This window comes from Miscanthus floridulus, chromosome 2 (genome assembly GCF_019320115.1).
Source record: "Miscanthus floridulus cultivar M001 chromosome 2, ASM1932011v1, whole genome shotgun sequence".
Lineage (NCBI taxonomy): Eukaryota > Viridiplantae > Streptophyta > Magnoliopsida > Poales > Poaceae > Miscanthus > Miscanthus floridulus.
In genome coordinates, this window is record NC_089581.1 from 14,674,723 (window position 1) to 14,739,232 (window position 64,510).

The window sequence follows — 64,510 nt, forward strand, 5'->3', positions numbered from 1 at the left end:
TGCGTAGACCATGCAGGCATGCTTCATACTCGGCTGCATTATTAGATGTTGGGAAATAAATCCTGAGGACGTACCGGAGCTTTTCCTTGGATGGTGATACGAAAAGAACTCCTGCTCCCGCACCGTCGATGTTGAGAGAACCGTCGAAGTACATCGTCCAACATTCGTCGGATCCCGGAGAGGCGGGAGTGCTTAAGTCTGTCCACTCGACGATGAAATCGACGAGTGCCTGAGACTTGATTGTAGTACGGCTTGCAAATTCCAAGGAAAGGGGGCATAGCTCCATTGCCCATTTGACGATGCGCCCGTTCACGTCCTTATTGCGAATAATGTCCCCCAAAGGATACTCGGTCATGACCACCACACGATATCCGTCGAAGTAATGTCTCAACTTTCAGGATGTTATCAGTATGGCGTAGAGCAGTTTCTGAATCTGTGGGTACCTGGTCTTGGATTCGTTGAGTACCTCACTAATGAAATAAATTGGCCGCTGTACCTTGTAGGCGTGGCCCGGCTCGTCACGCTCGACCACCAGTGTAGTGGAAACCACCCGATCGGTTGCCGCAATGTAAAGTAGGAGAGTTTCGTCTTCTCTGGGAGCAGTAAGTACCGGAGGTGACGTGAGGTATTGTTTCAGCTGCATGAAGGAAGCGTCTGCTTCCTCCGACCACTCGAACTTCTCGGACGCTTTGAGCAGTTTGAAGAACGGTAGTCCTTTTTCTCCTAATCTTGATATGAAATGGCTTAGAGCAGCCATGCAGCCGGTGAGCTTCTGGACATCCTTCACCTTTTTTGGGGGCTTCATGTCTAAGACAGCTTTGACTTTCTCCGGGTTAGGGCGTATGCCGTCGTAACTGACGACGTTGCCGAGCAATATGCCAGAAGGGACACCAAAGATGCACTTCTTTGGGTTTAATTTCCATTGGAACGTATTAAGGGCTGCGAAGGCACGTTCCAGATTGTCAACAAGGGTATGTGCTTCCTTGGTTTTGACAACTACATCGTCGACGTAAGCCTCGACGAGGCCGTCTTTTATCTCGTCGTTGAGGCAGGCCTGTATAGCGCGTTGGTAGGTAGCACCGGCGTTTTTGAGCCTGAACGACATGGTCGTGTAGCAGTAGGCGCCGAAAGGCGTGATGAAAGATGTCTTGATCTGGTCGTCCTTTTTGAGAGCGATCTGGTGATAACCAGAGTAGCAATCGAGAAAGGAAAGCAGCTCGCAACCGGCGGTTGAATCTACGACCTCGTCTATGCGAGGTAAGCCAAAGGGGTCCTTAGGGCAGTGTTTGTTGAGATCAGTGTAATCAACGCACATTCTCCATTCATTATTCTTTTTGCGTACAAGAACCGGGTTGGCTAACCATTCCGGATGATACACTTCTTTGATAAATCCGGCTGCCAAAAGCCGTGTAACTTCTACCCTAATCGCCTCCTTTTTGTCGCGAGCGAACCGTCGTAGCTTCTGCTTGATTGGTTTGGCTTTGCTGTTGACATTCAAGGAGTGCTCAATCAAGTCCCGAGGTACACCGGGCATGTCGGAAGGTTTCCATGCAAACACATCCACGTTGCCCCTCAAGAACCTGACGAGCGCGTCTTCCTATTTGGGATCCAGGTCGGCCCTGATGAGGGCCGTTTTGCTGGGATCACCCTCGACCAGCTGGATCGTCTTGTGCTCCTTGCACCTGATGTTCTTGCGCTGAGCCTCGAGCTCTGGGATCTCCAAGTGATCGGCCGTGGTCTTCTTTGCGTCGAGAATGGTCTCGGCCATGCGAATAGAGAGGTCGTGGGCCTCTGCTATTTTGAAGCTGTCGTCCTCGCAGGTGTAAGCTGCGTATACGTTGCCCCTGAGGGTTAAAACTCCTTTCTCAGTAGGCATCTTGAGCACCAGATACCTGTAATGAGGTATGGCCATGAACTTGGTGAGCGACGGTCGACCAAGAATAGCATGGTAGGTGCCGTCGAAATCAGCGACCACGAAGTTGACATAGTCGGTGCGGAAGTGGTCCGGAGTCCCAAACTGCACAGGTAGCGTGATCTGCCCGAGAGGTGTGGAGCTCTGTCCGGGGAGAACGCCCCAGAACTGTGCCTCGTACGGCTTCAGGTCCGCCTGGGCTATTTTCAGAGCGGGTAGGCTATTCTTGAACAGTATATCAATGGAGCTGCCGCCGTCGATTAGTACCCTGTCGAACTGAACCTTGTTGATACAAGGATCGAGGACCAGGGGAAAACGCCCTGGCTCGGGTATGGCGGCCCATTGGTCCTTTCTGCTGAAGTAGATTTCACGGTGAGACCACGGAGGAAGCCGCGGATCGGTAAGAAGGTTGTCGTTCTTTGCCACGTTCAAGCAGGCGCGGGCGAGCAGCTTGCGTTCTCGTTTGGTCTCGATGGACACCTTGCCGCCGATGATGGTGTGCACGCGATCCGTCGGCTTGACGTATTTATGACGAGGATCTGCATCGTCGTCGTCGTTGTCCTCGTTGCGCTGTTCCCTCACGTCAGTAGGCTTGTCGGACGTATCCGGAGCCTGTTGGCGCGTGTAGATAGTCTTGAGGACGCGACAATTCTCCATGGTATGGTTCGACTTGGGATGGAGCTGGCAGGGGCCCTTCAATGCCTTGGCGTAATCGTCCTCGTAGTTACGACGTCCTCCGCCCTTTTTCACAGTATTGACCTCGCCATCATCTTCCCGAGCACGCTTGCTTCTGTAATCGTCACGGCGGTTGCGCCGCTGATTACGTTGATCACGGTGGTCGCGGGAGTCGTTGCGCTGGTTGCGGCGGTCAAAATTGTCGTTCCGACCACGGTTGCCGCGGTAATCATCGCGGTGTGGGGGGTGGTCGGAGCGTGGGACCCTTGCTTCTTCTTCGACGATTATCTTTTTAGCGTCGTCAGCGTCCGCGTATTTCTTAGCGGTGGCCAAGAGCGCTGTGACTGACTCAGGTCTTTTGCGGAGGAGCTTGTCTCTCAGGGCGTCGTGGAAGCGGAGGCCGGTGACGAAAGCCTCGATTGCTTCGTTGTCGGATATTGATGGGACCTTGATGCGCATCTCCGAGAAACGCCGAACGTACTCGCGCAGTGGTTCGTCTTTCCGATCTCGGATCCGTTGCAGATCGTACTTGTTGCCGGGTTGTTCACAAGTAGCGATGAAATTGTCGATGAAGGCCTGCTTGAGTTCCTGCCAAGAGTCAAAAGAGTTTGCCGGCAAGCTAACTAGCCATTGGTGACCTGCATGACCAACGGCGACTGGGAAGTAGTTAGACATAACGTGCTCGTCAGCCATGGCTGACCGGCACGCGGTTTCATAGAGCATGACCCATAATTCGGGGTTTTCTTTGCCGTCGTACTTCTGAAGCTTCTCGAGCTTGAAATTCTTGGGCCATATGACTTGGCGCAGGTGTGGAGTGAACTGCTTCAGACCCGGCGGACCGTGGACGGTGTCGTACTCCATACGGCGATAGCTTTCGTGGGATGCACGATTGTCGGCTCTCTGGTTGATGCGAGCACGCAAATCACGTCCACCGAGGTAATGGCGGAGATCGTTATTGCCATCGCGGCGATCTCGATTGCCACCTGGATTAGCGCTGCGACCGTGGTTATCACGGCGATTGTCGCGGTTATCTCGGCGGTTGTCGCCTCGAACGTCGCGGCGGTTATCCTCCCGGCGGCGGTTGTCGTCCCGACCACCATCACGACCACCGTTCCCGCCTTGACGGTTGTCCGATGGGTCGTTATTGCGCGAGCCACGTAGGTTGAGTGGCTGTGAGCGACTTGAGTATTGGCGGCTGTGGCTTGATTCGACAGAGACGGATGGAGCCCGGGCTTGGTTCATCTCTGCGGTCTGAGCCATAGCAGCCGTCAGATAAGCTTGTATGTCATCACGGATTACTTGAGTCTCGGGAGTGTTGGGCAGCCGCTGCATCGTCGCCATGGCGACGGCTACGTTGGCGCTTGGGGTCTTGAAGACTTGTTTATCCCCCACCCTGTCGAAAGCATTGTTGAGGTCGCGCGGTTGGACCCTTATGCGTCGTGCCTCTTGGTCTGCTTCAGCTTCGATTTGCCGGCGATTAAACCGGTCAATATTGCGTGCTTCGCGTGCGGTCTTTTCTTGTTCTGTTTCGCCAACTGCTGGCGGCTCGTCGTTGCTGACAACATGGATCAAATCCCCTCGTCTTGGCGGGAAAGACGGAAATTCGGGAAAACCCGGGGCGTGGTCTGGTAGATCCAGGTCGTATTGGGCGCCTTCATCTTCGTGACGCTGAAGCTCGGTGTGGACAGATGCGTTGGACGCGATGCCGGATGAGGAGCTGGAGTCACCTTCTCGGACTGTGTGGACGGATCCTTCCCGATAATCTTCGATCCGGACCATGTTGACGATGTTGCATGGCTTCGGCCGAGATCGGTGTACAGGACACAGATCCGAGCGGTGTCGCAGGTTGTACGCGTAGCTGGAGGCAGCGTTTTGCAGGCCGTAGGGCTGGACCTGGTGGTTCTCCGTCGGGGCTTCATACTCGCAGAGTCGGAGACCCGTCGCGATGTCTGACCGGCGATGAGCGAAACGCCCCTCAGGAGTTGATACGACCACAAGATCTGTTCCAAATCGCACAGGACGACTGGTCCGAGCTGGTCGGATAGATCTGTCGTGGAGGGCTGTTACCTGCTCGTTAGGTTGGGTTTGAATCGTACTTACCAGAGCCAGGGTTTCAGCGAGTTGGATGCCGACCCGATCAACGGAATCGAGCAGGTCGGTGTTGTCGATCTGCTTCCCTCTGTAGCGGGGAAGCGGATGACGGGTTGTTGGCGTGGCTGTAGGCGTGGTCGGAGCCAGATGTCCCGTGGTCGGAGCCAGGTCCATCGTGGTCGGAGCCGTGTTCACCGTGGTCAGAGCCGTGTTCACCGTGGTCGGAGCCGTGTTCACCGTGGTTGGAGCCGTGTTCACCGTGGTCGGAGCCGTGTTCACCGTGGTCGGAGCCGTAGCCGATGCAGGTGAAGTAGTCGTCGGCGCAGGCTGAATCCATGCCTCCCCCGTGGCCGTGGCGATGGAGTCGTCGGAGCTGGTGGTCCAGGTGATCTGGCCGACGGTGAACGTGAGGCCGCTGGGCGTAGCCATGGAGCCGGAGATGATGACCATCTTGTTTGCTTGGAGAGCAGTACGCACACCCCCTACCTGGCGCGCCACTGTCGACGAAATATGGTCGGCAGTCTACCTAGGGGTATGCCCAAGGTAGTAGATTATCGGCAGACAGATGCGCAAGCCCCAAACAAGACGGTGACGCAAGACAGACACGAGGTTTTATCCAGGTTCGGCCGCCAAGAAGGCGTAATACCTACGTCCTGCGTCTGATTTGTATTGCTGTATGTCAATGAGAGATATTTTTTAGAGGGGTCCCCTGCCCGCCTTATATAGTCCGGGGGGCAGGGTTACAGATCTGGAAACTAATCCTAGTCAGTTACAATTGCCATATCTGGCCGGATAAGGATTCCTATTCTAACCGACCAGGATCCTGCTTGGTCGCCAAATCCGTCTTGATTCCTTGTGCGGGACTCCGATCAGGTTAACTGGGCCGCACGTCATCTTTCGGGTGGACTGAACCCATCGATCTGGGCCAGCCCAAGCTTAGCCGTAAGGGTATAGGGGTTAATACCCCCACACCGAGGTGGTGCTCCAAAGTACCCTAGAGGCCCTAGAGACGGAGTGGAAGGACTTGGAGTCAAAGTGGAAGGCTCGGCCAGAGGTCGACCAGGAAGTGCTCACGCTCCAAGGTCGGGTGCTTGGGACTGAGGAGTTGAACGCCTGATTGCGCGAGCAGGTGACTCCGTAGGATGAAGGGCTCTCCATCCTTGAGAACACCTGCCTCGGTATGTACCTTTCTGTGTTTGGTTGATGTTGTGGTTTTCCTTTAACTTGCTTCTAAGCTTGTCATCCTTCTTCTAGAATTGGGCAAAAAGGTTGGGGCGCTGGAGCAGGACCTGGAGACGGCCAGGGCGACGATTGGCTAGAATGTGGAGGCACTGGTCAAGTCCCTTGAAGAGCAATGTGCTCTCAAGGGAGAGCTCAACCAGCTACACAACGTCTCCTAGATCGTCGTCTCAGAGGTCTTCGGGTCAGCGCTGAACACCAGCACGCCCGTCATCCGACTGGCGGTGGTCCTGAACGAAGTGCGGGAGCTCATCACCGACGGGATGTTCTACAAAACATCGGGGGTCCTAACATCGATGGCGATGCACCACCCGGAGCTGGACTTCGCCGCCATCTGTAGTGGTACGTTGATGGCTGGAGCCCGAAGGCCATCCATGCGCTCGGGGAAAGCTTGCTGCCACACGCACAGTTGGTGGTCGAGCAAGTCTCCGCAGAGTGGGTGATGGATGCCCGCCGTGCGAACACGGCCAAAGGCGTGCGCCAGGAGGATGTCACCCAACCTACGGATGGAGTGGAGCCTGGGTCGGAAGCGAACATCGCCCTACATCCGACCGAGCCAAGTGTCATCCAGTTGGGGAGCGAGCAGCCCCTGTCTTCGCCGGTCGCGTCGTCATACAATACCACCGGGCGGTCACAGTAGAAATTAGAGTAGAAGTACTTAGCACATGTAAAGGATAAGTTCATGGGGGATCCCCCATGTAAACGTTTTTGTGTATTAATGAATACAATATGTTTTGTTTTTGTGATGGAATCACTTCGTTCGGGGAAGCTTGTCCCATCCGTTCCTTATTTTTACCTTAGCATAATTTTGTTTTTTTTATTCTTTCTTTTTTGCACCTGCCTGTTCGTCCCGTAGGCTGCAACCTTAAGAGCTCGAGCGTGGCCCGCGAGGCTCAGCTGCTCATAACCATATGTAGTGGCGGGGTGCAATCGGTTGGAATGTTGAAGCAAAGTTACGTAAGTTAATTAAAGGAACGGACTACCCTTTTGTTCGGGAAAAATGTATTTACCATAAGATAGTAAAAAAGAGGGGTGGTATCGCATCCCCATGGAGCCCCTGAGTGACCCGGGCTGAAAGTGTTTGGGTCGGGGTGCTTTGTAGGAGCGAACGCTGAATGAAAGAAAACGGTAAATACAGAATTTTTAGGGGAAGAAACAACATAACTGTTCGATGTTCCAAGTGTTGGTGAGAACATCGCTGCTGTCGTCCTTCTATCGGTAGGTGCTTGGTCGGATCACTTTGGTCACCGTGTAGAGTCCTTCCCAAGGCAGAGAGAGTTTGTGCTTCTCTTTGGTCGATTGGGTCCTTCGAAGCATGAGGTCTCTGACCTTGAGGATCCTTCCTCTGATTTTCCTCTCGTGGTACCTATGGAGCGTTTGCTGGTAGCGAGCGGAGTGGATGACGGTTGTCTCATAGGCCTCCTCAAGCAAGTCCACTGTGCCTTGCTGAGCCTTAGTGGCTCGGTCGTAGTCGAAAGCCTTCACTCTTGGGGCACCGTGATCGAGGTTGAAGGGTAGCACTGCTTTAGCTCCGTAGGCCAGGAAAAAGGGTGTGAACCCTATGGATCGGTTCGGGGTCATTCTCAGGCTCTAGAGGATCATGGGGACCTCTACAACCCATCACTCGGCGTACTTGTTCAGTCGATCGAAGATGCATGGCTTGAGTCCTTGGAGGACAATGCCATTGGCTCGCTCGACCTGGTCGTTAGTACGTGGATGTCCGATCGAGGCCCACTCGATCCTGATGTCGTATCCATCACTAAAGTCTAGGAACTTCTTTTTAGTGAAGTTAGTTCCATGGTCCGTGATAATATAGTTAGGAACACCAAACCGGTAGATGATGTCGCGGAAGAATTTGACCGCCTCTTCTGAGCAGATGTTGGTGATGGGCTTCGCCTTGATCTACTTGGTGAATTTGTCGACCACTTCGAGTAGGTGAGTGAAGCCGCCTAGGCCCTTTTTGAGGGGTCCTACCATGTCGAGACCTAGACCGTGAATGGCCAGGTGATGGGGATGGTTTTGACTCTTATGCTGGCAAATGAGTTTGTCGAGCATAGAACTAGCATCCTTCACACCTGCGGATGACCTCCTCTGCATCTCATAGTGCGGTGGGCCAGTAAAAATCTTGGTGAAAGGCTTTTTCAACCAGCGACCTTAGGGCCGCGTGATGTTCGTAGATTTTGGCATGGACCTCAAGGAGGAGCTGCTTGCCTTGGTCGGTAGGAATGCACTTCATGAGTACTCCGGACGGACTCTGTTTGTAGAGTTTGTTTCCGATCGTAATGAATGTCTTAGCACGTCGAGTGATCCATCACGCTTTAGTCCTTTCATGTGGAAGAACCTCCTTGAGGAGGTAGGCGAGTAGCGGCGCTTGCTAGTCGGCTTGATCGAGTGCCAGCATAGCGACGTCGGTGGACGACGTCGTCACGGAGGCACTAGGGTCGGAGCCCCCGAGCACTGGGTCAGAGTCAAGGTGTGTCTGGATTGGTCCTTGTAGGATGCGGGCAGACAATTCATGAAGGTCATTAACGAAGACCCCGTCTAGAGATGGAACCTGCCTGATAGCCAATTTTGCAAGAAAATCGGCGGCATCATTGTCCTTTCGGGGGACATGATGCGGCTCGATCCCCTAGAATTTGTCCTCAAGTTTGCGCACCTACTGGCAGTATGCTACCATAAGGGGGCTTTTGCAAGAGGACTCCTTCATAACCTGGTCGACGACCAGCTCTGAGTCATCATGAATGTAGAGTCGCGTAGCGCCGAGCTCGATGGTGATGCGTAGTCCGCTAATGAGAGCCTCATATTTCGTGGTGTTGTTTGAGGCCAAAAAGTGGAGGCGAATTGCGTAGCAGAGCCTACTCTCATCCGGGGAGATCAGAACCACCCCAGCCCCCGAGTTGGGCCCCATTACAGACCCATCGAAGTACATCATCTAGTACTCGTGGGTGACGTCTAGGGTCGGGAGCTAGACCTCCGTCTATTCGGTGACAAAATCTATGAGAGCTTGAGACTTAATAGCGTATGGGGGATATACCTGATGTCATGGCCCATGAGTTTGAGTGCCCACTTGGAGATCCATCCTGCGGTGTCGCGGTTGCGGATGATATCTTCGAGTAGGCATGAAGTGATGATCGTGACTTCGTGGTCGATGATGTAGTGCAAGAGCTTTCGGGTCGCCATTAGCACAGCGTATAGGTGTTTCTGTACCTAGGGGTACCAGACCTTGGGCTCGATGAGTACCTCCCCGATGAAGTATACGGGTCGCTGGACCTTAAGGCGTTGTCTTGGCTCCTCCCTTTCGATGACCAGGGCGGCACTCACCACATGGTTGCTTGCCGCGACATAGAGGCGGAGGGGTTCTCTGCGTTCGGGTGCGATGACGATCAGGGCTGATGTTAGTGATGTTTTGAGCCTCTCCAAAGCCTGTTGTGTTTCCTCAGTCCAGACAAAGGCATCCATCTTCTTGAGTAGCTTGTAGAGAGGCATTCCTCGCTCGCCGAGCTAGGAGATGAACCTGCTTAGGGCGGCCAAGCATCCGATGAGCCTTTGTATGCTCTTGATGTTGCGTATAGGGCCCATGTTGGAGATGGCTGTGATTTTTTTAGGGTTGGCCTCGATGCCGCGTTCGGACATGATGTATCCAAGCAGCTTCCCCTTCGGAACCCCAAAAACACATTTTTCGGGATTCAATTTGATGTTGAACCTCAGGAGGTTCATGAACATCGTGGCCAAGTTTGCGATCAGGTCGCGAGCTTGAGCCATTTTGACCACCATGTCATCACCAAAGACGACGATTGTTGGTTTCGGCCGCTCGACTTGATCGGGCTGATCGAGCGGGTTGATTTGATTGGTGAAGCATTGCTGCATGCACCTTTGGTAGGTGGCACCAGCGTTCTTCAGGCCAAAAGGCATGGTTACATAACAGTATGAACTATATGGGGTGATGAACAAAGTCGCGAACTGGTCGGACTCTTTCATCGTGATCTGGTGATAGCCTGAGTAGGCATCCAGAAAGGAGAGGATCTCGCATCCTGAGGTGGAGTCGATGATCTGGTCTAGCGTGGTAGAGGAAAGTGATCCTTCGGACACGTCTTGTTGAGACTAGTATAATCAACGCATATTCTCTATTTCCCGGTCTTCTTTTTGACAAGAACAGGATTGGCAAGCCAATTAGAGTGGAATATCTCTCTAATGAATTTGGTTGCTAGGAGTTTGGCGACCTCTTCGCCTATGGCCCTGTGCCTCTCATTGTCAAAGCGACACAGGCGTTGCTTGGTGGGCTTCGAGCCCGAGATGAGGCGTAGTGCGTGCTCGGTGACCTCCCGTGGTATGCCTAGCATGTCAGAAGGTTTCCATATGAAGACATTGCGGTTGGCGCATAGAAAGTCAACGAGCTTGCATTCCTATTTGGTAGGGAGCTAGGTCCCGATCCACACCATCTTGGTTGGGTCAGTGGGGTCGATCCCCACCGCTTTGGTTTCCTCGAGTGGGCGGAAGGCAGTTGAGGAGGTTGGCTTGTTGCAGTCAGGGACTGCTGGGGTCGACAACTCCCCAAGCCATGGGAGCTCAGAAGAGTTGATAACTACAGTGGCGAGCTCAAAATGCTCACGGTCGCATGTGTAGGCGTGTGAAAAGGTGCTACCCACAGTGATGACACCATTCGGTCCCGGCATCTTCAGCTTCAAGTAGGTGTAGTTGGGGACCGCCATGAATTTGGCGTAGCATGGCCACCCAAAATGGCATCTTCAGCTTCCCACATGGATGGGGAGGTACTGAATGATGAAGTGGTCATCATCCACCCCTCTGGCTCGGTAGACGAGCTGAAAGTCCTTGAGCCATATACTGGGGTTTGTCTCCCTGATATACTTGGCGATGTTGGTAGACGGTCGAAAGCGCTGTGGGAACGACGCTCTCTAGATGCGTCGGCCAAAAGCCCGTGGTCCTGGGCCATCTGGGCTGGGACTCTAGTCATCCGGTCGGTGACCACGCCTAGGGCGCATCTCACTGGTCCCCTCGATGGTCTGGTCGGAGCCCATGCTGTCTGCTCTCACCGCCGCCCGGTGGACGTCATCATCATACCGGGCCTGACACCGGTTGTTGATGACGCTGTGAGCATCTCGGTTTGGCCCGAGACATTCACGCATAGGTGGTCGGTGTGGAGTAGGCGCTGGGTCAGGTTGTGGCCCAGCTACGACCTCTTATTCCACGCCGGATGGTTGTAGCCGCGAGCGGATGGAGCGATACGTCTGGTGTGTCCCCGCCCCCTGGTGGGGAGAGAGAATGTGAGTTGGTGTCATGACGCAGAGCTCTCCGCTTGTTGAATGGTGGCAGTTTCCACCAGTGCCCGGAGGTTCCGGTGGACCGCCTACTCCTGGGGGTCGTCATGCTCTGGAAGGCCGCGTAGAAGCATCGCCGCCACGACGATGTTCCGACCAGCTCGAGCTAACTATAGGGGATCATCCCCCCCCTCGTCGATGATGTTGCACTGAACCTGGCGGGCGTGACCCTAGGTGTCGCTCACCGGGTTACGCGCATGGGGCGCATCGTGGTGTGTCGAGCGCGCCAGTGCAGGTGGCGGCTGGTTCTGCCGCCTTTGTCGTAGCTCCTTGCCATGCTCCTGGGCACATGCGAGGGCATCCACGTGAGGGGCCAGAGGGGTGTGGGTCTGAATAGACTCCGCCACCACCAGCGGCTGTCCCAAAGTGTCCGCCATAGCGCACTCGCGGGATAGAGGGTGGCTAGTTGCCACGACGTCGCCGATGCTAGAGCCGTTGCTCTTAACATCGTCATCCATGAGGTCGTAAAAAGAGACGGGAGCATAGTCTGCCATCCCCACGAATTCGGATGCGAGAGGGGGCGGCGCCAGCATCTTTCGGAGCCCCCGTGCATACGCATCCACGAGGGACGCGAGGCCATAGGGGAACCGGTCGCACAACGGTCGCGGTAGGGACAACAGGGTCCCTCTGGGGAATCAGCGAAAAATAGTAAATAGCGAGTAAATAACAGTATGTACATTACTCACAGTGAGGTTTGAGTCTAACGTAGGCTCGGAGCGAAGCGCAGGCGCCTCGTCGTTGAGGTCGCTGGGAGTTCTGGAGCCGATGGAGGGTGCCCCTCCGATGGGCGTCGGAACAAGTGCCTTCTCGTGAAAGCGAAGCACGCCGAGCCGATCAGCGACGAAGTCTAGGCTTCCGAAGAGGAAGGTTTAGGATGACTCAAAGACAGATAGAACCCACATCCCAGCACGTGGGAGTGTGGAAAACTCTAGTGAGCCGAGTGAGTTGTCTCGCTTGAGCCCGCCATGACGAAGGTGGCGGAAAGGTTGGCCATCCGATGACCAAAAGCGTGAACGTACGGCGTCTTTCCCATGGACGACGCCAACTGTCGGTGCAGAAAGTGACCAACATGTAAATATTTATAGTTTTACCGTACGTTGTGATCGGATGTGGCCTAGCACTCAATGATACATGGTTTATACTGGTTCAGGCAACGTGCCCTATGTCCCGTTTGAGTTAGTCGGGGACTTTATTCCTGAGCCCAGGTGCTCAAAGTTTATTGTGAGGTTACAAACGAGAGGGAGAGAGATGGGGGTGCAAGAGATCCGGTCGGACTCTGGACCGAGAGAGATGGGAGCTCCTAAGTGCACTAAGTATTTAAGCATGTGCTCTGTTGAAATCGTTCATGAATCGATCCTCTAATGGTTGAGTTGTCTGTGAATCGATCGTCTTGGAATCGTCCTCTTTTTAGAGAGCGCATCCCCTTTTATAGATGAAGGAGATAACTTTATAAGAAATAGAGAGTGTGTATGCTACCTAGTCTTGTTGCCCATGCCGTCGAGTATAAGGCGGTTTGTCGGCGCTCACAACGTCGTCGGCTGGCCCGAGTTTTTGCTGAAAAGCAGATCCATGAGGCACCCCAAATTTATGAACCCGATGATGCCGTTGCACTCCAGTGTACATGCCGATAAGATAAGTAGGCTGTGTTTAGTTCGCGAAATGAAAATTTTTGAATGTCACATCGGATGTTTCGGAGATGTCGGAAGGGGTTTTTGGATACTAATAAAAAACTAATTACATAGCTCGCCTGAAAATTGTGAGACAAATTTATTAAGCCTAATTAATCCGTCATTAGCGCATGCTAGTCTGTAGCACTTATGGCTAATCATGGACTACTTAGTCTTAAAACATTCGTCTCGCGATTTCCAACCAAACTGTGCAATTAGTTTTTTTTGTTTATATTTAATACTCTATGCATGTGCTGCAAGATTTGATGTGATAGTTTAGGGTGAAAATTTTTAACCAGCCGTAGTAGTTTGCTGTTGCACTTACGTTCCCATTGATGTTGAATTTACCGCCACGTAATAAATGAGCTGGTTCGTCTTGAGTTCATCCTACTTTATTAATTTTGATGAAATGATTCTATACTGCACGCTGATTATTACTTATAATAAGGGCTGAGATGGTGGTAGACTACTAATCTATTACATTTCATCACAAAAAAAAAAGGTGAAGGATAAGAAGGTGATGAGCCATCATATTGCTTAGGCCAAGCGGCTCTAAGGATTTAACTCTTCTTATAAAAAAAAGTATTTAACTCTTATATTTTTTCACACTAAATCTTTAACTTTTTCGCCTATTCCATTCCGCAAAAAGAAAAGAGAACAAATCTTATTCCACTCTCTAGCTGTGAAGTTGTAGACTTTGTTCCTGGGCCCACCGTAACTGACTGCGGGTTCTTTAATCTTTAGGGACGTGACGTCGCGCACCGGGCCCGTCTATCGAGTATTCGGTCCCACCCGTCAGTGCTCGGACACCTGACGAACAAATAAACTCGCTCGCTCCGTTCAGAGATTCATTCAGAGAAGACCCGCCTCTCCCGCGACGCGACGCGAGCAAGAGCAACCTCTCCTCTCATCGCCGGATCGCCCTCGTCTCCGGCTCTCCGTTAGCGCGCGGAATGAAGGGAGGTGGCGTCGTCAGGGCCGCCGGCGGAGGTGCCGGCGGCGCGGGTCTGATGCGAACGCGACTGCGGCTTCCCGTGGTGCTCCTCTCCTGCTCCCTCTTCTTCCTCGCCGGCTTCTTCGGCTCGCTGCTCTTCACCCAGGTACGCGACGGCGAGCCCCGCGGCACGTTCCGATTCGTTGCTGCCCTGTAGCGCCGCTCCTGATCTGGGTGGGCTGGCTGCGGTGCGGCGGGTGGCGCGGTGCAGGATCCGGAGGAGGCGGACATGCCGGTGCCGAGGGAGCGGCTGCTGGAGACGGCGTGGCCTGAGATGCCATACGGCGAGTCCGGCGAGGCTGCGCCGTCCGTAATCCCATACCAGGTGATGTCTCGTTCCGGTTCCATCTCCGCGAGGGCGGTTGCCCCGTCTTCTCTTGCCCATTGTTTTGTCAAACATTCAGCGTGATGAGCATTGGTGCGGGCACGTATGTTCGTGAATTAATTCTAAGCTAGCTCATGAATGAACTGACTTTGGTGGCGATATTCCTCGGTTGGTAGAATTCATCTTTTGGGTATTTGATGTGAATGATATCATGCAGCGACCCACTTTGGGGTGAAACTAACTTGTCAGTGTAATGTTTCCCCAATTTTGACTGTACCTTGTGGGCAGCGGTTTTGCTGTGATGCCCTGATAACTAGCATGTGATTGTGGCGGAGTTTGGGGGTCAGTTGCGTGCATGCAATTTTCGTGGCCTCATGGTCTTGCGTGTTGGGAAGATTGATAAGCATTTCAAATTTAGCAGGCTTCCTGGCATAAGAGGAAAATGCAGGAGGTGTGGGTGTTGTGGGACTTTCGTGGCACCCTCACCAATCACAGTTGTATCTCAGTTTCTGCCATCGTGCAGCTAATGTAGGTTCCTATTACTCAAGAACAGTTGTTGCAATGAATGGATGCAGCACATTTAGATTTTATTGTGTTTATGCATTGAACAATTCTGCAGAGTATCGGCTACATTGAGCATACTTTTTTAGGTATAGAATGGGTTGATTTGATATCGTGCGAACAATTTATACACCCTAGATTTCTCACCGTGACACGAGATACGCATCTGACTTCTGACATTTAGCTTATGGCTGTGCATCCTATATCCTGGCAGGCTGACACTACTTGTTTGCAGGGTAAGAATTCAGTAATATCTTTAATTGTATTTCTTCTGTTACATAATACACCATGACCTCAGCTTCACTAGAAATTGCTGGGGTTTTTTTCCATTTGTCATTATGTTCCTGAAATCTACCTGTGCTGTTTTAATAATGTATTCTGAACTCTTGAGCAGATTTTGAGCTGGCAGCCTCGTGCTTTGTACTTTCCACAATTTGCGACATCAGAACAGTGTGAAAATATAGTAAAAACTGCAAAGGAGAGACTGAAGCCATCAACATTAGCTCTGAGGAAAGGAGAAACCGTGGAGAGTGAAAAAGGAATCAGGACAAGGTAACCTTAAAGTCCAAGAGTAAGTGCGGTAAAGGAATAACCAAATAGGCTGACAAATCAGTCCACATTTATTACTGTGGAGAGATTTTGCAGTAGCTTTTTCTATGGATTGTACTTATGCTGCAATGAGCAATGCCATCTCAGAACTGCCTATTTTTAGGAGCATGTGTTGGATTATTAGTATTCTTGATCTTTAGAGTTCTCATGAACTATATTTTCAGACATTTTTATACCCAATTTGTCTTCCACACACAATCATGAAAATAACTAGCTTGTGGCATTATCTGAGCCTCATTGAACTGATGGATCCTTATGCCAAACAGTTCGGGAACATTCCTCATTGCTAATGAAGACCCAACTAGAACCCTTGCAGAAATCGAGAAGAAGATTGCAAGGGCTACCATGCTACCCCGAAATCATGGGGAGGTACTACATAATATTTGCACTTGTATACCATACTTTGTGGTTTAATTATTCCAAGTTTGGTCAGAGAATTGATTAGCTGTAGAAATCTACATGTGCCTCTTTCTCTTTTTTTTTTCCTGTCCCCTTTTCTTGAACTTTTTTTTTTTTTTTGCGTTGATGAGAACCAGCACACTGGGGAACAAACCAACTCAATAGTTATAGTAAAAAAAATAACAAGGGATGTAGTGATCTACAGGGAGAAAAATAATTATTAAACAATATAGTCCCAACCTAAAGCAGAAGTTATAATCCATGTTAATTTATCATTTCTGCTAAGTGCTATCAATCTATCATGCATTGGCTGCTAAAGAAAAGTGCATTCAATCCTTCCATGGTATACTGGATTTCACTTGAAGTATAAGTTTTGCAGGTTTGGTAGTTTCCTGATTTGGTACTGGTATATGAAGTGTCGCTTAATAAAAATATGGTAGTATTATCTTCCACAAATGCAAATATAACTTTGAAAGTAATCTTATAGTTCATTAGGATCTAACAGGAAGTTTCTATAGTGTCTGTGGTTTTAGATATAATCTTTGCAGTAACTTAATCTTTCTATTGCTACACGTGTACTTGCCCTTTACATGGAATGAAGATCACATTTGATATATGGATGATATATTCCTTTGCGCAAATTTTGAGCACCCCCATTGAAAAGGACAATGTTGGGGATCATTTAGAATCTATTAGAAAAGGGCATGAAAAAATGAGCATTTATAACGTTTCATTGATTAACTATTTGCTTTTACTGTATGTTGCAGCCATTTAATGTCCTGCGGTATAATATTGGACAAAGGTATGCTTCACATTATGACGCATTTGACCCAGTCCAGTATGGTCCACAAAAAAGTCAAAGGGTATGTGGCAATTTGCTTGCTCCAGGCTAACTTCAGCATTTGTTGTGATGTGCGAACTGAATTACTTTGACTCTTTCAAGAACAAATGCAGTAGAAAATGCTAGTTCTCAGTAACATTTTTCCTCCAGGGAATCCTACATCTGATATAACAAACATTTAGTACTTTAGGTTATACCTTGGGTTTGTGTATGTTTTTGTCTTGAAATTATTCAATTAAACTGTGTAACTAACAAGCTATTGAAATGCAATTTCCCAGGTGGCATCTTTCTTGCTTTATCTCACGGATGTCGAAGAAGGGGGAGAAACTATGTTCCCATACGAGGTGAGTGCAAGAAAGTTTTTATATGTATTTTTGATAGCAGATTGTAATGAGTACTGTGCTGATTACAGAATAGTGAGAATATGGATATAGGCTATGACTATGAAAAGTGCATTGGCCTAAAGGTAAAACCAAGGAAGGGTGATGGACTCTTGTTCTACTCCCTTATGGTAAATGGAACCATTGACCGGGTACGTGCTGGCCTATCAAAGTGGCCCTATACTACTTCTGTCCACAAATATAAGCATTCTCGCTATGCACCTGGACTTTTATATTTGTGAACGGAGGTAGTAAATTCTTTTCTTTGCGAGGTAGACGTTAGATTTTGTGTGCGATGGAAATCAATTTAGAGTTACAAATGACAAGTGTGGACATTGGATAGTTTATGCTGCTAACTTGCGTTTGCACATGCTGTCGCAGACTTCACTTCATGGTAGCTGCCCTGTCATCAAGGGCGAGAAATGGGTCGCCACAAAATGGATCAGAGACAATATAGTGTAGAAATCGAAAGGCTCAGGGGTCATGTGTCCCTTCAAAATAGATCAAGCGCACATATACTGACCATATATACTTTAGTATTTGTTCAATTACCGTACACGGTTGAACCAACGGAAGGAAAGTGTAACCAAATCTATTTGCATCGTGTCAATATATAGCGCTATAACTTAGAAGTGGGCAAGTGGCTTTCCATGATGTCTTTCCTTTTCCGAGTTCGTGCTGTATTGCCCTCGGCACATAAACAGTAGAACACATTCGATTGCATTGCAACTGGAAAAGTGAAACTACGACGTTGAAGCGCTACCAAGTGTTTTGATCAAACTAGATCCCCGAACTATTTATTGCATACATTGATGGTCCACAAACTTAGTAGCTGGTTCACTTAAATTCAAACCTCTCTAGTGTTATTTATGTTTCCGAACTATGCATATATAATCATTTGGAATTCAAACCTCTCTAGTGTTATTTAAATCACCGAGCTATTAATTTGCATATATAATGTGATTGGTTTGCATATATGGATGGTCACCCGAGATTCAAAGCTCTCGTGTTATTTAAGTTCCAGAACTATTATTTGCATATATGATCATTCAAGATTCAAACGTCTAATTGTTATTTAAGTTTCCTAACTATTAATTTGCATATATAATGAGTGGTTCACTCAATGTTCAAACCTCACTAATCAGTGGTGATATGTTTACTTAACAAGTTAACATACACGTGGTAGCAATGTTATATACTCATGTACTCCCTCCGTTCCTTTTTAACCATCGTTCTCAATTCCTGAGAAATCAAAGCTACTTAACTTTGATTAAATATATACAAAAAATATTAATATTTATGATACAGAATTAGTATCTTAGATAGACCGTTAAATCTATTTTTATAATAAACTTATTTAAAGATATAAATGTTGCTAATATTTTTTTACAAACCTTATCAAACTTAAAAACTTTAACCAACATGATTACCATTGCGACACTTGTCGCAGGGACGGAGTATCTATCAGTGTTGAGTTACACAATAATACGGATATACCCAATAAAAAACATAGAAAATGTAATGGGGTCCACACTCATCGTCTAAAATGGCATCGATCAAATGGGCAAATGGTCACGCTGCTTTTCTCGTCCTAGATATGGAAGTTAATAACACGGCCTTTGCTCGTCCAAGATATGGAAATTAATGACACCGCCTAAACGAGTTATGGGCCAGCGGTGCACATCTAGGGTCAGCGGTGCACATACCCTATCTATATAAATAAGTTAAAGGACCAGTTACTATATAAATTGTAAAGCATTTGAGCATTCGATGCAACTCATATTTTCATCTGTGAGATCCAAAAAAAAGTATTTCATCGAAATGACTATCACCCGAAATATAAATAAGAGGCAGTTCGGCTGGTCAGCTTTTCAGCCGGAATTTACTGTTCCCAGCAGAAAAACACTGTTCACTCTATTGTAAATTCCTCCGGATTCATCCAAGCGAACAGGGCCTAAGAATCATACACACATAATAGCACACCATAATACAAGCAGTATGCTTAGGGTTGTATTGTACTCTTCACTTTGTCTAAAGATCACATACAATTCCATATCCCATCACAGGAGATGATATGAATCTCATCGCATTCAAGCACAACCAGCAGGTTTAAAGCTACAGTCCAAAGATTAAAGACAATAACAAGAAGCTCTGCGAAGGTTGCCGACATGATGCGACTCATACTATTTGATTCACTGCCATGGAGTCACGGCCCAGATTCCTGGAGCGAGATGCTTGCTGAGGGTGTAGACCATGATTATTGTGGTCTCGACCTACTGTTCTCCACAGCTCTAACTTGGAGGAAGTAGGGATGTGCCTACATTTATTCATGTGTCGAGCCATTAATGCAACAAATCTAAGTATCATTTATAAGAAACCTTATTCTTTTAAAACTTGATAGGAAATTGTTCATTGAAAGCCGGGTGAGACTGAGCATCAAATATCTAGTAACATGCAAATTGATGTGGTACAAAATATTACTCGCACTATTTTTGTAAAAATGGCATCAAGATTATTGGATTAAAATGTCAAAGTTCAGAATATTTTGCTGAAAAAACAATAAAGTATGAGTGAACACACATTAAGCGCAGCTTATAAACACCTAAAACACGAATGTGATTGCAACGTAAATTACTGCAAGTTACCAAATGACAGTACATTTAGTTAATCAATTATAATGCAACAGGGTGTGATAATATGTGACAGGACAGATCTAAATAGCAACACCGTTATCTGCAAAGGGAGCTTATCTGTCTGGCTTACCATAGCTTCACGTGCAGTAAGCCTATCTTGGTGATCATAGCGCAGAAGCTTATCGAGAAAATCAATGGCCTATAAATATACACAGAATCATACTGAGCAATAACCATTTACAGTAGAAATAACAGAAATACCAAGCGCTAATAACAAACCTCAGGTGATACTAGATGTTGGTTGTCAGCATTGATGAACTTCGCCCAGGGTTTTCTACTATGCCTGCATATGATATACACGGGAGGGTTATAATCCATCTAAACAAAAGGATCCAACATCTCAAGGAACGGAAATTTACCTTCCAACAAGAGCTTCAAGTTGAGGGTCCAGCTCAATGTGATACTTGTTCAGATAAGCATTCAGCCCATCTGTTCCAAGGACCTGAAAAATAATGGGAGGGTGACAGAATTAGATACTGCACCAGACTGTCTTGTGTTTAATGTCCCACGCCTATTGCTGCATATCAGATAAGCATCAAATAAACAAGCACAGCAAGCTCTTTAGAACTTCCTGAGGATTTTTCAGTTATTCATAGTCTAAGTACACACAAATTGGTGACTTGCTATCTATGAGCTCAGGCAGATGCTGAGTGCTGCATTAAGCATGAGGTACAATATATTAACATTATAGCTTTGCAATATTAAGGTCTGGTGAAAAGACTCCATATCACATTACGCAGACCAAAGGAAACAAGACACCAGTTACTAACTTGCTATAAACATGCAGACGTGACTTGGCTGTGAGTTTAATTTCAATGTTTCAAAGTTCAACAGTGATTAAATCAGGTAAGTGCCATCGACAACAAACAATACAAGCTTCATGTTGAGATAGAGTGGGAGTTAATCTGGTGCTGTATCATTTATCTGCTACGGACCTTTAACTGAACTCATTTCTATGATGGCAGGTTGTTCCATAAGCTTTATCCAACTTTGATATGGATAAGGATAATTATATCACATAAATAACATACGGAACACATAATAAACCTACAAACATACCAAACACGGGTGCAGTTTCATCAGGTTAAAAAAGCGATCATATACTTTCTTACAGAACATCAATTACTAAGGAACCATTGATAATTATAATAGCAAAAGAACAGAGTGTAACATCAGAGAAGAAAAATGCATATAATTTGAACCCTTGGTTCTAAACAAACAGTCAAACCACGGATTGCATAATAAGGTTCATACCAAAACATCTACTTTATCCCAGAAACATGTGGAATGAACAATCAAACTAATGCTTACCTTTGCAATCTTCACAAGTTGGTCATGGTTGTCATGGCCATAAAAGAATGGTTCCTTGCGAAATATCTGCAGCCATCCAGTCAGCAAACATATTAAAAAATGAGTTACCAACCACCAACTGACAAAATGTTTGTGTGATTGTGTCCAATAGTATTAACATAAGGACAGCATTTTTACAGTCATACATACCATTCCAGCAAACATGCAGCCAAGACTCCACATGTCCAAAGAATAATCATAGTCTTGTAAATCCACAAGGAGTTCAGGACCCTTGAAATACCTGAATCAAAGTGGGAAAATATGCCCAGGTCAGATGTCAAAAAGAAAGCATGGACCAATATTGAGAATTAGATGTGATTTGTTAATTCATACAAATAAATTGCAGCGCATAAGGATAGCATGCTAGCATAGAAGTAAACAGAGTAATTATAGTGTGCTTTTACGCCATTCACTCGATTTGCTTGTTCTTAAGATTCATTAACTTTATTACTTAACTTTCAGAACTACAATCACATAGAAGTGAACTCAAATCAATTGAGTCTCTCTGCAATGTTGCTTCTAGACTCTAGAATAACAGATCTACATCCAAACAAAAAAAATGCGAACTAAACCAGTTCTGCTCTTAACATGTTATATTTCAAAAACGCAAGTGATTAGAAGGATGGAATTCAATCTAAGTACAATTAAGAAAAGCATAGGTAAACAAGCTGTTCAGTCATGTCTGAACCTACCTCGATGCAACACGGACATTATATTCCTTGCCTGGATGGTAGAACTCAGCTAAGCCCCAGTCTATCAAGCGAAGTTTCCGAAGCTCGTGATCTATCATTACATTATGGGGCTTGACATCTCGATGCATGATACCTTGAGAATGGCAGTAATCTAGAGCCTGGAATTAAAAGAAATAATTATCACATAGCAAGTAGTAAGTTGAAATAGGGACAGACAGCCACAAGATCTAAAGCACATTGGAGCTCTCTTTTTTTTCTCGAACATGCAGGAGAGCTACATATACATTGGTGTTCTCACTTCAAACTCAAAATAAAGCAGATCTTTAAAACATAAAAGTGTGAGTATGTTAAAAAAAACTATTTTTCAGAAGAAAAACAGTAGAAACATGAAATACTGATCAGATACTCAGATTCTTAAACATTAAATTCGTGCTTATCAACGATATATTGTCAACAGCATTGCAACAAATTTACAGCTCCATAAGATGGTGTTTTCAGAAATCCATGGCCATACAACACATGCAAGTGTGTAACTGTGAAACATTCATGGGCAGAGATCAGAGAAAAGAGAGGAAGAATTTCAAGCAATCAGATTGATTCAAACTAGGGTATACTACATGAAAACTGTGTCTAGTGAAGCTTAGCCAAATAAGAAAGAAATTACTTGAAACTATTTCCACAAGAAAAATAATGTAATGTCTAAATGACAACATGTCAAATAATTCAGATGGCAACCGTTACCTTGAGTAGCTCATATATGTAGTAGCGGATGTCATAATCCGTCAATGTGGGGTACAAAACTTTGAAGTCCGTGTTGTTGACAAATTCGAATATCAAACTGGGAGTCTTTGAATGCTGATCTCTGACAATATCAAGCAACTTCACAATGTTTGGACCTCCACAGAGATTCTGAAGTATTTTGATCTCCCTTTTGATCTGCCAAAACATACGAAGGGTATGTTAAGAGACCCACCATGGAAATGACTGTTTTCATAAGCAGTAACTCTTCAGCACTCAACACCTATCACTAAAACTGTGAGATCACTAGAAAAGAGAATGTGCAAGGAAAACTGTTGCAAAGAACAGCCAGAATATTCCTTTAAGTACCTTCTTTTTCTTGACAGGCTTAAGGATCTTAATGATGCATTTCTCATTATTGTTAACATTGATGCCTTCAAAGACCTCACTATATTTACCTCTTCCAACTTTCCTGACAACTTCATAGTCATCCTGCTCACTGGTCAAAGAGATACACAATGGTTAGGGAAACATTACTTCAAAAGATATACAGAACTTGTAATATGCTAACAGATGCTCTGAAAATATTGAGTGCTCCGGAAATATTGATAGAAGAATTAAACAGACCAAAAAGATGGTTTTAAATGATCGTTATTAGAGTTTGGAGAATAGAAATTTAATCTGTACTGTCCGTGCAAGTTCCATGGATAAAAAAAAATAAAAAAACTCGATCCGCGGTGGCTAGACAGCCCCGGGTATTCCGGCTTAAGAAGAAGATCTTCCCACGCAGATCGAGAAAACCCCCGAACCCCTGCCCCACCCATACACAGCGGCACCGCAGCTCCGTGAGATGAGCTGGCCACAAACCTGTGCTTTGGATGTGGGACAGACGAGGGAGTTTTTTTTCCCCCTTGGTCACTGTGGCCAAAGCCACAAATAAAGAGTGAGTCCCTTGGGACTCGAACTCTGACCACCCCAAGGGGGGAGGTACTGAGCCTGCACTGACCACTCGGTCAGCCAGGCCGTTCCCAAGTTCCATGGATAAGACCTGCATTCTAACTAAAATTGCTGAAATAAAAGTTTTTGTTTTTTTTTCCTAAAGTTCTCCACAAGTATCATAAGAAAGAAGACAGCGAATAAGTAGCCACCTCTTTCAGTTTTTTTTTATCAAGAAGACACTACTCAAGAACTGTAGCTCATTACATACTCAAATAAAGTTCTGCACGAAGAGAAAAACAGTTCACCTCCTCGGTGTCACTAAACAGAAAAGTGCTTCCAATAAGTCTCAGATCTCAACTACCTACTCAATGCCATGGTGTCGATGATTTCCAGTAGGAATGGGACAACAAGCTACATGTTTTTGGTTGTTGCTTAAGGTGTTGCCGCATAAATTTGTGACATCCACAAACATTTAGTCACTGGAATTAGCATGTTTGGTGATCCACATGCCTCATACTCCCAATTTGGTGAAAAGTTCAGCTGTGCCTTAATTCTAAAAAGAAAAAGGTTTTAAGCCCAGTCCTATCACCAAGAATCAACACATGTGATGTTACATTTAATACACTTTTTTACGGGTCAATGCACAATAATTGCAACCTCGAAACACAAGGAACTATTTAGCCAAATCATAACAAAGGCTAAAAGGAACATGCACCTTAACTAACCAAGCAAAATAGCAAAAGAATTAAATTGTCCTGATAGAGATAAACACCATGCCGCCAGTACACGGTCGACAATGAAAAAATCTGGGTTATGTTGCAGCTACATAAGAAGTCACTTCAGTTTTCAAAATATGGGCACTATTGTGATATTGCATCAATATTAGGATCTTATGCTCCTAACAAAACATTCATACAGCCCTAACTGTACCCAGATAAAACGATTATGCTGCTCACCCAGGCCATCCAGCCAAGATGATCCAAAAGCAGCCAAGCAGGCCAGCCAATACTAACGAACCTAATCCCCAGTATAATCAACCGAAAAGCTTAAACTCGAACGTGCAAACTGCGCCAAGTGGAGTTAGAATGTGACGTGACGTAAGCGCTTACCCCCATTGGACGGTGAGCGCCTCGTAGTCCCAGTACTCCTTGGGGCGCAGGACGTTGACGTCGGTGTAGACCCTCGCCTTCGACATGAGGAGCCCGGATCCCGCGGGGGGCGGGGCGGCAGCGCGTGGACTCGGGAGGGCGAGGAAGGAGGACGCGAGCGCCGCTACGACGACGGCAGCCGCGGCGGCGGACTTGGCGATGCCGGTAGGCAGGCGGTTCCAAGGGGGCGCACCGATCATGCAGCGCCCATCGCCGGCGGCGAGGCGGGGCGGGCTAGGGTTTCGGCGGGCGGAAAGGGGGGAGAGGGAGACGAGGGAGGAGAAGGTGGAGACGAATCTCTCGTCGGGCTTTGTTTAATTTTTAGCGTGGCTGCGTTTGGATACCGTACCGGTGGACTGGGACGGGCGGGCGCTGGAATCTGCTGGCTTTTCGTCGCTTTCATACAGGTGCGTGCTGCCCCATTGATTGCAGTTGCAGCAGGGTCGTGCTGCCGGGCGTCCGGGCGGTCCATCTGAAAATCTGAGTTTTTTTTTTTTTTTGGAGAGGAATGCATGATTCCAATAAACAGCCACACCAGCTAATTCCTTCAAAGTCACGATACATTATGGCACTCCGGCCATCACACAGGGTATACCATTGCTAATTCGTTCGCTACCCGATTACATTCACGTGGTAGTGGTGGTACAAACTTAATCTGAGGTAAGAAAAAGTTTTCAGCTAGTAATTCCTTCAACTCATGCGCTACACCACCAAAAATCGACAATCTTGAAATCGTCACCGAGGAGAGCTTCCACCACTTGGACTGCGAGAATTCAAGGACAATGTCTCTTATGCCCAAACCATTGCTGCTTTCACTCCTACACAAGCAAGAAGCTCCATATGCAAAGGGCAACAAGCATAGCATAGTCTTCCTGAACCTGATTGGATCACCGACCTCCATCATTCCTGATGACATATCTGTTAGAGAATGACCAACCGTCTCTATTGCAAGGCCTAAAAGGGTAAGTATACACAATGTACATATGCGAGAAAGCCCTCCAAGTAGAGGGAAAACACATACACCTCCTATACATCTAACACCCCCCTCAAACTCATGGTGGATCTACAACACTGAGTTTGGAGAGTAGGAATCTATGATGAGCCGGGGTCTGTGCCTGGTGAAGAAATCAGCTAACTGAACCTCTGAAGGCACATGGTGGAGCATCACAACCAGATCATGCACATGCGATCTCATGTAGGAAGCATCAACGCCAATGTGTTTGGTGAGCTCATGTTTGACTGGGTCTCGAGCAATACTGATCGCACCAGTGCTGTCAGAAGAGAGAGGAGTGGGTGCAGTGGCAGTGTAACACCTCGGTGTTAAACATGCATTAACATTTTGCAAATCATGAGCATAATCATCATCATGCATTCATAAGCATGACATGAAATATAGGATTGAAACATATGTGTTGTATAGTTTTGTTTTAATAGATTGGATGCTATATTCTTTTGCCATGTGTATACCTTGGTTGATCACTTAGACCACTTAGAAGTAATTAGGATGCAATTTGGAGCAAGATGTATATTCAAAGTTTTCTCAAATTTTGCTTTTAAAAATATTCTTCTAAAATTAGGGTTTTTTATTTAAATTAACTTTAAATCTATAGTTCAAAATCTAACTGGATTTTGGTCTTACTCCTTTTGACAAAGTTGTAGAGTTTAAATTTCTAAACAACTTTTATTTCGGGTCCAACTTTTGAAATTACTTTGAAAAGGTTTAAAAATTCATTTGAATGAATTTGGGAGAGAAAAGAAATTGAAAAAAAATCGGTTTTACCTTAATGGGCCGCCGCCTCCCTTTCGGCCCAGCAGCACAGGCCGGCCCGGCCTGCCTCCGTGCTGGCTCGCTCGCCCGCCCGCGCGCGCGCCGCGGCCGCCGCGTGGCCGCCGAACGCCGGCGACGGCGTACGGGTGGCACCCCGGCGGGCCCCGCCACTCCACGCGCTCGCCTTCACCTGCCCGACCGCGCCGCGCTCCCCACTCGCCTCTCTACTTCGCCGGCCGCAGCACAGTAGCAGAGCATGCGCGCGCTCGCCTCCGCCACCGCCCGCACCGGCGCCTCGCCGGAGTTGGCTTGCCTGGCCACCACAGCTCGCCGTCGACCGCTCCATCTCGCCAGCAGCTCCGCCTCCACCTCGCGCACCCCGTGCTCGCCTCGGTAAGCCATGGGAAGCTTCCCTTCCTCGGGAATCGCTCGCCGGAGCTGGGTCGAGTTCACCGGAGATGCGTCGCTCCGTGGACCTCGCCCCTCCGTCCTCCTTCTCGCCTCCTTTTCACGTGCACGAGCACCGCCTGAGCGCGGTATAGCTCCCAAGCCACTCCCCGCGCCACCTCTCAGCCGGAGTTGGCCGGCCGACGTTGAGCCGCGCCACCGCGCCGCCATGCACGCCGTCGGGCTCATTCCGGAGCTCCTCCGGTGCCCTCTCTTGGTGCATCACGTTCGCCTCGTCGCGGGTGAGCTGCTGGTGGTGACAGGTGGGGCCGTTGACCCGCGGGGGCCCGCTCGTCAGTGCCTCAGGCGCAGACCTGGGTGCACTGCACCGGGTGCACCCAGCGTTTTCAATCGGCTGGTTTTTTCTAAAAGGATTTAGGAAATGATTTTCCAGAAAATGTTAAATGTTTCCAAAAATTCATAACTTGCTCAAAATAGCTCCAAATTTGTTGAAATAAGTTTTTCTAGGTTTCTTGTGACTAGATCTTTCTGTTAAAAATATTGCATGTCAAATTTGTGATACTTTTCTGTGTAGCTTTATTTAAATTGAATAAATGCTGATTTCTTAGAAAATGTCTAGTAAATAGAATAATTATCAGAAAAATATGGTTCCAGTTTTGTTAATCTCCTTTAGTGATGTACTTTGAAGGAAAATATATGTCATGCATGTTCTGTAGAGCAATATTAATGTGTAGTTCAAGTGCCTTTAATTGATGATTTTGTTATTTTAATAGAGAGCAAAAATTGTATAAAATATGTGTATGATAATTTTTATGCAGTGATTGTTTACTGTGTAGAACATAGGAAAAATACCAAATCTGTTGTTTGACACTTTTCATAGTACAAAGTATTTTCATGCTCATATTTATGCCATAGCTTGTCATTTTTGTGTAGGCTATTTTACTTATCCAAATGCCATGAAAATTTTATGGTAGTCTACTTAGAGTAGTACTATGCTACTGTAATTTTCTCAGATTTTTATGAGCGCCAAAAATATATGTTGCTATTGTAGCCCTAGTTTAAAATGAAATAAACAAATCTTCTTTAACTCATGATTAGTTAATAATGTTTGCTTTGGTGTATCTTTGAAGCCTCTTAGATTGCTATGGTGACTTGGCATGTTAGTACAGTGGTTGTAGTAGTAGTATAGTAGTACATGTTCTTGGATGATGTTGGCTACCTTGTAGAAGAGCTTTACTTCTACTATGTCCAATAAAGTTAAACATGTTCATCTACATTCCATGCATCATGATCATTACATGTCATCTCTCTGATTCACCTATGTATGAGCACTTATACATCTGTATCATACGGGATCGCAGGAGGAGTTGCTAGTAGCAGTTCAGGAAGAGCAGACCGGGATAGATCCACAAGAAATCTAGGCACGGGAGGTGCCAGAGGAAGAAGAGCAAGGAGAGGACTTGCCCGAGTGCGTGGATCATCAACCTAGTTCGTTCGAACGAGGCAAGCCCCGAAGCATTCTAAGCCTCCTACTTTATAAAAGCAATCCTTCCTATATATGAGTTTATATATTATTGCATTAAATTGTAGGAGTTGATTGAAACCGTTGATGCATTTATTACTATCCTTGCCTACCTTATTACCTTTTTACCCTGTTAGGTCGGGATCGAATAACTGCTTAGCCTTGCTTAGACCGGTAGCGATCGGTGATTTTCGGTCACCTACATTTATAGGTGGTTACTGGAAGAATTTAGCTATGGAAAGAATGATATCCTGGAATTAACCATGTGTGATGGATAATTAGAGACCGGACGGAAAAGTTGGAGGCAACCAGACAGGGTTCTAGGGTGCTGTTAGTTTTCCGTCTGTGTCAATTAAGGACCGATCATTGCTCATCCCTCTTGTCATGTTGAACGTATGCCTCACATTTAGCTGGCCGAATAAAGTACCTTTCGACCGCGAAGCTAATGACACTATTCGAGCCGGGATAAACTCGGATTGGCAGACTGGTGCTGAAGAGGGTATGATGGGGACACGAAGAGTGAGCCCAAGGTGCGTCCTGGCTGTCGGGCGGTCCCTGGGTAGTGCGGTCCATGACTGTTATCCCGTGGCTACTTAGAAAGTGTTATTAGTGATCTATAGCTCACTTGATCGGTGAGTGTGGTTTGTGTGAGGAATAAATCACCAGCTGGTTAGGAATCGATTCGAATCGCCATCGCTCCTGGATAGTGAGCACTTGACTCGAGCTACAGCATCATAGTAATTATGATGGAACACTGATGGTTATCTAGATGGTATGGGATATGCTAAATCTAAGTTGGTAACTAGATGTTATTGGTTAATCAAGTGATTGCTATAGTATAGGTGCTTACCTAGATGGATAGGTCATAATAAAGATGATGCAAAGTACTTAACATGGTTTCTTCATGATAGCTTATGCTTTTCGTAAATAAGTCAGCTAGCCCACTAAAGAAAGCCTTGCATAATCCTTGGTGTCGCTTTATTTTGGTTTAAGATGGGTAAGTCTAGCTGAGTACCTTCTACTACTTAGGGCGTTGTTCCCATTGTTGTTGCAGATGGTCAAATATACTACGGCTATTGCATTAGCTGTCTGTACTCGGTGATGGGCGACAACTAGGACCAAGGGCAATGGTCACTCCGTATCTCTCATCTGATGCTTTTGTTGGAGATGACTACCTACTGGCACTGTATTTGAACCAAAAGTGTGTGTGTGGCTTTAAAACTATTTGCTTCCGCTATTTCAAGTTTGAACTCGGATTGTAATAACTTTATGTTCTAAACTCTGATATATCCAACTGTCATTGTGAACTTTATGTAACATGGGATGGTGATTGCTAAACTTGTACGATCTTGGTTTGTATGTCGATTGGTTTGAAATCCTTCGTGGTTTCACGGACTACCGGGTTATACGGGCTTAAGTTTGCTAAATTATCTGCTTCGGCGGAAGATTTCCTTACTTAATCTCGTATAATTGGTCGGTTCTATTACAGCTGGCATCAGAGCAAGGTTTAGCAGGTTACTGTTCCCATGAGTATTTAAAACCAAAAATTGTGTTTAAAACTGAGTTTTAAAAACTTAATAGTGTGCCAGTGGTCATATCCTGTATGCCCAGTTAAGGACTCTAGGTGGCTTATTTAAGTACTGACTTTGGGGTCTTTGCATCATATTTCTATTTTGTTGCTCATACGGCGTGCTATTGTATGAGTGCCATTCACTTGAGTGGTAATGTATGGATCCATTGCCTCTACGCCTCGGTAAGTGAGAGTTGTGAGAGCATGATCGGATACACTGCCGATCTAGGGAAGTGCTTATATGATGCCAGATTATTTACATGACATACGCGTGTTTGTATGAAGGTATCCAATGCGTGGGGAATTCTGTCCTGTGGTGACGATGCCGTCGATAGGACGATGGTTCGGGTAGTTGCTACCGTTGTACGTGTATCTGGGGATGCGTGTAGAGCGAGTAGATTACTTTACTGCTTTCGTGCATATTTTTCATACTGTCAGGGTTTGGGCTGAAGTGGATCTTTTGCAGGTACATAACAGCGCTATCGTGTAGTACGTATTAGCTACGTTTATGAGAGACCATTGTATGCCACCGTCTATGCCGCTAGCAATTGTTATTTTTCCTAAGTTTGTGAGAACATACGGAACGTGCATTCATCATGTTGTTACATATCATTCATGGCATTGTTCCTCCCCTTATAAGTTGATTATCTCATTTTGATAAAAATAACAACTTAACCTTGTTCTCACGTGAGTAATAAAACAAAATTTGCTACAGATGGCATGCACAAAGCAGACCGCTCGCAAGTCCACCGGAGGCAGAGCTCCCCGCCATCAGCTTGCTCCACGTACCCGTCAGCACCACACGTTTCTTGGAGAGTTTGGGATGCCTACACTCTTACGGAGAGTGCTCAGTTATGTAGGCTATCCTAATGGAATGGAGCCTGCTATTTCTGGATAAATGAGTAGTTGGGGGAAGGTCTCTTGGTTACTGTGGAGGCCATCGTTCATCCCCGAGGTGACAGTTCTGAGTGGACTGGTTGGCATTATGAGTCAACTGGCAGGACCGCTGAAGAAGTAGCTGACAGGGCAGCCTTTGGGATACTGAGGGATATCATGGATCATTTTCCTCAGGAGTTGGTAGTCGCTATAGTTGGAGTCTTTCCGAGGGGCAACCCCTCCACTGACTCGTGGCAGCAAGCAAGAGGAAGATATCTAGAGATTGGTGCGGCAAAAGGATAGAACAGTGATAACCCTGCTATGAGCGCCATGTTCGCAGTGATGAAGGCTTTCGATGGAGTAGAAGGTAGCCTGAGACGTGTGTCTGGTGCTCTTGGTTAGGCCCACGATGACCGACGTCAGCATCAGAGGGATCACGACGCCGAGATTGAGAGGCTCAATGCAGAGATGGCTCAATTGACTCGTCAGAGGGATCAGGTGACCCAAAGGACTGGAGTCTATGAGGGAGACATACGTGCACTAAGAGAGCAGGTTGAGCGTCTAACCACCACCAACAGGAATGCTGAGCGCATGTTGATCCATGTGCTCCGCTAGAGGAATAAAGCCTAGTCTACAGAAGATGTTCTGAGAGCTCGACAGGTTGAGCTGGAGCAGCAGCTGGCCAATGCAGAAGAGTACAACGACAACCTACATGAGGAGGTTCATCAGCTGAATAACTAGCTCCACCCTTACGTTCCTCCTAGAGCAGCAGAGATGGATTTAGATGAGGACAAGGATCCCGAAGAGCCTGAGGAACCAGCTGATGATGACAACGATGATGTGGATAGTGACAATGTCAACATCTCTGACTTAGACAGCAACCACAATGAGTAGGCTAGTAGTTGTTGCGCTAGCTACTAGGGTTTCGTTTGCGATGACCTTTTGCATGGTTGGCATGTCTGGCATGTAATAATGAGTAGAAAGATTAAGACCTTGATGTAATGTTGAAAAACTTGGATGTGTTTGTGGCGATATCTGAACGTCAAAAGTCCAGTGTATGTATGCTGGCAATTTGGTTATAATGGGCGCGATGTGTGCGCTTAAGTAATCTAATTAGTGATGTTGTGTTAATTGGAATGACTTATTGTGCCCCTATTTTATTGTATGAATTTATTCTCTCCAGTGAATTCAGTACGGTATAATTTTTCATTCACCTGCAATTTCTACAACATCGCGTAATAATTACTGTTGCTGAAATATGCAGATGCCGAACACTCGCCGTACCGTGTATGACGCTACTGAGATAGGTGGCAGTGCCCCTGGGAATGAGAACCGTGATCCACCACCACCTCCTCCTCCACCGTACACCGCGGAACAATTCTTCGCACAGTTCCTTGGAAGTCAACGCAACATGGAGAGCATGCAGAAGAACATGGAAGCTGCATTGCGCCATATTGCTGACAACACCCGCCGTGGGTTAAACCCAGGTGGACATGAAGCGAATTAGTATAGCAGTTTCAAGGACTTTATGGACACCAGACCACCAATTTTCAAAGAAGCGGCAGAACCATTGGTTGCAGAAGAGTGGATAAACACCATGGAAGATAAGTTTCGTGTTCTAAGGATGACCGAAGTGTTGAAGACTGAGTATGTAGCTCATCAGCTACAAGGCCCTACAGGAATGTGGTGGAAGCACCACCGCACCACTTTTCCCCCCAATGCCCACATTACTTGGAGGGAATTCACTAAGGCTTTTTGTGGAGTTTACATTCCACCTGGTTTGACAGAAATGAAGTTTGAAGAATTTCTAGCACTGAATCAAGGCACCAAGACTGTGACACAGTATCTACATGCATTCAACAGTCTAAGTCGCTATGCCTCTGACATGGTGAATACCGATGCCAAAAAGATCGCTAGTTTCAAGAGAGGTCTGAATCCCAAGATGATGAAGCACGTGGGTACCAACACAAGAACTAGTTTTAATGACTTTGTTAGTGATTGCTTAAAGCAAGAAAAGAACAACAATGTATATGCTACATCCAAGACTCGCAAGAGGGCTTTTGAGTCAGGTCCGTCCCAACCAAGGGCCCCGATGGCAAATCGTTCTGCATATCATCCGCCTGCCCCTGGTGCAAGGTTCAGGCCACCCTAGCGGAGGAATCAGAATGCCCAGCAACCTCAGAGGAATCAGAAGCCATTCAAGATGGTGGTGCCACAAGCCAAGACCAGACAAGGCAGTTCATCTGGAGCTGCTACTCAAGTAAGAGGACCGTGTTTCAACTGTAATCAACCTAGGCACTTTGTGAAGTTTTGCCCATATCCCAAGAAGCAGCAGAATCAGTACCAAGCTCGTGTGCACCACACCACCATTGATGACATCCCGAAAGGAGAGCCCATGACAGCCGGTATGTTTTCTATCAACAATCATCCTGCAGTCGTTTTGTTTGATTCTGGATCATCACATTCATTCATAAGTCAAGCATTTGCAAGAAAGTATGAATAAAAGATAGTTGAATTGGAATGTGCTTATCGGATAAGTTTAGCTGGGGCTGATCTGTTAACTAATCAGATAATCTAGGGGGTAACCCTGAGTATAGCAGACAGGCAGTATAAGCTTAACTTGATAGTTATGCCAGGACTAGTCCTGGATGTGATTATGGGAATGAACTGGATGAATAAGATGGGAGTAGTAATTGATGTTGGAGGAAGAAGCATTTCTCTCAAGGAACCTGTTGGAGAAGGTACATTTCAAGTAACCTTACCTCGGAGAATAGATCTGGCCAATACAACTTGTGCAGTCCAAACTACTCTTCTAGCCAAGATTCTGGTAGTGTGCGAGTTTCCAGACGTGTTTTCAGATGAGTTACCTAGTCTTCCATCGGATAGAGATGTTGAGTTTGTCATTGAGTTAATCCCTGGAACACCACCAATCTCAAGAAGGCCTTATCGGATGCCTCCAAATGAATTAGTCGAGTGGAAGAAACAACTCCAAGATCTGTTGACTAAGGGTTTAATTCGTCCAAGTTCATCAGAATAGGGATGTCCCGCACTGTTTATGAAGAAGAAGAAGGATAGCTCCTTACGGATGTGTGTGGACTACCGGCCACTGAATGCGGTGACAATTAAAAACAAGTATCCTCTACCTCGGATTGATATCCTGTTTGATCAATTGTCAAAAGCCAAGGTGTTCTCCAAGATAGATTTGAGATCAGGGTACCATCAGATCAAGATTAGACCACAAGATATACCCAAAACCGCGTTCTCCACCAGATATGGTTTGTACGAGTATCTTGTCATATCCTTTGGTTTGACAAATGCTCCTGCATACTTTATGTATCTGATGAATTCAGTCTTTATGCCGGAGTTGGATAAGTTCATGATTGTGTTCATTGATGACATTCTAGTATACTCAGAGAATGAACAGGATCATGTAGAGCATCTAAGAATTGTCTTGACTAGACTCAGAGATCACCATCTGTATGCTAAGTTTAGTAAATGTGAGTTCTGGTTGAAGACAGTTCCTTTTCTCGGTCATGTGTTATCTGAGAACGGAATCTCAGTGGATCCTAGTAAGGTACAAGAGGTTATGGATTGGAAGGCACCAAGCACAGTTCATGAGGTTTGGAGTTTTCTTGGATTAGCCGGTTACTATCGTCGTTTTATACCGGACTTCTCGAAGATTGCCAAGCCAATGACAAGTTTGCTACAGAAGAATCATAAGTTCATTTGGACAAAGGAGTGTGAGGTAGCTTTCTGCACCTTACAGAATTTGCTAACCACTGCTCCTGTTCTGGCGCAACCAGATATAGAGAAGCCATTTGATGTGTTTTGCGATGCATCAAAGAATGGTTTAGGATGTGTTCTGATGCAAGATGGAAGGGTCATTGCTTATGCCTCATGTCAGTTGAGGAAGCATGAGGTTAACTATCCTACGCATGATTTAGAGCTTGCGGCCGTTGTGCATGCTCTAAAGATTTGGAGACACTACTTGCTTGGGAATGTGTGCAATATCTTTACAGATCATAAGAGTCTCAAGTACATATTTACTCAGTCTGAGTTGAATATGTGACAGAGAAGATGGTTAGAACTGATAAAGGATTATAATCTGAATGTGCACTATCATCCGGGAAAGGCAAATGTAGTAGCAGATGCCTTAAGTAGGAAGTCACATTCTCTTGCTGTGCAACCGTTGTTTGAAGATGGGTTCAATTTGTTGCATCCTGCTGTGTTGCATAATATCTAGGTTAGTTGTACCTTGGAGAGCAAGATCATTGAGGGTCAGAAAACAGATAAGGGAATATTCCATATCAAGGAGAAAATGAAGAAAGAACCGACCAAGCACTTTAGAGTGGATGAACAAGGAGTGTTATGGTTTAAGGACCGTCTGGTTGTACCTAAAGATCGAGAGCTCAAGAACAAATTGATGGATGAAGCTCATCACTCTAAGTTGTCTATCCATCCTAGAAGTAGCAAAATGTACCAAGAATTGAGACCTCGTTATTGGTGGACGAAGATGAAGGAGATTGCAGCGTATGTTGCTCGTTGCGACATGTGTTGTAGAGTGAAAGCTCTTCGCATGAGACCCGCAGGAATGTTGCAACATTTGTTAGTACCAGATTGGAAATGGGATGATATAAGTATGGATTTTATCACCGGTCTTCCCACCACACCAAAGGGGAATGATTCAATTTGGGTGATTGTAGATTACCTTACCAAATCAGCTCACTTTTTACGAGTCAAGAACGCTTTTCGACCCCCTCAGTATGCTGAGAAGTACATTGCAGAGATTGTCCGATTACATGGTATACCAAAGACTATCGTGTCTGATCGTGGGTCACAATTTACCGCTCATTTTTGGGAGCATCTTCATAAAGGTTTGGGTACTAGCTTGTTTCGTAGTACAGCTTACCACCCACAGACAGATGGGCAGACAGAGCGAGTTAATGCTGTTCTTGAAGATATGCTTAGAGCTTGTGTGTTATCGTCTAAGGGTTCATGGGAATCATGGTTACCATTGACAGAGTTCGCTTACAACAACAGTTACCAAGAGAGTATCAAGATGGCTCCATTTGAAGCATTGTATGGCAGGAAATGTAGGACACCGTTGAATTGGATTGAGCCTGGAGAGAGAAGGTTTTTCAGAATCGATTTTGTTGACGAGGCTGAGAAAAAGGTCTGTATTATCCAACAAAACATGAAAGCGGCACAGTCATGCCAGAAGAGTTATGCAGATAAGAGAAGGAGACCGCTAGAATTTCAAGTTGGTGACTATGTCTATTTGAAAGTTACCCCAATGAAGAAGAAACGGTTTGGAATCAAGAAGAAACTTGCTCCTAGGTTTGTAGGACCATACCAGATCATAGAGAAGAAGGGTCCCATGGCTTACAAGTTACATTTACCAGAAGCGATGGGTTTGATCTTTCCAGTCTTCCATGTATCACAGTTGAAGAAGTGCTTGCGTATTTCAGAAGAGAGAATAGAACCTCAGGACATTCGGATCACATCAGACTTGGAATACCGTGAGCAACCAGTTTCAGTTTTGGACACTAAGGACCGAGTCACTCGGAATAAAGTGGTGAGAACATATAAGATACAGTGGAGTCATCACGATGATGGTGATGCGACGTGGGAAACAGGAGAATATCTGCAAAACGCTTATAAGGATTTTTATAACAAATGGTTCGTAACTCAAAATCTCGGGACGAGATTCTTATAAGGGGGGAGGGCTGTAACACCTCAGTGTTAAAGCATGCATTAACATTTTGCAAATCGTGAGCATAATCATCATCATGCATTCATAAGCATGACATGAAATATAGGATTGAAACATATGTGTTGCATAGTTTTATTTTAATAGATTGGATGCTATATTCTTTTGCCATGTGTGTACCTTGGTTGATCACTTAGACCACTTAGAAGTAATTAGGATGCAATTTGGAGCAAGGTGTATATTCAAAGTTTTCTCAAATTTTGCTTTTAAAAATATTCTTCTAAAATTAGGGTTTTTGATTTAAATTAACTTTAAATCTATAGTTCAAAATCTAACTGGATTTTGGCCTTACTCCTTTTGACAAAGTTGTAGAGTTTAAATTTCTAAACAACTTTTATTTTGGGTCCAACTTTTGAAATTACTTTGAAAAGGTTTAAAAATTCATTTAAATGAATTTGGGAGAGAAAAGAAATTGAAAAAAAAATCGGTTTTACCTTAATGGGCCGCCGCCTCCCTTTCGGCCCAGCAGCACAGGCCGGCCCGGCCTGCCTCCACGCTGGCTCGCTCGCCCGCCCGTGCACACGCCGCGCCCGACCGACGTCAGGCCATGGCCACCGTGTGGCCGCCGAACGCCAGTGACGGCGTATGGGTGGCACCCCGGCGGGCCTCGCCACTCCACGCGCTCGCCTTCACCTGCCCGACAGCGCCGCGCTCCCCACTCGCCTCTCCACTTCGCCAGCCACAACACAACAGCAGAGCACGCGCATGCTTGCCTCCGCCACCGCCCGCACCGGCACCTCGCCGGAGTTGGCTCGCCCGACCACCACAGCTCGCCATCGACCGCTCCATCTCGCCAGCAGCTCCACCTCCACCTCGCGCACCCCGTGCTCGCCTCAGTAAGCCATGGGAAGCTTCCCTTCCTTGGGAATCACTCACCGGAGCTGGGTCGAGTTCACCAGAGATGCGTCGCTCTGTGGACCTCGCCCCTCCATCCTCCTTCTCGCCTCCTTTTCACGCGCACGGGCACCGCCTGAGTGCGGTATAGCTCCCAAGCCACTCCCCGCGCCACCTCTCGGCCGGAGCTGGCCGGCCGACGTTGAGCCGCGCCACCACGCCGCCATGCACGCCGTCGGGCTCATTCCGGAGCTCCTCCGGTGCCCTCTCTTGGTGCATCACGTTCGCCTCATCACGGGTGAGCTGCTGGTGGTGACCACACCGCTGGCTAGCTCACCGTCGGCGAGAACGCGCTGGTCAGCGCCGCCCCTATTTCGGTCAGGTCGACAGGTGGGGCCGTTGACCCGTGGGGGCTCGTTCGTCAGTGCCTCAGGCGCGGACCTGGGTGCACTGCACCGGGTGCACCCAGCGTTTTCAATCGGCTGGTTTTTTCTAAAAGGATTTAGGAAATGATTTTCCAGAAAATGTTAAATGTTTCCAAAAATTCATAACTTGCTCAAAATAGCTCCAAATTTGTTGAAATAAGTTTTGCTAGGTTTCTTGTGACTAGATCTATCTGTTAAAAATATTGCATATCAAATTTGTGATACTTTTCTGTGTAGCTTTATTTAAATTAAATAAATGCTAATTTCTTAGAAAATGTCTAGTAAATAGAATTATTATCAGAAAAATATGGTTCTAGTTTTGTTAATCTCCTTTAGTGATGTACCTTGAAGAAAAAATATATGTCATGCATGTTCTGTAGAGCAATATTGATGTGTAGTTCAAGTGCCTTTAATTGATGATTTTGTTATTTTAATAGAGAGCAAAAATTGTATAAAATATGTATATGATAATTTTTGTGCAGTGATTGTTTACTGTGTAGAACATAGGAAAAATACCAAATCTGTTGTTTGACACTTTTCATAGTACAAAGTATTTTCATGCTCGTATTTATGAGATAGCTTGTCATTTTTATGTAGGCTATTTTACTTATCCAAATGCCATGAAAATTTTATGGTAGTCTACTTAGAGTAGTACTATGCTACTATAATTTTTTCAGATTTTTATGAGCACCAAAAATATATGTTGCTGTTGTAGCCCTAGTTTAAAATGAAATAAAATAATCTTCTTTAATGCATGTTTAGTTAATAATGTTTGCTTTGGTGTATCTTTGAAGCATCTTAGCTTGCTGTGGTGACTTGGCATGTTAGTACAATGGTTGTAGTAGTAGTATAGTAGTACATGTTCTTGGATGATGTTGGCTACCTTGTAGAAGAGCTTTACTTCTACTATGTCCAATAAAGTTAAACATGTTTATCTACATTTCATGCATCATGATCATTATATATCATCTCTCTGATGCACCTATGCATGAGCACTTATACATCTGCATCATACAGGATCGTAGGAGGAGTTGCTAGTAGCAGTTCAGGAAGAGCAGATCGGGACAGATCCACAAGAAATCCAGGCACAGGAGGTGCCAGAGGAAGAAGAGCAAGGAGAGGACTTGCCTGAGTGCGTGGATCATCAACCTAGTTCGTTCGAACGAGGCAAGCCCCGGAGCATTCTAAGCCTCCTACTTTATAAAAGCAATCATTCCTATATATGATTTTATATATTATTGCATTAAGTTGTAGGAGTTGATTGAAACCGTTGATGCATTTATTATTATCCTTGCCTACCTTATTACCTTTTTACCCTGTTAGGTCGGGATCGAATAACTGCTTAGCCTTGCTTAGACCGGTAGCGATCGGTAATTTCCGGTCACCTACATTTATAGGTGGTTACAAGGTTTTTAATTTCGGTATCGCCAAAATTTCAGCCACCCCCGAAATTACCGAATTTCGCGAAATTCGGCCGAAATTTCACCGAATTTTTTTTAGAGATTAGCACATGAAGTATGTTTTTTCTAAAAAAAATTTGGGTCTAAACAAATATTAGTATGATTTACGACTACATATCTATTAAATAGAAGAATATGCAATATAAACAATAGAAAAATATAAGATTAGAGTTATATAGCACATGTATTAGTCTATTAAAAAATTTCAGAGTTTTCTTTCGGCGACCACCGAAATTACCGAATTTCGTGAAATTTGGCCAAAATTTCACCGAAATTTTGAACCCTGGGTGGTTACTGGAAGAATTTAGCTATGGAAAGAATGATATCCTAGAATTAACCATGTGTGATGGATAATTGGAGACCGGACAGAATAGTTAGAGGCAACGAGACAAGGTTCTGGGGTGCTGTTAGTTTTCCATCTGTGTCGATTAAGGACCAATCGTTGCTCGTCTCTCTTGTCATGTTGAACGTATGCCTCACATTTAGCTGGCCGAATAAAGTACATTTCGACCGCGAAGCTAGTGACACTATTTGAGCCAGGATAAACTCGAATTGGCAGACTGGTGCTGAAGGGGGTATGACGGGGACGTGAAGAGTGAGCCCAAGGTGCGTCCTAGCTATCAGGCGGTCCCTGGGTAGTGCGGTCCATGACTGTTATCCCACGACTACTTGGAAAGTGTCATTAGTGATCTGTAGCTCACTTGATCGGTGAGTGTGATTTGTGTGAGGAATAAATCACCAGCTGGTTAGGAATCGATTCGAATCACCATCGCTCCTGGATAGTGAGCACTTGACTCGAGCTACAACATCGTAGTAATTATGATGGAACACTGATGGTTATCTGGATGGTATGGGATATGCTAAATCTAAGTTGGTAACTGGATGTTATTGGTTAATCAAGTGATTGCTATAGTATAGGTGCTTACCTAGATAGATATGTCATAATAAAGATGATGCAAAGTACTTAACATGGTTTCTTCATGATAGCTTATGCTTTTCGCAAACAAGTCGGCTAGCCCACTAAAGAAAGCCTTGCATAATCCTTGGTGTCGCTTTATTTTGGTTTAAGACGGGTAAGTCTAGCTGAGTACCTTCTAGTACTCCGGGCATTGTTCTCATTGTTGTTGTAGATGGTCAAATGTACTACGGCTATTGCATTAATTGTCTGTACCCGACGATGGGTGACAACTAGGACCAAGGGCAATGGTCACTCCCTATCTCTCATCTGATGCTTTTGTTGGAGATGACTACCTACTGGCACTGTATCTGAACCAAAAGTGTGTGTGGCTTTAAAACTATTTGCTTCCGCTATTTCAAGTTTGAACTCGGATTGTAATAACTTTATGTTCTAAACTCTGATGTATCCAAATGTCATTGCGAACTTTATGTAACATGGGACGGTGATTGCTAAACTTGTACGATCTTGGTTTGTATGTCGATTGGTTTGAAATCCTTTGTGGTTTCACGGACTACCGGGTTATACGGGCTTAAGTTTGATAAATTATCTGCTTCGGTGGAAGATTTCCTTACTTAATCTCATATAATTGGTCGGTTCTGTTACAGGCAGGCACACCAAAATCCTCAAGAAGCCATCGTAGCCATGTCACCTCCGCAGTCACAGTCGCCATAGCACGCAACTCAGCCTCAGCACTCGAGCGAGAAACTACAGTCTGCTTCTTGGTTTTCCAAGCAATTAAGGAGGAGCCAAGGAAAACACAATAGACAGAGAGAGAGTAGCGATCATAGTGACCACTTGCCCAGGTTGCATCAGAATACGCCTGAAGCTGAAGAGAACTAGAATGAGGGAAGAAAAGGCGTCGAGAGATAGTTCCACGAAGGTATCGCAGAACATGAAGGCGGTGAGCATAGTGGAGCTAGGTAGGAGCCGAGACAAACTAACTCAAGATATGCACAGAGTGAGAAATGTCAGGACGAGTGATCCCAAGATAGACAAGACTCCCAACAAGCTGATGATAGCGAGTAGGATCAGCAAGTGGTACACCATTAGTGGGTCGTAGGTGAACACCAAGGTCCATAGGAGTATCAACAGTGCGGTGATCAGTGAGAGCAGCACGGGAAAGGAGGTCGTGAGTGTACTTCTCCTGAGAGAGAAAGATACCATCAGATGTGGAGGTGACCTCAAGACCAAGGAAGTAACGAAGGGGACCTAAATCAGACATAAGGAATGTCTCACTGAGGCACTGCTTCACAAAATCAATGTACTAGGAATCATCGCCCGTGATGATCATGTCATCAACATAGAGAAGAAGAAGGGTGCAACCATGAGGGGAAGTGTGAACAAAAAGAGTAGGATCATGATCACTTGGCGTAAAACCAGCATCGATGACAACAGAGGAGAAACGCTCAAACCAGGGCCGAGGAGCTTGCTTGAGGCCATAGAGAGAACGGTACAACCGACAAACCAGGCCATCAGGAATAGAGTATCCTGGAGGTGGCTGCATATAGACTTCCGCTCGCAGCTCACCATTGAGGAAGGCGTTCTTGACATCCAACTGGAATATCGACCACTGACGAACAGAAGCAACTGCGAGAAGAGTGCGAATAGTAGTCATGTGCGCGACAGGAGCGAAGGTCTCCTCATAGTCACGACCTTGCTCCTGTTGGAAGCCGCGCGCCACAAGACGAGCCTTGTAGCGCTCAAGAGAGCCATCCGAGCAGGTCTTTACCTTGTACACCCACTTGCAAAGTGATAGGAGTGACGTGAGGTGGCAAAGGAACAATATCCCAGGTGCCAGTATGCTCTAGGGCAGCAATCTCCTCAGCCATAGCATGTTGCCACTCCTGGTGAACTGTAGCTTCCCGATAGGTCGCGGGCTCAGACAAGATGGCAGCAGTGAAGCCAAGACGATCGGGAGGACGAAGGGTGCTGCGGTCACAAAGAGAATAACGAGGAAACTCAGGATGAGGTCCAAGGATGGAAGAGAAGAGTTAAGTGGCGGCGCAAGGCGCGGACGACGAGTGTAGTAGTGAGTGATCTCACGGGAAGGACGCAATGATGATGGTGGAGGAGAGACTGGTGGTGGAGAGGTAGGAGGAGGTGGTGAAGGTGGAGAAGTAGGTGGTGGTGGTGGTGGAGGCAGAGTAAAAGATACCTGAGGTGGTGAAGAGGATGGTGACGACAGTGGAAGATACCACTCAGGTAAAGTGAGGAAGGAGTGGGACTCAGCGGTACCAGGAGAACCAGAAGGGGAACGAGGATAGTAAGGCTAGGACTCATCAAAGGTGACATCCCGAGAAATCCTCATCCGACGAGCAACAGGGTCATAGCAACGATAACCCTTATGTTCTGTACTGTACCCAAGGAAAACACACTCAACAGACTGAGCAGTGAATTTGGTGCGCTCACGTGTTGGAAGTAGGACGTAACAGACACACCCAAAACCTATAGGAAGGAGGGGTGCTGAAAAGACGCTCATAGGGAGTGCAACCCTGAAGACAAGTAGAGGGTTGGCGATTTATGAGAAAGCAGCTGTAGAAACCGCCTCAGCCCAAAAATGAGGAGCAAGCATATAAGAGATCAAGAGAGCACGAGCAATCTCAAGAGTGTGGCGATGCTTGCGCTCAGCAACACCATTTTGAGCATGAGCACCAGGACATGAAAATTGGGCAAGAGTACCCTGCTCAGCAAGGTTGGAAAGATGAGTAGTGGAGATGTACTCACCAGTAGAATCCACACGAAAAACTTGAATGAGAGAGTTGAACTGGGTACGGATTATAGTGGCAAATTGCTGGTAAATAGAAAGAAATTGACCACGAGAAGACATGAAATAAGTCCAGGTAAATCTCGAATAGTCATCAATGAAAATAACATAATATGATTGACCCCCTTTGAAACAAAAGGTGTAGGACCCCATACATCAGAGTGAACAAGATCAAAAGGTTTCTGGGACTTAGACTCACTAGAAGGGTAGGGGAGTTGCAACTGTTTGCCAAGTTTACAACCCGTACAATGAAGAGTAGTGTCACCAGAAACTGGACCTAACACACCATTGCCAACAAAGAGTGGACAATCTAGAACCAGAGAGGTGGCCAAGATGACGATGCCACTGTGCAAAAGAAGTGGTAGACAAAGCAGCTGACACGGATGCTGGAGAACTGGGTGATGTGGGAGCCAAAATGGGTGAAGGAAGATGCAACCAATCAAGCTACCAGAGGCGTTGGGAGTCTCGACGCCTAGGCCCAGTTCCCACCAAAAGGCCCGTATGGAGATCCTGAACACAATAAGAATCAGACTCAAGGATTATGCGACAGCCATGATCAGTGATTTGACCCGTAGACAACAGTTGCATAGTGAGTTTAGGAACATGCGAAATAGTAGGAACATTAAATGAAGAGGTCAAAAGAACACCTCTCCCATCAACAGGAAGAGAAGTGCCATCTACGGTGCGAACAAAAATAGGTGGATCGAGGAAAGATAGAGAGGACAAGTATGTTGCATGAGGTGTCATATGAAAAGAGGCACCAGAGTCGAGGAACCATGGGGATGATATACCTGACGGAGGAGGAGCGGAACTAGAAGCCTGAGTTGTAGTCCCATGACCGGAGGCCTAAGCTGCAGTAGTGAGGCGACGAAACAGGGCAAGAACCTACTGCTCCACTGCTGACATGGAACGAGTGCTCTGTGAAGTAGAGGAACCACCAGAGCCCTGAAAGGAGCGTCTGCCATGACGCCCTAATCGATCGCGCTGCTTCTTGCGACAATCCTTCTCCTCATGGCCATAGAGCTTGCAGTAGCCACACTAAACACCAGAAGGTGCCCCCGCCACCATAGGAGAGGGCTAAGATGGGGCGGGGAGACCTAGGGAGGTGTGGCTGCTAGGACGGAGGGCTGCGGTGGAACATAAGTCACACCCCTAGCCTGAAGACGTGTCTCCTCAGCTCGTAACTCAGGCATCGCCTCTGAGAGCGATGGGCGCGGACGACGAGTCAGCAACTGTGCCCGAACAGTCTCAAACTCGGGACGAAGCCGAGAGAGAAACTCGTGAAGGCGAAGAGTGTCTCTCTGTTCTCGGTGATGGTCATAGCACCGACAAGTACCACCACCACAGAACTTAGTGCCCAAACTGTCCAGGCGATGCCAGATAACTGTCATCTGATGATAGAAGTCCTCAACTGTGGAGTCAAGCTGACGAAGCGACTGAACCTCCTCAACAACAGCAAGGCACATCGCTTCATTACGAATCTCGTAACTGCGACGGAAGTGATCCCACATAAGGTGTGAAGTGGCAAGACCTCTAAGGGATAACGAGAGATTGACCTCCATGCTCGCAAGTAAGATAGCCTTAGCAGATTTCTCCTTGCGCAGCCAAGTTTCATAGACACCGAGATCAGACTGGTAGCTCTCCATCTCAGCCTCAAATGCCTCAAGTAAAGCACTCTTGGTATCATCATCAGCATCTAGCGGGTATGTGGGCGGCGTGGGAAGAAGAGGACGGGGAGGACAGATCCGCTCACCTGTGAGGTAGCCCCACAACAGTTGCCCATCCATGTGGACCTCCATATAGAAAACAAAATCACCCCAATTGGTGCCATTGAAAATGACGGGGCACCGAGGGACCGGAACAGCGCCAGGGCGTCTGGGGGACGCCATGGAGGAGAGAACGAGTCTCTCTCTCTCTCTTAAGCAGAGAGGAGAGGAGGACCGGCTGGCTCACTAGCACGAGACCGACACACGGGCACGAGTGAGCGGCTCGCTATACAGGCGCGGGCGAAGGGAGTCGCGAGGACGCAAGGGGCGTGCGGGAGGGAGGCGTCCGGCGCGCAGGGCAGCTCGGAAGGGCAGCGGGAGCAGAGGGCGACGCGGGAGGGCGGCACAGTGGCGCGCAGGGCCACGCGAGCGGCGGCGGGCCGACGCCCGATGGCGTGGAGCGGGCGTCGTGGTGGCGCGCGAGTGGTCGGCGGGCCGGCGCGCAGGGGCGCACGAGCGTGCGGCGCGAGTTCGCGACGGCTGCGCGATGCGATGCACGGATCGGTGGGATTAGTCTGAGGTAAGGAAACCCTAGCTCTTTGATACCTTGTTAGAGAATGACCAACCGTATCTATTGCAAGGCCCGAGAGGGAAAGTATACACAATGTACATATGCAAGGAAGCCCTCCAAGTAGAGGGAAAACACATACACCTCCTATACATCTAACAATATCCCCATCCTCCATTCTTATCCGCTTCCATGAAAGCTCCATCAGTATTGATTTTCAGGCACCCGACTTGAGGCCGTAGCCATTTTCTTCTTAATCTGAATTCCTGGTTCCTGATAAACAGGTCCAAAAGAAGATGAGCTCATGCTTTAAAGAAGAAGAAGAAGAAGACGAGCTCAAACACCACCGAGTAGAAGAGTTTGCATAAGCTAATGCCTCCGGTTTAAAATGTAAGTTGTTTTAATTTTTATCTCAAATCAACATTCGACAACTTTTAACCAAAATTAAGATTTACACGAGTATCTACAACATCAAATTAGTTTTATTAAATCTACCACAAATTGACACTGCATTTGCTTGATACTATAGATATTAATAGATTTTCTTTATATGAACTTAAGTAAAAAAATGACTTAGGATAAAGTTAAAACAACTTATAATTTTTTTAAAACAAACTAGTGTTTTAAGGACAGGTCCAACAATGACTTATGAGTTAGCTCTAAGCATTTTATTTAATATTTTAATAGAAGAGAGAGAAAAGCTAACTCTTGATTAAGAATTAGTCATACACACATTTCAAGATCATGTGAGGTTGTCAATGTAGCCTAGTTTTGGTATGAGCTATTGTTAAAAGTTAACATCATTCAAGAGGTTCTTAGAGCAAGTGATTAGCTCTTACTATTGCAGGCATACAGGTTCCCTAACATGCTTTCATCGGTAAGTGGCGAAGATTTCTAGGGATCAGGATATCAGACATTCAATTCAAAGCACCTTAAATTTTGCAACAGGTCATGTTTTTTCATTTATTCATTCAGTTTAGAGATAAATATACCATAGGTCAATTAACTTTTTGGGTTGTATTATTTAGATCATCAACTCTAAAACTGTAGATTTGGGTTCATAAATTTTCAAAGTTGTTCATTGTTGGTCTGTACCCTTTCATTTGGGAAATAGGTCCGACGTGGCAGTTCATGTAGCGTGGCATGCGGGTCACATGAGCTCTGAGGATCAAGTCGGCGGTGTTTTTAGGCCGATACCCCCTACGGTTCCCTCTCCCTCCTACCTCACCCCGTCTTTTCCTTCTTCCCCACTCTCTCTCTCTCTCTCTCTCGTTCGGGACGTCACCGCTATTGCCACACTCCCTCGAATTGACATCAATAGCTCAATAATACATCTCCTCCACTCTATAGCGGTAGTTTTGGTAGTGTTCTACTGATTTGAATTACAAGAAGTGGTAAGTAGTGCAACGCATATTGAAACAAATCCTGAATTTAGCTCCTCCGCTTTGGTACATGGCGCACCACCCGTTGTTTCATGCAGCCTAGGTACCTAATTAGTAGAAACCCACCTACAGTGCAGGAGCTGGATTCTTGAGTTGTTGTCATCCATGCGAGGGAGGTGCAGCGGCAGCAGTGATGTCCAAAACAGGGGGGAGTGGGTAAGGAAGAAAGAAGAGGGAGGGACAGGAAACTATAGAGGGGCATCAGAAAAAAATGATGCCTACTTGGTCCTCACGCTAGTGTAGCTCACGTGACCAACGGGGCACGCTAGCTGATGATATGGATTGTCACGTCGGATATATTCCACAAATGAAGGAGTACCGACCTACGATAAACTACTTTAAAAGTTTATGAACTTAAATTTACAGTTTCAAAGCGATGGATCTTAATGACACGTTTAAAAAGTTAGCCTACGATGTACTTAACTCTTTACTTGATCTGTAAAAATTGTCAGAAGTTCGGTATTACGGATTCACGGCCGTCGATGAGAGTAGAAGCTCGCAGATTGCAATAGGCAGAAAGGCAGCACACACAGCTCCGTCTGAAAAGCCCCCACATTCTCCTTATGCTTTGGAAGACTCTCCTACATATTCTCCTGAACAACTAGTCAATTATTGATTTCTAGACTTGATCCATCACTAAACCTGAACACACAGAAAGCATTCAACTGAAGAACAGTAGCAAGTCAACACCCTGACACTGCAAGCAGCAACTAACACATGCAATGTGCTCTTGCCTCCTCTCATCGCGTCATGCCATCTCGAGGCTGAGCCAGTGGAACAGCAGCGGCGGCGGCGGCTGGACCCCGACGCCGTCCTCCACCTGCACCACGTCCAGCCCAGTCGCCGGCCTCCTCTTGTGATACGGCGTGCCGCGCGCCTGACGCCACTCACGGCCGGAGACGGTGAGCACGTCGGACTCCGTGGACGACGACGAGAGACTCTCCCCACCGGACGGGTACTCGCCGTACCTCTTCTTGGCCCCGCCCCCGCCCACGGCGAGCGTGAGCTCCAGCTCTGCGTCGTCGTCGGTTTCCTCCGCTTCGTCGTCGTCCTCCTCCTCCGCGCTCCGCACGTACTCGATGACTGGCGCCACGACGTCGAGGCTGAGAGCGGTGCGCGGCGTCGGCGTCGCCGCTGCTACGTGTCCGCCGCGGCCGCGAGCGGCGTAGCGGTGCTCATAGGTGCACATGCTGAGAGCTCCTATGTTGTACTCGGTGCAGCTGCCGTTCGGCGAGGTGGACAGGTTCCTCTGGTTCTTGAGCTCCCGTTTGAGGTCTCGCATCAGAAGCTTCTGAATCCTGTATAGGCGATGGAGCTCGTGAACCTGTGGCATCAGAGAAGAAGAAGTCGATCAGTGTACTGTGCTTTAATTTATTCTGAAGACTAGCAGCTTCAAATGCTGGAAACCTCTCTAAGCATTTGAGCTTACTTGCTGTCTGAAAGTCTCTTCATGTTTCAGCATGGCCATCTTCAGCGTGTCTTTATCGCAGTGCCTGAATGCTTGCTCCATGGGCATTGTGAGAGTAGTGCTTCTCACTATCTCTTTCAATCTGCAATGAAGTGAATTTAAGCAAGAGCCAAGAGGTGAGTACTATGCAATAATAAGAATGTAAGTTTCTGAACTGAAATCGAGAAATGCAACATTACATGCAGAGGAAAGAAAGAAAGAGAAATGAAGGACAACGGGTACAAGGGAAAATATAAGACTGAAATAAGTGTGATTGTTATTTGAAGGTGTCATCCAAAATATGTTTACTACAATGAGAAGGGTAGGTAAGCCTGAAAGCATCTCACTCCTAATTTCCAGAGCTTAAGAATGATTGAAGGGAGCATTGAAGCTTGATGAGCAAATCAGAGTGGAATCAAAAGGAAGGAGTTCATTCCTCACCTAGTGTAACTGCTACCCGTGGCCGTGGATGTCAGAGAAGTGACTCACAAACTGTATCCTACTGAGCTCTAACTACTCCTTGGCGCTTGCCACTCTCAGTTTCTGATCATTGTATGACTCCAAAGGCCACAGGCTTTCCCTTATATACACATCCATCTCCACTCCACTCCACAAGCAGAGCAAGCATGCAGTGCAGCTCCTGCCTCTCTCTGTCTCTCTGAACCGCTTCTCTCTGGACTGTGAAGAAAAGAGCAGCAGGAGACAAGACACGAATGATGTAAGATTCCTTTCACAGTGGCCGTATTTTTAACTAGGCATGCCGAAGCCGAACGATAAAAGCATACATCACTGTGGCCCTGTTCTTGCAGAGGTTCAGGAACAAGGGGGAAACAGGACTACTCCTACAGGGTTAAGAAATGGACCACCGCCTAAATTGCATGTGCCTTTGCGTAATCAAATGTAAGGTGAAAGATAAGCTTTTGGACGACAGCAATACGTCAGTGGACCTCTATTCTTTCAATGTGTATACAATGCGTCAACAGCAGCTTTAAATCATTTTACACCGGACAGTCCTTTTTTCTCTACCATCGCACCTGTTTTCATTTCGAAGTTAGGGTTTTGGTAGGTACAGCAGGGGACGCTCCAGAATACCATCATCATGATCCAAGTGATAGAACAAGAGGTTTTTACCATAATCATGTTCTTTCAACTGAAGCGGTTAACATTTTTTGTTATATAAAAGGAAGCTGTTAACATGTCAAGCTCAGATCATTGGATGTGAAATTAATGCCTACTAATCAGACACATGGGATCAGGGCATGAAATGCAGTATTAGCCGAGTGATGAAGATTTTCTTCTCAGTTCACGCGAAGATTGACTCCGGTTTGACTGCTTTTATTTTAAGCAGATCATGATGATGCAAGAAACAGTCCTGAAACATTTTGATATGCTACAAGGTGTACAAATTCCCCATTCATGGACCAGTCAGTGCTCATTATCATGCATGATTTGGGGGCAAGGACTGGGTACTCTCCTTCTGGTCAGTGCAGTGAAGTGCTCTGTGGGAGGGCCAGGCCCCGGGCCGGCAAGTGGTCCAGTCCAGCCATTAAGCCTGCTCGGTTTCAGCCAGGGCTTATCAGCCAGCCAACAGTGTTTTCCTCTCACAACAAATCAGCACCAGCCGGGCTTATCAGCCCAGAAACCAACCAGCGAACATGCTGATTGCCGTTCTTCCCGTTCCTCCGTCCTCACTCCTCAGTCCCCACTCCCAAGACCACATGCATGAGGATGAGGTACACTCCTACCCTAGCTAATTGCACTGGGAAGCTAGTAATAATCTGGTGTTAGCAGAAGGAGATGGGTGCTGAACCAGACAAATTGTGTGTTAAAAAGGACTAACCCACAGCAAAAAGTGGCTTTCCCATTTGAAGCACCAGTCCATCATGTCACTCACGCAGTCACGCTCCACAGCTCCACATGGTGCCTGCCCTGGAGGAGATAGCCATGCCCAAGTGCGGTTCCAAGAAAAGATGAGCTGAAAGGGCATCTGCTGTGAAGCAAGTAAACAATGCCCCAGATGAGTAGTGATCACTCCAGCAGTTTTATATATGCATACAGTAGCAACTCGCAAGCAGGCTTCACCCAATTGGTTAACGGATGAGTAGTGGCCACACCTGCAGAAAGATGCATAATACTATGGGTTAATTAACACATGCAAACCTTGCTTATGTCAGTTCACTTCTGGTTCTGGAACCCAGAGCAGCAGAGTAGGGTGAGAAATGGTCTGTTCAATCAGCGGCCCCGTGGAGCGTGGGGAACGGGGGTGGAAGAACGGAGGGCGAGGCGATCGACAGCCGCGCACGCGCTGCCGCGGGAGGGAGGAGCAGCCGGGCCAGGTGGCGGGACCCGCAGCGTCGTTGGGCCCACATGGTATCAACGGCCCATGGGCCCGGCCCGGTCGTCCTGGGCTACTGCAGATTCTCAGTGACCTCTCTTTGTGGTGCTACTTCGTGTGTCTTGCGGTCTTGCGGAGACTGAGCAAGATAAGTAATAAATCCTCTAGGAAAAACAAAAAACTGTATGCTGATAATAAAAAGATTACTGTATATGATAAAAGAACTGTAGAACTAAGAAACTATCTATACGTGTTATCTACATATCTAATGGAGTACTAAAAATAGTATTGTTCATCTCTCACTCTTCTAAGCTTCTTAGCTTGTCACTTTCTCTTCGGTTCATATGCCCCTCGCTCTCGCACCTCTTTTTCCCTCGACCCATCGTTCCTTACTCCATTCTTTTTCGCTCTCACGGGTGGCAAACATATACCCACAACAGGAATTCAAGGCCTAGGTGGTAAACGTAGACTTGAGATGAGGGCCCATAAGAATGTATCCTCCTCCAACATGGTGTTGGTTATAATTTAGAGCGGCAAAGACATTGTTGGCGTTGCTCAACCTAAGCATGTGCCGTGTTGCATGCGTCCACATGTAGTTTGCCTTCCACTTTTTTTTAATTCACGACAAGTGCATACAATAGCCACTCATTGGGCCGAGGCAATCATCAATTAATTTACCATACTGAATAAATTAAATCTTTATTATATTTAGCATTTATTATGAACCTTAAAATTTATCTTATTAAGTTGAAATATGGTTGGCCAAACCCAATTAAATCTGACAAAGATAACTAGCTCATTATTGATGTGCTCTGACTCATGTGACCATGTAAAATTGTACTACAACGCACGAGTACGTTTGCTAGTAGATATTATGAAAAATAAAACGCATTGTATATATCTTGCTTGAAGTGGCAACGAACAAACATGCCAGTGAGCGCACGCTAATCTCCTATATAATACTAGGTATTTACTAGCATTATCCACTACAGCTACTATAGAGGATCCATCATGGCGACAAGCTTTGACTGAAAAAAAAAAGCTGTGGAATGGAAAATGGAAGGTTGACAAGCTTAAAGAAGGGATCAAAAGGAGCAAAACGGCAGAAAGTTTGTGAAACGGGGTGAAAGCCGCTGTCATGTTGTGTCATCCGTGTCCTTTCGCCGTAATATATCCCTTTGCGAGGAAACAAGTAGTCACTTTGGCACGCAATAGCCTAGCCGGGCACGAAAGGCTCCCTCGCTTTTTACGTGCTGCTATCTCATGAATTCAGTGCGCCGTTCATCATGCACGAGCTTGCACGCATAGTTCCGCCGCTATGGAGTCAGTGGTAACTTTAGGTATGTCACCAAAAAAAAAATTCATATACAATTTGATAAATCAATTTTAGCAATTCAGTAACAATTGTAAATTTTACAATGTGATTTGCACTAAGTAACATGATAAGGCTTAAATTCAAGGATTAAGTTGAAATCATCTACTAAATACAATATAAATAGTTCAAAAGCCATACCGATAGTTTAAATATAGGCATAAAAGAGCACCAGAGGCTTACAATGCTATTTTTTCATATTGTTTTATTCGACGCTTTCCAAGGAATATGAATGTCTTACTATATCTTCTTCATCAACCAGATCAACCACCGGTCTTCCACCACTAGTTCAACCTGATCAGGTGGAGGATTAGAAGGTTCAACTGGCTATGAATGTTACCAAATAGCTATGAATGTAGAAAACAATTTTCTAAAAAACACGAAGAGCAAAGATTAAAATTTACCTAACTAAAATAGCGAATCAAGACGATAAGTCCTGAGTGGCGCAACCGTATATTCTGTAGACAGGACGTGGGAATTAGACGGCGATCCTCTGATCTAGCATTCAGAGCATGGCGGAGGGCGGCATGGCACCAAGGGCCGTGGCCGGCCAGGGCGTCACAGACTCACCTGTCAGGCGACGCACGTGTTCCTCCGTGGCTCCCCGTCTGATCGAGATTAGATTAGGAAATTCGAAGGGTCGTATATGGAGCGCACGTACCAGACTTTTGGACTTTGGAGAATTAGAGTTCCCTTGTCACATGGGCCGCGTCAGTGCATCATATGGGCCTCCCGACCTCCCGTCATCACGTGATGGTGTCCACGTATGTTTTTTTCTTTTTAACAAATACAACGTATATACAATATAATAGTATATATACTACTGCTGTCTAGTTTTGCAGGGTGGCGAGTTATTACTAGAACTTGGAATCGCCATCTCTGGACAAGCTTGCTCGACCGGTCGCTGAAAAGGCAGTAGAGCTTCGACAAATTAAGCAATGCACTAGTTTCAGTTTGGGATAGACTAGTGGTGACACTCCAAAACTTAGTGGTAGTGGCTTCATTTAATTTGGCATCTCACGATGAGTTACACCATATCATATACCCCTACTACTGAAGTGCTGACAGTGTCACAGCATATACAGCATTGCATTGACACCATCTCTGTAAGACTCTAACACATGGATTCTGAAAGGCTGAAATGGACTAATCCGGAAGTGCTATTGTTCGAGACAAAGAAGGGTAGATTGTTACACTTATACCAAGTACTAGTTAAAAAGAGCCCAGTTAAAAATGTAAAAACGTCAAAGCAGTAAGTAGGATAGATGCCTTTGGAAAAAGTCCATCAGCTTATTAGGACGCACTTGATGATACTAGCTGCGACATAGCGACAGAACTAAAATGGTAGGAATGATAAGAGTGAAGCATGCTTGGCAGCAATCCAGGAGCTAAGCCTAGGCACTTAAATTCATTGCTGAACTTTCCCGGAAAGCGCATTGGTTCCAGTAACTTAATTGCCCGCAGCAGGTTCTATTAAACAAATCACCAAGCCAGCCAGACTTCCATGAGTTCCGTCCATCACATGAGCAGCGTGTGACCTCATCATGCCTTGTAAAACCCTAACATTCCACTCGTGCCTTGCGCCAAGTCTATCGTGCTCGTGCCGTTAGGGATCATCATGAAAATGGGTCAGGAACCAGGGTGAGAATAATAGTTTCTTAATTACTGATGTGTCCTTCTTGAGTCATAATATAAAGAGTTAAATGCACCAGAGATCCATTAACTTATGAGGAAGTTTCAGTTGAGTCCATCAACTTCCAAAGTGGCCTTTTGGATCTATAAACTTTTAAAATGGTTCACTGCAGTCCATACCTATTTATTTAACCTTAAATTCAAAACACATTTGCAGAAAACCCCTCCCCACACGCATGCAGGTGCATGCATGGCTCCGGCGCTGGCCTGGGCTCGAGCGCGTGCAGCTCGTGCGGGTCGTACTCGAGCACGGGCTTGCCGGCGAGGTTGGGCTCGCCGAGGCCGAGCGTGAAGGTGCAGCCCTGCATCTGGCCGCCGAGGCCGTCGACGTGCTGAAGCTCATGTCGTCGACGTTCCTGATCGTGCTGTGCCAGACCGTCGACCTACGCCACCTGGAGGAGAACCTGAAGAGCGCCGTGAAGAGCTGCGTGATGACGGTGGCCAAGAAGACCCTGAGCACTAGCGCCACGGAGGGCCTCCACAGCGCGCAGTTCTGCGAGAAGGACCTGCTCACGGCGATCGACCGTGAGGCGGTGTTCGCGTACGCGGACGACCCCTGCAGCGCCAACTACCCGCTGATGCAGAAGATGCGGTCGGTGCTGGCCGAGCACGCTGCTGGTGTTGCCGGCGTGCACGCAGCTCTTCACGGCGCTCTCGGTTGTTGCCGAAGTACCAGTTGAGGGTGTAGTTTGCAAACCGAACCGAATAATCCCAAAGTCATGTAAACAAACTTGTAGATCGCTTCTAGCTCTACAATTTTTGTTACTACACCTTTCACTGGATCGGGCTGGTTTGATAGTTTGAGGGAGCCGAAGATTGAGTTTCAGCTTGTATATTTGAGGTGGTATTGATCAGTTCATTCAGTTCATTCAGTTCGCACCATCACCGCGTCGGGCGACCTGGTCCCGCTCTCCTACATCGCGGGACTCGTCACCGGCCGGGCCAACTCCACGGCGGTGGCACCCGACGGCAGGAAGGTGGACGCCGCGGAGGCTTTCAAGATCGCCGGCATCCAGCACGGCTTCTTCGAGCTGCAGCCCAAGGAAGGGCTCGCCATGGTGAACGGCACGGCCGTCGGCTCTGGGCTGGCGTCGATCGTGCTCTTCGAGGCGAACGTCCTCGCCGTCCTCGCCGAGGTCATGTCCGCCGTGTTCTGCGAGGTGATGAACGGCAAGCCCGAGTACACCGACCACCTGATCCACAAGCTGAAGCACCACCCGGGGCAGATCGAGTTCGCGGCCATCATGGAGCACATCCTGGACGTTGCAGCATACCGCTCCCGAGATGGGTTGTGGAGGAGATGGACAAGGATCAGGACCTGGCCTACACTGACTTGAGCGGCCACCGGAACTACGATCGTGGAGGTCCAGGTCGGCATGGGCCCCGCCGGCGAGCTGCGCTACCCGTCCTACCCGGAGAGCAACGCAACCTGGTCCTTCCCTGGCATCGGCGAGTTCCAGTGCTATGACAGGGTACAGCATGCGTGCTCGTTCGTTTTTTTGTACCCCTCTCAGAGCTTGTAACTGACCTGCTGCGATATCCATGTGCATTCATGCAGTACATGTTGAGTAGCTTGAAGGCGGCTGCCGAGGCCGTGGGCAAGCCGGAGTGGGGCAACGCGGGTCCTGGCGACTCCGGCGGCTACAAGGACTGGCCGGAGGACACGGGCTTCTTCCGTCGTGAGGGCGGGTGGAGCACGGAGTACGGGCAGTTCTTCATGAGCTGGTACTCGAGGATGCTGCTGGAGCACGGCGAGCGCATCCTGTCGGCGGCGACGGGCGTGTTCACGGGGTCCCCCGGCGTGAAGATCTCGGTGAAGGTGGCTGGGATCCACTGGCACTACGGCACCCGGTCCCACGCGGCGGAGCTGACGGCGGGGTACTACACTACAACACCCGGTAGCACGACGGGTACGCGCCCATTGCGCGCATGCTGGCGCGCCACGGCGCCGTGCTCAACGTCACGTGCGTCGAGATGCGGGACCACGAGCAGCCGCAGGACGCGCAGTGCCGCCCCGAGGCGCTGGTGCAGCAGGTGGCCGCCGCGGCGCGGGAGGCCGGTGTCGGTCTGGCCGGGGAGAACGCGCTGCCACGCTACGACGAGACGGCGCACGACCAGGTGGTGGCCACGGCCGCCGACAGGGCTGCCGAGGACCGCATGGTGGCGTTCACGTACCTGCGCATGGGGCCCGATCTGTTCCAGCCCGACAACTGGCGCCGCTTCACCGCCTTCGTCAAGCGCATGTCCCAGCCGGGCGCACGGGAGGCGTGCCGGGAGCAGGTGGAGCGCGAGGCCGAGGGCGTCGCGCACGCCACCCAGCCGCTCGTGCACGAGGCCGCCGTCGCGCTCACCGATTGATGTGCAGGTGGCCGGCGTTCCCACCCACTGCCGAGATGGTCGTACGTGGAGGAAGGCACGAGCAAGTAAAGCACTAAACCCGGCCACGCATGCACTGCATGCGTGTGGGAAGGGGTTTTCTACAAATGTGTTTTGAATTTAAGGTTAAATAAATAGGTATGGACGGCAGTGAACCATTTTAAAAGTTTATGGACCAAAAAAACCACTTTGGAAGTTGATGGACTCAACTGAAACTTCCTCATAAGTTAATGGATCTCTGGTGCATTTAACTCTAATATAAACCTGATCGATGACTTTGATGCTACGTTGGCAAGGCTTCTTTTGCTTCTCCTACTATCCACCCCTCATTGCATTAGAAGTACTTGTAAGAGCAAGTCTTTGTTCATGCTTATAATAAAGCATGAGGAGAAAAAATGGTAGTTTTGTGTATTTTGATTGTCAGATTTCAGAAATTAGCCATGAGCTCTGATGCTCATTGGTTGGGCTGGAAGAGATTAACTACTCTCCCTATCAAGTACCATCAGACATTGGCATGCTCTCTTTTTTTTCTCCCCACGCCACACTTCTGCTGTTTCCTTTCTTTTCAGTAAAGCTTACCAAGAGCTTCTTTCTTGACCTCAGAATGTTCCTTAAAGCAGCCACACTCGTAGCCTCATTGGACAAGAGGGAAAATGGAAGTTCAAAAAGACAAAGTTATGTTGCTGCAGTATGCCAGTATGTGTTCTTGTTGGAGATGAAATCATGAAAATAAACACAGAAACCAACCATATTGGGGAAAAAATAGACAAGCACTGCCATTTTATCAAACTGGGCATCATGCTGGAAAAAAAAAACAGCAGTCTGGTCAAAAACCGAAAGCGCATTTCAGACCTATCCATACACATGATCTACATGCACAATCATGCTCAGCAGTGTTCAAAATCAAAAGGGCATACACATTCCAGAGACCACCATAAAAGTTGCACAGCCAGCAAAAGCGCCATGGAACATGCGTCTTGTAGCCGTCGGCCCCTCGCAAAGCGCAGCGCCCGAGAGCGCCGGATGGATCGATGCACAGAGGATGGCCAGGCAGGCCCAGTGTCAATGGGGCATTCGACCGCTTTGATCAGGAAAGAGACGGCCCACACAAGCAGCTGTTCCTGCATGGGCCCTTGTGCTGTGCTCCTTTGCCGGATGCTGAGACATGGAACCCAAAAAGGCTGGGCACTTCTATCTTGACATCACAAAGGCGTGGTTGGTCTGGTTCATCTGTTGGCCTTCGAGACCTCTGATCCATGCACATGCCAAGCTATCAAGTTGTGACATGGAGAAGGGCCCGTCTGTTTATGAGACAGCAGTTCATGATCGAAATCTGCAATAGCAGGGTGATGAAGAGGACCGCAAACTGTTTCTGAAATGTCATGCACATATCACATACGTGCTAGTTCTGCATAGTTTCGAGATGGAGCTTGCCTGGCTAAATTCTGTTCAAGTTCAAGCTACTAGCAATCCCTCTGCAGCTTACTATAGAACTCCCCCAATGAGATAGTTTTGAGGTTGCCACAATATATTACTTTTTATTTAAGGTATTGGGAGGATTGCTGCAACAGATCACCAACCCATGTGCGAGTGGACAATTTATTTTCCTTTTTTTGGTCAGGATCTCCTCCGCGCCTCGAGGAAGCCGGAAAGCATGCCGGCAGCGGAGAAGAAGCGGCCGGAGTGAGCTCGATCAAACATCTACTAGTACAAATGGGTGGATCTGATAATACAACGTTCGTTTTAGCTTCGGTTTTCCAATGTGAAATATATATGGGACCCATATGTTGATCTTATTATACTACAATAATATGCACAAAGTATATAATGCTATATTGGATGATCTAAAACAAATTTTAGTCAGTTTCAACAAAAAAAATAAAATGTGAACACGAAATTTAATTCTAGGGTTTAACTTTTGACGTAGGGTCCACATATAGATCTAGCCACACAATATGCACTACGTAGCTGCTTGTTATAATGAGTCATATCCTTTTCAATCAATTCCGTGACAATTTTAAAGTGTGAACGTGGAGTTTTTAATTTTAGGGTCCAACCTTTAATATGGGGCTCACATTTAAATCTAGCCGCACCGGTGTACAAAAAAGTAGCCTGCTATCATACCGAATCATCTAAAAACATTAATCAATTTTGCTCAAATTTATAGGTGTGAATACAAGGTTTTTTATTTTAGGGTCTGGCGTTAACATGGGTCTCACATATAGATCTAGTCTTGTTAATTTGCACAAAGTGACATAGTATTATAATGAGTCACTTTTAGCAAGTTACAGTTAAAAGTCACAAAAATTTAGGGTATAAACACGATGCTTTCATTCCAGGGGTCCATCTTTAAAATAGTAATAGAAACTAATAGTTCAACTCAAAGCAACAAGTATGGATAAGATTGATTAATGATTATTATCTTATGGGTATGGATAAGATTGGGGATGATGAGAATGGATAATGATGATGTTGATTTGGACACTGCTTGTGAGCATTTTTAGGATTTTTTTTTTCTAACGTGCCTCGTGGGAATTAAGTAGAAACTTAATTGGAGCCTCAAATTCATATTATTCCCTCTGTTCTGAAAATAAGGTAAAACAAATGACATATGTAACCATCTCTTAACTATAGAGAGATCTCGAGGTTACTAATATTTTGAGCCTGGTGATATATCACATATATACTAATAAAAGGTACATATGTAATTGGTGCTTTGCAGGAGTTAATTCACCTATAATGTATTACGTTGGGATTTTTTTTAATGTTTCAATACCTATATTTCAGGGAGTAATGAGATGTACTAAATTTTAAAGTACTCCATTTTGTTAATGAAGAATGCGGAAGCTCGTGAGATCTTTGCCTTAAGAGAAGTGAAGGTAAAACTTGTACTTCTTCATATGTGAATCAGTAAAACCGTGTGTGTGCATGTCAAACACTTTGCATATGAAGCAAAGTGGAAATGGTTCTTGGCGAGTATCACTGGCAATTACAGATGGAAATACAGTTAGCTCGTCAAACATGTAATTGGGCCTTATTGGCTAGACCGGGCCAGATTACCACGTTTGGGTTTCGACTAACATATAAAATGCCATTTTCCCACAAAAAATATATATATAATGCCATTCAAACCTTGTTTTCATGGTTCCATGCATTTCTACTCCGCTTATTCTGCTCGGTTTCTCGAAGAGAAGCCAAGAACTAGTCCTAGGAAAATTGAAACCTGCTCACTAGGGATGTTGAACAGACGATGACACATGGCAAGTTGCCTAAACAAATAGCCCAGAAAAACTTTTGATGATTTCATAAAGTCGCGCTGAGTTATTTTGCAGTTTGCTCGCAAAGGCCAAGTTGTCAACCGGCTGGATTTGATTCGATTTATTTTTTCTGGGAGTGTTTGATTTGATTGAGTCAGATGACCGTTCATGCATTTTTCAACACCGTTCATGGCTCACGCGTGGCGTGCAATCGATGTCAACAGCGGGTATTAAATTCAAATTCTTGTTTTGATGTGAAAGGTAAAATGAGGAACATCCTCAGTTTATGGTTAGTAATACTTAACAGTGCTGCAATTTTTAGGATGTGATCGTCAAACCTGAGACTATAGGTTAAAACTGACATAGCTTGAGAATAGAGTGTTCAGTCATTAAATTTTAGTTGGAATGTCTCTGTTATTGGTCAGATGTTTTAAAAGAGGCTCTGATTGGATTCAAATTAACAGCCCTACGAGAGCTGACGGGTTCTCCCCCGCATTTTTAAAAATAATGGAAATAGATCATTTTACTATGCCGACTATACCCTTTGGGTAACTAATCTCATCTAATCTCTCAGGTTATTTAAACTGAATCAGTTCACCCCTAGTTGAAGTTGTCATTTTGTTTCTCCTCTTATAAATTGTCTTAAGTTCAAAATGTTGGGATAAAAAGAAAAATACAATGCACAATTAATCCCTCATCTTGTGATGAATCATGAGGAGAACATCTACCATCAGATCAGCAGCGAAAATAAACAATCACATGCACAATAGACACAACGATTTACGTGGAAAACCTCCTCAAGGTGAGGAGTAAAAACCACGGGACCAACCGGTCAACTCCAAACTTTTAAGCTTCCACTATAATCAATAATGGGTATAAGGAGTCTTCTCTAGATCATCTAGAGGATTACACCAGCAGCAACACATTCATCAAGTTACAAACTTGGCATCAACTACAAGCACAACCTTCTAACAAAGAGGAATAACAACAACCAAACAGAGAAGTCATAGATTCTGCCCCCTCGATAATCAGTTCATATGTCACAAACTACAGCTCCACTGTGCACGAATTTTGGTAGGCAAGTAGATCCATGAGTCCTCTAACCACTGACCAAATTTCAGCTCAATCGGACACCGTTTGGTCACCCACACAAATCATCTACCAAAACTACTCTGTTCTGAAACTACAGTGACTCGAACTGACAAAATTCCTCTCAAATCTAGTACTCTACTCAACCAATCCTCAAACCAACTTAACAGATCAAAGTACTCTAAGTGAGAAACGAGCTCACCAAGTTTGGTACCAATCCAACCACATTTGAGCCTCCAATCACCGGCTTGAAGATGACCGGTTCAGAGCCACCAAATCTAGACAAATTTCCCTTCTCCTTCTTCTTCCTCTCTTCTCACGTTGTGGTGTGTGTGTTCTGCTCTCTCCCTTCTCACAGCAGCAGCAGCTATCTCTCTGCTCAGCTAAGAATGGAGGCTAGGGTTTTCTCTCTTTTATCCTTCCTAGGATCAATCTCAACCGTTGATTCCAACCGAAATCAACGGTGCACAAGCACTGGGTTTGTGGGCTATTTTTGCTAGGCTCAATTGCATCCTCCATGTGGAGGGATGTGGCAGAACTGCATAATTTAATGCCTCACAGGAGTGCTTGTCTTCCATTAGACACTAAGCACTCAAGGGAGAACACTAAATTACTCGGTTCCGTCGGGCACACCCCAGGGGAGAACCCGAAAATCCACATTTTTGCCATCAAGATCACAAATGAGAGAATAAAGCTTACATCATCATTAACCATTTCTTACATCACTTTTAATACAACATCAGAGTATAATATTATTTATTATAACAACGGAATGTAATCATATTATCAGAGTTATGAGCAATTTAATTGAACAGCGGAATATAAACATGTGACCAGAATTATAACAGAAATAAATATCTAATCATGACATGATGAAGTATTGTTATATAAGCTACGACAACAGATTATGAAACTTTCCTTATAAAAGCATTTGATGAGAGTTATAAATAACAACTACGATCGCAGCGTAAAGGAATCCTCGCTGAGCCCACTAGGAGATATCCACACACAAAGGTCAGCTCTAGCATCCACCTGTCACCTGCAATAGGGGGAATAAAACCCTGAGTACTCAATTGTACTCAGCAAGACTTATCCGACAGGAGAAAAGAAAAGACTCCAAGGATATGCAAGGCTATCTGGCTTGTGGGTTTATTGCATTTGCAGGAAGCATTACTAAGCGTGTGTCCTTATATTCGATCTTTATTAATAGCCGCATTGGTTCATTAACTAACCATTCTATATAAGCACATGTACTACTTTCAAGCAGGTGGTAAGCAATCAGATTTCCTTTTTCCATTCTAGCTTTCATCTTTTAGTTCTTACTATGATTATAGGCATGAAACAAGCAGTACCGGATTGCCCGGCGATTCGCGAATCAATGCCCCCCTGGGTACCCCGAAAACACATGCCCCGCTTGTACCCAAGGCACAAGTAGGACTAACCCATCACTCTCCTGTCCTGGGTGTCCAGGTCCCCGTCCAAACTTGGACTCCAAGCCCCCACCCCTGAGTCCCAGACTCCGTGTGGTGCAAGGACCTCTACCATCTCCGCCTCCAATTAGTCGGTCCGGAAAGAGCCAGATCCGCGACAAGAGAGCAACAAGTCTTCCAAGCGCCCATATCCAAGTATGTGCTCGGGATAATAAGTCTGTGACTTGCCTCGATGGCTTATGCAACGATCGGTCCTTAACCGACCAGACAGGGAAATCAGTGTAACCAAGCCATGCCCCGCGTCCACGGCGACACGACCTCTTACCCCACCAATACCCAAACTATATCCCTGCCCGGTCACCAGTTTACCTTTCCACCATTTATATTTTCCAAGTGATAATAATACAGTAATATATTTTTTATCTCTCGCGAGTGACAGGCAATCACTTGACTTCTACCGGAGTCCTGTAGCATAGCAATCTACACGATCCCGTCATACTAGTAAGACTCATAGGATAAAGATAGGTATATGCAAGTGGGTTTTAATCAACTCCTTAAAACTTAATGCATAAATATAATTTAACTGTAGAAAAATAGGGGTTATGCACCGGGGCTTGCCTGGATAAGATATTAAAAAGTTAGTATCAACATCTTCAGATCATCCATATCATCTAAATAGAAAAGCCCATTGCATCATCTCCTGGAGAGAATACCATTACATCATCTTCGGGTTCCTAATCATCCTTCGATCGATCCGTTGATCCATCATCGTACCTATATGATATGCATGCGATGCAATGCAAAGATGTAATTAATCAACTGCAATAGTGACCCATAAAATACGACGTACGCCTCTCGAGTTAACGGGCTAGTTCTAACGATGACCGTACTTAGGCTACATATACACGTTGTCGGATAAGACGTTATTTCCCAACAAGAATTTTAGTTATATAAACCAAGGTTTTTCTTTATTTTATCCTATCGATTTACTATAGTCAAAATATGACATCATTGTCTATCTAGCAACTAATTATTCTGGAGCTACCAAAAATTACAGTGAGCAGCTAATAATGTTAGTAATTTACTGTAAAATTTTTAGAGTCAATACCATCACCGATTTATCACGGAAATTCCTACAAGTTCTTATTTTAACACTATTAAGCATGTTAAAATAATTAGAAAAATTCTAAAAACATACCGAATCTATGTGAACAAAATACACTATTAGATAGATCATGATTTTATGAACTCAACAAAACTGGTTTGACATTTTTATGATTTTTCTACATTTTATTATCAATTTCGAAGTATTCAGATGCTTGCTGAAATTAACAAAACACCGAAAAGAAGGAAACAGGTCCTTGGGCTCAAAGCGGCCCAGCCAGCCAGCACGGCCTGGACCAACAGCCAAGACGGCCCAGGTGGACGGGCGTGCGGTGGCCTAGACAGCCTCAGGCCACCCAGCAAGGCGCGCGACACCAGGCCTAGGGGCAGGCGAGCACCGCCCAGCAGGCTGGCCCACGCGCGGCGCAGGCGTGGCCCAGGCGCGGTGGCAGGTCAGCCCAGCACGGTGGTGGCATGGCATATTTGTGAAACGGCCCTTGCGTTATCCTCAAATCAAACCGCAGTACGACGATACTATTCCGATGAGTCACGTATTTCGCAAATAAAACCATGTATAAAATATTGCTTGGATTTATACCCTTCACATCCTCTTCTTCTTCGTACCGAGGAGCAGAGGAGGCAACAGCGGCTCCTAGACGGGCATGGTTGGTGGCGGCGCGACGGCGGTGCGCGCGCGGGGAAGGAGCGCTCAGCCGGGCGGTGGCAGCCACGGCGCAGCAAGCTCCCCAGCTCCGACGGCATGGTGCATACTCGAGGGAGGCCGGGCTACGGCGACGAGTTGCCGTGGAGCAGCAGTGAGCACCGGCGCTGGAGGAGCTGCACGCGGCTCAAGGCAAGCGGCTACGGTAGCGAAGTTACTGCAGTGGTGCGGCCACAGTGCCCCCGGAGATGGCAATGAGAGCCTGTGCTCGCTCGCGCGAGGTGGCTGCGGCTGCGGCCCAGTGCGGTGGCGCAGCCACGATGGCCACGCGTGGCCATAGTAGGAGCGGCGCGGGGAGAAATGCTACCGCGATCGAGCCTGCTGGGCCATGGCACGGACCGAGGCGAAGGAGGCGTCTGGGAGGGGCGGAGCTGTGCGTGGCCATGGCGGCTGACTGCGGAGGAGAAGGAGAGCAGCGAAACTGCGCGCCGATCGAGGGCTTGCTCACAGGGAGGACCGGCGACGACCAAGGTGGCGCAGCAATGGGGTGCGGCATTACGGGCGGCACAGCACCGGCAGCAGAGGTGCGGCCCGACGCGGATGACGGTAGGAGACAAGGCCGACGATGGAGGCTCGGGCGGCAGCGGTGACGGCTGAGGACAGCGTGGTCGCCGCGACGCGGGAGCTGTGGCAGGATGCGACAAGGCAGCCAGGCTCGAACGCACGGGAGGGCAGCGCCGAGGTGACGTGGGCCACCAGGCGCCGTCGGGGTTCCACCACGACAGCGCGCAGAGCCACTTCTAGGAGCTCTCTCCCCCGTTGCGCTCCCCGTCACTGTAGTCTCCTCCACCTGCCGCCCTTCCTTTATTGCAGGCGGTGGCGGCGGCTTTGTCTCGATCATCGTCGTACCCGTTCAGCGGCGAGCTGGTGGCCACGATGTTGGAGATGATCCGTGCCAAGGTGTGTAGGTACATGTCTAGCGTGGGCCTCCACGCCGGGTGCGGCCCTGGCACCGTCGGCGAGGCATGCATGCCGCAGCCGGTGGAGGGTGTCATGGGCGCCGCCACGGAGCACGTCGGCATCGTTA

General features: G+C 46.7%; 3 protein-coding genes and 2 pseudogenes across 4 annotated transcripts; 2 read left to right on the forward strand and 3 right to left on the reverse strand.

Moving 5' to 3' along the window:
* Positions 1–13,540: 13,540 nt before the first annotated feature.
* On the forward strand, positions 13,541–29,482 carry LOC136538010 (probable prolyl 4-hydroxylase 9). 2 transcript variants are annotated; one of them, XR_010779186.1, is made up of 8 exons: positions 13,541–14,020; positions 14,126–14,239; positions 15,195–15,352; positions 15,676–15,778; positions 16,576–16,671; positions 16,928–16,993; positions 28,127–28,268; positions 29,342–29,482. XR_010779186.1 is itself a non-coding variant. In XM_066529993.1 (8 exons), the coding sequence occupies exons 1-8, from the start codon at positions 13,874–13,876 to the stop codon at positions 17,489–17,491; spliced, it is 885 nt and encodes a 294-aa protein (XP_066386090.1). In that variant the 5' UTR covers positions 13,545–13,873; the 3' UTR covers positions 17,492–17,825. The 2 variants fall into 2 exon arrangements, 1 of the variants encoding a protein (XP_066386090.1); XM_066529993.1 differs by lacking the exons at positions 28,127–28,268; positions 29,342–29,482 and adding exons at positions 17,062–17,181; positions 17,411–17,825 and having other exon boundaries at positions 13,545–14,020.
* LOC136538009 (casein kinase II subunit alpha-2-like) lies at positions 19,015–24,942 on the reverse strand. The gene is made up of 10 exons (XM_066529992.1): positions 24,551–24,942; positions 22,872–23,001; positions 22,506–22,700; positions 21,765–21,922; positions 21,223–21,313; positions 21,034–21,099; positions 20,082–20,164; positions 19,942–20,005; positions 19,793–19,861; positions 19,015–19,346 (listed from the first exon to the last, which is right to left on the reverse strand). Exons 1-10 carry the CDS (start codon positions 24,787–24,789, stop codon positions 19,287–19,289), a joined length of 1,155 nt encoding a protein of 384 aa, XP_066386089.1. The 5' UTR covers positions 24,790–24,942; the 3' UTR covers positions 19,015–19,286.
* A 14,205-nt stretch (positions 29,483–43,687) lies between the features above and the next one.
* LOC136536128 (uncharacterized) lies at positions 43,688–44,833 on the reverse strand (annotated as a pseudogene).
* Positions 44,834–47,220: 2,387 nt separating this feature from the next.
* LOC136538011 (uncharacterized) lies at positions 47,221–48,647 on the reverse strand. Its single transcript, XM_066529994.1, has 3 exons — positions 48,549–48,647; positions 48,090–48,210; positions 47,221–47,984 (listed from the first exon to the last, which is right to left on the reverse strand). Exons 2-3 carry the CDS (start codon positions 48,174–48,176, stop codon positions 47,409–47,411), a joined length of 663 nt encoding a protein of 220 aa, XP_066386091.1. The 5' UTR covers positions 48,177–48,210; positions 48,549–48,647; the 3' UTR covers positions 47,221–47,408.
* Positions 48,648–53,682: 5,035 nt separating this feature from the next.
* Positions 53,683–55,864, forward strand: LOC136536129 (beta-amylase 2, chloroplastic-like; annotated as a pseudogene).
* The last annotated feature ends 8,646 nt before the right edge of the window (positions 55,865–64,510 follow it).

What these genes read in the sequence shown, in the direction of transcription:
- LOC136538010 (XM_066529993.1), top strand. Translation starts at nt 13,874, where the DNA reads ATGAAGGGAGGTGGCGTCGTCAGGGCCGCCGGCGGAGGTGCCGGCGGC. An exon ending in CGTCCGTAATCCCATACCAG is followed by an intron (nt 14,240 to 15,194) that starts GTGATGTCTCGT and finishes ACTCTTGAGCAG; the next exon opens with ATTTTGAGCTGGCAGCCTCG. An exon ending in GTCCACAAAAAAGTCAAAGG is followed by an intron (nt 16,672 to 16,927) that starts GTATGTGGCAAT and finishes GCAATTTCCCAG; the next exon opens with GTGGCATCTTTCTTGCTTTA.
- LOC136538009 (XM_066529992.1), bottom strand. Translation starts at nt 24,789, where the DNA reads ATGATCGGTGCGCCCCCTTGGAACCGCCTGCCTACCGGCATCGCCAAG. An exon ending in AGCCTGTCAAGAAAAAGAAG is followed by an intron (nt 22,701 to 22,871) that starts GTACTTAAAGGA and finishes ATGTTTTGGCAG; the next exon opens with ATCAAAAGGGAGATCAAAAT. An exon ending in TTACTGCACGTGAAGCTATG is followed by an intron (nt 19,347 to 19,792) that starts GTAAGCCAGACA and finishes GAATAAATGTAG; the next exon opens with GCACATCCCTACTTCCTCCA.
- LOC136538011 (XM_066529994.1), bottom strand. Translation starts at nt 48,176, where the DNA reads ATGCCCATGGAGCAAGCATTCAGGCACTGCGATAAAGACACGCTGAAG. An exon ending in AAGAGACTTTCAGACAGCAA is followed by an intron (nt 47,985 to 48,089) that starts GTAAGCTCAAAT and finishes CTGATGCCACAG; the next exon opens with GTTCACGAGCTCCATCGCCT.